Source organism: Eucalyptus grandis, chromosome 8 (assembly GCF_016545825.1).
Source record: "Eucalyptus grandis isolate ANBG69807.140 chromosome 8, ASM1654582v1, whole genome shotgun sequence".
Taxonomy (NCBI): domain Eukaryota; kingdom Viridiplantae; phylum Streptophyta; class Magnoliopsida; order Myrtales; family Myrtaceae; genus Eucalyptus; species Eucalyptus grandis.
In genome coordinates this window covers 12,400,031-12,469,443 of record NC_052619.1, presented here as the reverse complement: position 1 = coordinate 12,469,443, position 69,413 = coordinate 12,400,031, and the positions used below count along the sequence as shown (strand labels likewise).

General features: G+C 40.6%; 8 protein-coding genes and 2 pseudogenes across 11 annotated transcripts in view; 7 read left to right on the top strand and 3 right to left on the bottom strand.

Moving 5' to 3' along the window:
* Positions 1-2,920, top strand: part of LOC104456535 (ER lumen protein-retaining receptor) — a 4,712-nt gene extending 1,792 nt beyond the window's left edge. Inside the window, exons 3-7 of the mRNA XM_039299219.1 lie at positions 426-691; positions 839-954; positions 2,007-2,080; positions 2,426-2,489; positions 2,572-2,920. Of these exons, the coding sequence (XP_039155153.1) occupies positions 426-691; positions 839-954; positions 2,007-2,080; positions 2,426-2,489; positions 2,572-2,608 (557 nt within the window). The 3' untranslated portion in view covers positions 2,609-2,920. The remainder of the gene's footprint in view (positions 1-425; positions 692-838; positions 955-2,006; positions 2,081-2,425; positions 2,490-2,571) is intronic.
* Positions 2,921-3,343: 423 nt separating this feature from the next.
* On the bottom strand, positions 3,344-6,365 carry LOC104456534 (small ubiquitin-related modifier 1). The gene is made up of 3 exons (XM_010071338.3): positions 6,094-6,365; positions 4,367-4,516; positions 3,344-3,786 (listed from the first exon to the last, which is right to left on the bottom strand). Exons 1-3 carry the CDS (start codon positions 6,184-6,186, stop codon positions 3,727-3,729), a joined length of 303 nt encoding a protein of 100 aa, XP_010069640.1. The 5' UTR covers positions 6,187-6,365; the 3' UTR covers positions 3,344-3,726.
* A 5,959-nt stretch (positions 6,366-12,324) lies between these two features.
* Positions 12,325-13,947, top strand: LOC104416315 (xyloglucan endotransglucosylase/hydrolase protein 2). The gene is made up of 4 exons (XM_018860933.2): positions 12,325-12,493; positions 12,855-12,955; positions 13,293-13,486; positions 13,566-13,947. The coding sequence occupies exons 1-4, from the start codon at positions 12,325-12,327 to the stop codon at positions 13,945-13,947; spliced, it is 846 nt and encodes a 281-aa protein (XP_018716478.2).
* A 4,960-nt stretch (positions 13,948-18,907) lies between these two features.
* On the top strand, positions 18,908-20,591 carry LOC104456533 (xyloglucan endotransglucosylase/hydrolase protein 2). Its single transcript, XM_010071337.3, has 4 exons — positions 18,908-19,085; positions 19,492-19,592; positions 19,943-20,136; positions 20,210-20,591. The coding sequence occupies exons 1-4, from the start codon at positions 18,908-18,910 to the stop codon at positions 20,589-20,591; spliced, it is 855 nt and encodes a 284-aa protein (XP_010069639.2).
* Positions 20,592-24,586: 3,995 nt separating this feature from the next.
* LOC104416314 lies at positions 24,587-26,771 on the top strand (annotated as a pseudogene).
* An 887-nt stretch (positions 26,772-27,658) lies between these two features.
* LOC104456530 lies at positions 27,659-47,688 on the bottom strand. Of its 4 annotated transcripts, none has more exons than XM_039300670.1 (4): positions 47,255-47,688; positions 46,924-47,070; positions 28,145-28,258; positions 27,659-27,964 (listed from the first exon to the last, which is right to left on the bottom strand). In XM_039300670.1, the coding sequence occupies exons 1-4, from the start codon at positions 47,553-47,555 to the stop codon at positions 27,942-27,944; spliced, it is 585 nt and encodes a 194-aa protein (XP_039156604.1). In that variant the 5' UTR covers positions 47,556-47,688; the 3' UTR covers positions 27,659-27,941. The 4 variants fall into 4 exon arrangements, with proteins under 4 accessions (XP_039156604.1, XP_010069638.2, XP_010069637.2 ...); XM_010071336.3 differs by lacking the exons at positions 27,659-27,964; positions 28,145-28,258 and adding exons at positions 45,894-46,207; positions 46,385-46,468 and having other exon boundaries at positions 47,255-47,687; XM_010071335.3 differs by lacking the exons at positions 27,659-27,964; positions 28,145-28,258 and adding exons at positions 45,894-46,207; positions 46,385-46,498 and having other exon boundaries at positions 47,255-47,684.
* LOC104456531 lies at positions 38,091-39,771 on the top strand (annotated as a pseudogene).
* A 3,184-nt stretch (positions 47,689-50,872) lies between the features above and the next one.
* LOC104456529 (B-cell receptor-associated protein 31) lies at positions 50,873-53,868 on the bottom strand. The gene is made up of 2 exons (XM_010071334.3): positions 53,122-53,868; positions 50,873-51,607 (listed from the first exon to the last, which is right to left on the bottom strand). Exons 1-2 carry the CDS (start codon positions 53,405-53,407, stop codon positions 51,237-51,239), a joined length of 657 nt encoding a protein of 218 aa, XP_010069636.2. The 5' UTR covers positions 53,408-53,868; the 3' UTR covers positions 50,873-51,236.
* A 7,356-nt stretch (positions 53,869-61,224) lies between these two features.
* On the top strand, positions 61,225-64,408 carry LOC104456528 (RPM1-interacting protein 4). The gene is made up of 4 exons (XM_010071333.3): positions 61,225-61,678; positions 62,715-63,245; positions 63,417-63,617; positions 64,085-64,408. The coding sequence occupies exons 1-4, from the start codon at positions 61,673-61,675 to the stop codon at positions 64,106-64,108; spliced, it is 762 nt and encodes a 253-aa protein (XP_010069635.1). The 5' UTR covers positions 61,225-61,672; the 3' UTR covers positions 64,109-64,408.
* A 683-nt stretch (positions 64,409-65,091) lies between these two features.
* LOC104456527 (cell division control protein 45 homolog) lies at positions 65,092-67,856 on the top strand. Its single transcript, XM_010071332.3, has one exon. The coding sequence runs from the start codon at positions 65,510-65,512 to the stop codon at positions 67,295-67,297; it is 1,788 nt and encodes a 595-aa protein (XP_010069634.1). The 5' UTR covers positions 65,092-65,509; the 3' UTR covers positions 67,298-67,856.
* Positions 67,857-69,413: the final 1,557 nt, after the last annotated feature.

Here is a 69,413-nt window from a genome sequence, read left to right as displayed (position 1 = left end):
AACCAAGAAAATAATTTGGCTCTTCAAATTTGTAATTGCTCTCTCTCTCTCTCTCTGAATAAAGCAAGAAATGTTTCCAGGGTGGCCTTGTCCAAACTTCATATTTCTTCAAGCTGCTCAAGATCTGGTATATTCAAATATGGTTTGGTGCATTGTCTCATCCTGATAAGCATTGTGTTATGGTGGGGGCTATCCCTATTTTGTTTGTAGCTTGTTTTCTTTTGCTTCTTTTTCTTTTTCTTTTTGGCGTTTCCCCCCGCCTGCACAGGCTGGGGGGGCTAGTGGTAAAAGAAAGCTCCTTATTTTTCTTTGCAGTGGGTGTTGCCACATTAACCTTACATTTTGTGTCTTAACACAATGATAGGCTTTTATCTGATGTGGAAACAAATGCACGAGACACGTTTTGACATTGTCATGTTGTGCAGGTATCTCATTGAAGACACAAGAGCTCTATGCTCTTGTCTTTATCACGCGCTACTTGGATATCTTTACTGATTTCATATCTTTCTATAATACCGTCATGAAGTTGATATTTCTGGGGAGCTCTATTTCAATTGTTTGGTATATGAGGCGCCACAAGATCGTTCGTAGGTCCTATGATAAAGATCAAGACACCTTTCGCCATTATTTCCTTGTCTTGCCTTGCCTTCTCTCTGCGTTACTTATTCATGAGAAGTTCACCTTTAAAGAAGTAAGATGGATTTTAATTTCTTCCTTTTAACTTTAAGGCTCATGTTTCTGCATGTATCTTGATACCGGACAGCGGCATGTTAACTCTTCTCTTTTCGCCCTGGGAAATTTTCCTAACGCTTATGTGCTTTACAATGCGATGGATCAGGTTATGTGGTCATTTTCATTATATTTGGAAGCCGTTGCCATTCTTCCTCAGCTTGTACTGTTGCAGAGAACCAGGAACATTGACAACTTGACTGGACAATATGTACTTCTACTTGGGTATGCTCCAATTATTGCTGTCCATTTTCAAATTATATTACACACCTTACTCCACTCTTGAGAAATGCATGCTGGTTTGACTTCCTAAATGACTCTGGAGCTATCCTTAGGTTTGTTTTAATTGATAATGTTATTTGCATCACGTTTTGCAACATCTCATGCAGTTGAAGATGACATTAGTTGCAGTCCAATTGATATATTTGTATCTGTCTCCCAACAAATGGTTGCTAATCATCTTGCTCTTTTTGTATTTTTAATTTTAAAAATGTAAGTTTCTCTAATTATGTGTCAGCTCACCTAAGCTTTGTCTTTTTGTGTTTCAACCCTAACTGTATAATGTAAGAATAAAAAGAATCTGTGTGGACACTGCTCTGGTCAGTAAGAAACGAAGTTCTGCTGGTTTCCTTATTTTATTGGCATTATCCATCTGAAATTATTGGATGAGCTTGGACTTCTGGAAACTGTGAATGATCTATCTTTTATGATAGTCTTAACAATCTACTTGCATGAGGAATGCAAACATAATTGTGGTTCTCTTTTTAAAAAGTTCCCAAGTACCTGCTTGAGGCTTTCAATGTAATTCATAGTTTCTCTTTTTTGTCTATTTTCCTTTGTAATTTCTTTTGGCTCATAGCTCCTGATGAGCATTCTCTTTTGCACTTTAGCTCAACTTGGATGATGAAATCAATGGGGTTATCTGTGAAAATTGAGAATAGCATTAAGATTGTGACCTTTTAAAATCTTGTAAACATCACTTTCGCTCCTTTTGTTTTAGGTCCAGTATCTTTGAGTGAAAGAATTGCTTTACATTTAGCTTTGTTTTTATTTTCTGTTTAGGCATGCTACAAACTTTGCATCTATTATTCAAGAACTCGTATTTCCATATTTGACTGGCAATATCTGTGCTTATGATGCCTGAATTTGAAAGTGCATGAATTGTAGAATTACCCAGTAGATGCTTATTGTTTGATGCTTATTAGTTAATTTGATCATTAGTTTAATTGCTTTAAACCATTGTTATGCCTGTTTGATGTTGCCATGTCTTAATGCAGTGCATACCGAGCACTCTATATCCTAAATTGGATTTATCGCTACTTCACTGAGCCACATTATGTCCACTGGATCCGTGAGTCTCTCTCTCTCTCTCTCATCTGTACCAGCTCACATTATGCAACAAGTTTATGCTGGTAGTTTTTGCAATAATTTATGCAAGCATTGAACATCTAAATTTCCAGTTTTTAGACGCCCTTGTTGCTGTTAATTCTTTTCTTTAAATGCAAGACATTTCATCCAGTACCCTTTCAACAAAAGAATTTATTGAAAGATAGACAGGAGGACAATCATCCGTTTGTCTATTAGATGAATCACGTGGAGGTTCGATGCCTTTTGGAGAAACGGAAACACAGACCAAATCCTTTTGTTTCTGTTATAAAATTTGATGACATTTGTGATGACTCTATGTTCACTGCAGCTTGGATTGCTGGGCTTGTCCAAACACTGCTCTATGCCGATTTCTTCTACTATTATTTCCAAAGGTGAAAGCGTCTCCTTTCTGCTCCATTTGCTCTTCTTTCTCCTTCTGTCCCTCTAACGTTTGATATACCTTTTTTTTTGCAGCTGGAAGAACAACAAGAAGCTCGAACTACCAGCTTAGATCCTCCACTTATTTTGGGCGAAGTCTTAAATTGCACTTACGTGGTGAAGCTTTGCAATTGCGAAGGATGTCGAGTCAAATTATTTTTTTCCATAAGGGATTGTATATTACTCGAATTAGTTATTTACTTTCCTTGACCCTATTTCCATCCACACTAGGATTTTCTGAAGGAGACAGATTTTAGTTTTCAGATATCGTACGCAGACCATCAAAATTCAAGCAAAACATGCCTCCCAAGAGATTGTGTCGATATGTCATATTCGAGTTACTTCGACGTCATGGAATGAGATACGCAGGACCGTGCCATCAAAACGTTCTCGACGCGCCTTCAAACAGGCAAAAAGTTCCCAGTGGTGCAACTCAGTTCTAGATTGTCAATGTTTCCGTGCTTTTCTATGTAATGTCGCGCTGAATGACTACTTACAAGAACCTTGGATCCAACAAAAACAACACTTATTCATATTGTGCTGCTCTTCTAACTTTATATTACAAGGCGAAGCACCCTTAATCTCAGTGGCCAATTTTGCTTATTTTGCTTAAAGTGCAGAATATAGGAAAGCGAGAGATAGCAATTCGAACCCATCAGAACAATTTACAAATACCAACCCATTTAATTATATTCCTGTCACGTATGAATAAACACCATCGATTACTTGCAAATAAAAAACCCATTTCAACCAAGACAAATTTCACAAAACATTATATAGAAACACCTAACTAATCTGAGACTATAAATTTGTCAAACACTACCTAACAAAAAGACCAGGGAAAAAGGTCATTTCCCACATACTACAAAACACCAAAAGCTCATCAATTGGTGAGATGCCACAACTATAAGCAATAATGCTCTGGTCATTTCCGAAAGAGTATAAGTTGTTCCAAACTCAAGATTTACTTGCTTCAGACTAGAACACCCACAGCAGTGAGACGAGAGTGACTCCAAATGACACCGAAAATCATTCCACTACCACCGGCAACAGTAAGCACACGAGAGGATTGCACATAGATAAAACAAAGCCTAAACTTCAATTAAGCCACAACTCAAGTTTCCATAGACCCTATTACAATTTACTTCAACAATTGAGTCATAGAGATAGATGTCCCTCCCAAGAAAAACATCAGTATCCCCCAGTTTGGTGGAGCATTGCGTCGATTTCATCACCATCCTCCATCTCGAGCTGAAACAATAGCACGACATGCAGCACACGAAATTGCAGTAAGTTAGAACTCGTAATGAAACATTAAAAGACTAGTTATTATATAATAGCCGCTAACAATGCTTAAAAAACACTATGCACTGTGTCTGAACTGATAAAATCAAAGGCTGACACTGCTAATTAGTGCTGAGACCACAAAGTAATGCCAAAATAAATGCCACATAAATAATTTTCCAATTTATGTTGATGCATGCCAACTAGAGTTGCTCCCAGCGAGCAAAACAAAATTTCTCACCCTTAAGAGATATAATAACACTAGGCTAAATAGTCTAATCAAAATGCTTTAAAATCAAATCAGACATATCATTTTGACAGTAGGTCAGTGAAAATCGAAGGATTGCTGCAATTACAGAAGAAAAAAGAGCTAGCTGCGATAGTTGCCGAGACAGGTGTAAGGTAAATCAAATCAGATATATCATTTGGACAGTTAGCTAGTGAAAATTAAAAAAAAATTAAAAAAATGCTGAGATTACAGAAGCTAAAAGAGGTAGCTGCAATAGTTGTCAAAGACTCAGGCATGAGGTGTGACAAAAGCTTTTACCTCATCAGGAGTCTGCTCACCACGAAGTCTACGCCCATCAAATAAGAAAGCAATGGAGTTTAACTCCACAGATTGCCTATCGCAGTACGCGGTCATGAGTTTCCTCAACTGGGTGCTTCGTTTGATCCTAAAAAAGACCTCATTACCATCCTACAAACAGAATAACATGAACATGTTAATAAAAGGAAACACAACTGCACAAGCACATTAAATTAATTGAATGCTAGGGAAAGAACAAATCATCACTTAGATATATTTCCAACACTAGAAAAGGATCTTATGCTCATAAATCAATCTCTATGTCGGTAGAGAAAGTACTGAAAGGGACAAATATTACTTCCGATCCAGAACAAAGGATCTGCAAACTGAAATTAAAAAAAGAAACCAAAAAGGAAGCATGATCAAGGAGAGAGTAGACTAATTTGCCTAATCAAAGACCAGAGCATACAGATTTTCGTGCCCACTTAAAAAGCATAAATACTTCCGAGCAGGATGAGTTCAAGGCAATTAGTCTCAGTGCGCACAAGGTTCAATTAACTTTCTTCAAAAAATCCCAAAATATAGCATGCTCATATAAAAATTATGACGACGTAGTATAAGGTACAATCCATCAAACTTCTCTGGGAATAAAAGGAAAATTATAACTTAAGTTTCAATGAACAAAGCCAACAAAAATTGAGAAGCATTAACATCTGCCTTGCACAATATCACCAAATATCTTACTGAAGGTCCAAGCAGCCACTCGAAATCAAACCCATTTCCAAAGTTATAATTTTGGTGTCTTGCATTCACCTGACTCTGTTACATAATTGCACCAAATTTAACCAAGCAGCGCTTCTAAGCTCCCGTTATCAATTGATCGAGCTGGCAATAGCAACCGTTGTCCTATTTCAGGCTAACAACCCCGTGAAGCAAACCTTGGCATCAGTTCAAAGCACTTACTTTTCTAACTCGATAAAGATCATCAGCAAAATGAGAGATAAGGTCGACGATTTCCCAAGAGGCTGAAACCACATGCCAATATGACGATCACGCCCACTTCAGGCATTAATTCAAAGTTTCCAAACCCACGCCCCATTCCACAGCAAATCTTGGCATCAGTTCAAAGCACTTAACGCTCAACCATTGTCTTTTGATAAGGGTAAGAACCCCGCCAAAACATGGTCGGGATCAGTTCAAAGCACTTAATGCTCGAAGTAAATACTAATCATCAGCGCAATGATTAGATAAGGTTGATGATTACCCTAGAGGCTAAAACAACACAACAATCCGTCAATTATCACTCGAAAAACTCGCATGTACGCATGCACGCATTCATTCCATTTCCACCCTCATGATGAACGCCAGATATCATTCGAAAAACTCGCAGAGAGAATCTCCTCGGTCGACCCAGACGATTCAAGCACCGGATATTACAAATAGAAAAACAAAGGTGACCTCCGCGAGAAACCGATCAGGACCCAAAACTAACGATGAACGGCGACGAAACCAAGCAAAACAAACAAAAGGCAGCGAACGACGAAGCTAACGCAGGGAGCGCCAAATTGCATCCCACTCACGCACGATCGAAGTCAATACCCCTCCAAAAGGGACAATTGAACGAAAACCCCCCCGGTCACCGAAAACAACCACATCCGATAACGATCTCGATTCACGACGAGCCGCGCACCCAGAGAGAGAGAGAGAGAGAGAGAGAGAGAAGAGGCATTAGGCGCCGGTGATAATACCTGGCCCTTGACTTTCAGATTGATGTGGGCGGCCTGATCGCCGGGCTTCTTGTCCTCCTCCTGACCGCTGCCGCCGCCGCCCGTCGCAGACATTCTCTCTCTACTCTCTCTCTCTCTCTCTCTCTCTCTCTCTGTGTTCCTCGCGAGCACGACCACTCTCCCTCTCTCTCTACGTCTCCTCTCTCTCTCTACTGGTAAGCGATTAGGGTTTTCTCTCCGATTCAATCGACTCCGATAGCCCGATGCGCGCGTCTTTATATGCGAGCGGACGGAGCGGAGGAGACGGAGGGGAACGCCCCGTTTCTCCCCTCGCGTTATATATACGCTACCCCTACGGCGCACCCCCTCCCCTGTGCCCGCGGTCCTCGAGACGCTACGCCGGGGGCGTTTCGGTAATTCCCTCGGCCCAAGAGTGGTGACGTGGCCGATCATGGGAGCGGGCGCAGGAGGCCACGCGTGGGCGGGGGCGCGGCGGATTGGCGCCCCGCGGGGAGTGGGGAAAAAATTGAAATGGATAATATTTTGGGGTCCGGCGGGGGAGGAGGGGAGGGATCGGGTGCGGCGGGGACGACGTCGGGTTGGGAAGGAAATTGACGGCTGAGAAGACGGGAAGGGGAATCGAAGGGATGAGAATGTTCGCACGTGAGAAAAGAACGGCGGGGAGGGCGTTGGGAGGTCGCCATCAGGCCTTTTTCCACTAGGAGGGGTGCGTGCTTTTTTTTTTTTTTTTTTTAGTAGATTTTTTTGGGCAAGCCTTTTAAGGAAATAAAAAATAATAATAATAATAATAATAATAATAATAATAATAATAATATAATAATAATAAATAATGGCTATGGTTTTTTCTTTTCGATTTTTCTGATGTTTTTGTTTTTTGGGGGGAAGACTATTTGGTAAAAAGATTTGCATTGGGTTCTTCCTTATCTGATGTCGGTGGGCCCCCGCCGGAGGAAGGAAAAAAAGCATGCCCGACTTATAATGTGGGCAACCGGTCGCACCGATAAGGACGTGTTTTGTTCATATCTTAATTTTTTTTTAAAAATGAATAAGTCCAAAAAGTAAATATTCTTTTTTGAAATTAAATAAGCTCAAAGAGTAAATATTCTTCTTTCAGTATTCTCACACGTCATCGCGTACACTGGAAACGAACCAAGCCGACTCATTTGTAGCTCCTCAAGCATGAGGACTCGAGGATCACACGGAGTTATCGAATGAGGTCGCATTTGCACTGCTAGACGCAAGAACACCAATGTCTTGTTTGGGTCGTGGATCGATACAGCGCGTGGCTCGTTCATTCAAGCCCGAGGCACGATCTCGTTTTATCGAAGGGATTCATAGATTCGTCAATTCTTATATATTTATATATATATATATATATATATATATATATATATATACTGAGTTACTTATAATCTACTTTTCCTATATTTGAGAATCCTTTTAAAATTGATATGTTGAATTTTGAATGAGTTTCTACTGTTATAGCCTATTTATACTTATGTTGTCTTTCATTTTCATTTTTACTGAATAAAAAGAATATGTAGTCGCATCATAGAAGTTAGTTTGTAACTAGATCTCGGATCAATTGGGGTCGAATGGAATATTGTTAGCATGAAAAAACATATAAGTACCCAAAAAATTCTTGAAATAGAAGGAATATTCTGTCATTAAGGTGCGTTTCACATAACTTTTTTGGTGTGGAATTGGGGCTTTTAGAAGGCTTTTGTACTAAGGTCAAGGTGTTTGGCAAATTAACTTCAAAAGTTTTTGAGCCAAAAGTTAGCATTTCCTAGATGCTACTTTGAGGGCTAATGAACTTTTTTCCCCTCCAACCTTGCCCACACTAACCTATCTAGATTCTCATTTTTACCCTTGCGGCTTTATTGTGCATATTTGACAGGCATCGGGTGAGGTCACAAAAACCTGAATATGGCCGACAAGCCAAATTTAGCATCAACGACCCTTGCCTAAGGTCACACATCCTTCGATGAGGCCAAGGTGTCGCAAACTTGGGGTTCAAGTAGACAAAATCGGAGTATTCAGTGTGCAAAATCATGAGTGGCTAACCGCCTTCCTCAAAGCGTTGGATATTAGGGATTTAAAAACAGCATAATCGCATAGTCTTGATTATCATTTGGTAATATGCTCTTTCGTGCATGAAAAACTTGGGGAGCCTTACGCACTGAATAAATTCAAACACAATGCTAAAAGCTAGTTCCATTTGGATATGGCCTAAGAATAGCACCGTGAGAGATAAAATATTTACATTGGTTCATTCTTATCTTTTGCATAGCCCCCTTTGACGTCATGTGACCTTTGGCGGCCCTCGACTTAGGTCATGGCAGCTCGGTGCCTAAGCTAGGTGGCCTAATCCACAACCCTTAGGCAAGTCATTTGATATGTCTCTTTTTTCTTTTTCTTTTTAAATTTTATATTAAAAATTACTTTTTATTTTGGTTATGGAAGTCTCGCAAAAAGTGTTCCCAAACACTGTTTGCATTTTATGAAAATTCTCTAGTCTAAAGTTAATTGCATCTACACAAAATGCCTTTCTCAAATGGTCTTCCAAACGCATCTCGAACATAAGGTGATCCTTCTTTTTACTTTTGTGTATACCATTCCATTACCATTCAATCTCAATCATACATTTGACCGATTTAGGGAACATTTATTAGATTCCTTTCTTCTTTTCTGTTAAGCAAAAAATAGACTATATTCATAATCGGACAAACTAGTCCAATAAGCCAGTAGTTACGGGAACAAAACCTATAATTTGGACGGCTTAAAATGAGCACTTAATTCTAAGCTTTTCCATTTAAAATGTCATATCTTAGATTTGAGAAAACAACACAAGATATTATAACAAATTAAATGTTGAGCTATACTTTTATAAATATTCGAAGTTCTTGAAAAGATCGAAAGTCAAATTTCAGTTATGAAAGAATACATATAAAAAAAAAAAATAGAACAAAAAATATGTATGACCCAGAAATCATGAGCTATCGCAGACCAATAATCAGCAGATTTGCTCCCCTGTCAAATTGGTCCGGCGTGATTGGAACTTCAAAAACAACTTCGAGTCGGGCGCGCCTAATAGGCTAGCTCTTCTCGCGGCGGAACTGAATCAAACTGAGCCCCTCCGAGCCAGAGGTTATATGCCCATGCTTAGAATAAAATAGGTGTTTTTATATTGAAGTGAAGGGAGTGGGCATTGGCATACACGAGTAATTTCGAAATGCCCAAATACGTAACACCAACATCACTTTTTAAGTAATGTATGCGTGTTTCTTTTTTTTTTTGGTAAGGTATGTATGCGTGTTTCTTTACACTTAGTAAAAGCAGAAAGTTTCCACCAAAATTCCATGAATTTTTTTTTTTAAATTCAGGAAATAACGAAAAAATTATATGTGAATCTACCATCAGCATTGAGGGTTGCGAAAGTTTCAGGGGCTTTGAACTCGACGAAAGAATCAAAGCGTGCATGGCCACAAGATTTAGATGAAGCATAAAATAAAATACAAGAGACAATGCAAATTGGTTAGAATTATTTTAATGAATGATTAAAGAAATAGAGAGTCTGAGGGGCTTTGAACTCGACGAAAGAATCAAAGCGTGCATGGCCACAAGATTTAGATGAAGCATAAAATAAAATATAAGAGACGATGCGAATTGGTTAGAATTATTTTAATGGATGATTAAAGAAAAGAGAGTCTGGGCCACAGATTGTATTGGGCCTGGTGGTTATTTCTAAAGCCCGGCCCGAAGCACCCTCCCTGCACTATGGCGGGCCTGAAATGCTTCTTGTTTCTAATTTGCCTCTATCTTGTTCTGCTCTAACTTTTTTTATTTTATTTTATTTAAGTTTTGAATTTCGCATAATACCCAACTTCACACAAGCCCACGCACGCACACATATATTTAAGTATTAGCCATTAGCCTTTCCTGATGATTGGAAAAACCACAAAATTAGAAGTATATATTCACGTGCCTAGTTTTGGTTTACTGAAAATGACTAATTATTGAACTAATTATGACCAAAGAATATATGCATATTTAAAGTTAAGAAATGAATTCCCTAATTTGAAAAAGGGGAAAACATCTTTCTAGAAAATGATTTCCTCCAAAAATAATTTCCCGTCATGAAATTTTGTCGAAAGAAACACACGAGAAGTGCCTATTTGAAATAGTTTTAGTTCCTAATTGACCTTTATCTTCTTTTGCTCTTACTTTTATAAAAATTTGACTTTTGTTTAAGGCCAAATCTTATTAGCCATTATGCTGATCAGAAAAACCACGCATAGAAGTTTTTCGAAAGAGTTTGCGCGTCTCTTAACTTTTCCGCCGAAATTCAAAATATGTACAATCTAAGAGTCAATTTTTAAATATCGTGGAAGTTTAGGGTATTATGGACTAAAAGAAGTCAAAGTGCATACGTCATAAGAATCAGATGAAGAAAATAAGTAAAAGGCATGCGCGTTCTCGAGAAGCCTGTGTCACGCATGCGTGTTTAATAGAAGTCTCTGCTTTCATCCGATTAGTGCAACGGCGAATCAGGCAATACTAGGACAATTGCGACGGTAGCGAAACCCCGTGCACGAATCGTAGTGATCTACCGTTTCTACAACGCTTCCGAGTGGGAATCGATGCAACATCCTGTCATCCGCAAGAAAGAAAGCATCACCTACAGACGCTGTTTTCATTGTCCTGGGAAGCATACGGAAATTAAGTACAGACCCTTTCGAATTCTCAAACAGGATTTGCAGATACACTTCATTCCTGTCCCTCCATTTGCCTAATTCCAGGCAAATTACACAGCAGGCTTTTGCTTCTTGAGAGGATAATTGATGGAGAGAGACAGACAGAGATCTGAATACCCATTTAGACACTAATTATTCATGATAAGCAACCGGAGGTTGAGATCATAATACGTCGTATGCGGATTTTCCAAACAGAGAATATCATGTTAAGATATCAATATAAAAAAGACATGGTGATAGACGATTGCATTATATGTATACGATACATGCACCTTCATAGAGTGTCAAATTTGATAGATTTTACAAGCGGTTCGCTCAATTCGCGGCACGAGATTCATCGAATTCGAATCTGTGGGCAAAGTCAATTGCTTTGTTATCTTTATCTGTGTAATAAAATTCTAGTTATGCTGATGATGGTTCTGTACAACCAACTTGACGTGAGACAGCCTTTTTTATTAAGGGCAAAATACTTTTGAGGCCGTGGGATGCCAACTCCACCGGCCATGCCCCAACCTCTTCTTGCTTCTGCCGACCAAGAGAGGGGTCAACTAAACCCTTTTCGTCAGCAAAATTAGGAGCATGTTTTTTCTCATTTTTAGCAAATTACACATAATAAAGGCCCCAAAAATTAAATAAATAGATTGAGTTGCAAATTATATTTAGCTTAAATTAGAGAATGGAGTGCAGTATGAGCTGTATAAAAAAAAGTTGGAAACCAAGCCCTAATGAAAAAAATAAGCATGTTGTCTCAAATATAATTACAAGTTATTTCTTTTTTTTTTTAATGGTTATCGTGAATAGATTTGCTTGATTATAAATGGAGAGAAAATTACGTGAATAGACAACATGAGATGAGATCACGGTCAATTATTCTAGAAGTTTAAGCTATTAAAGAAAACATTGTTTATTAGTTAAATATTCTAACACTCTCCCTTATGCTTAGTTTGCTTTTTTTGCCTAGCACCACGTATGGAAATATTTAATCAGGTCTGGTTGTTTTGCCTAGGGCTAAGGTAATTGGGGAGGCAAATGAAACTTATCAAGATTCAAACTCCGGACTTCAAGCTTTGATATCATATTAGATTTGTGGAATCATTATCAACTGTTCTAAATTCAAGCTATTAGATGAAAGCGTAGTTTATTATTTATATATTCTAACATGTAATGAATTAACATCTTAATTAGAAAAAGATAGAACACTAATGACATGGTATTGGTACACGGGGGAATATACAAAGCATGGAGAAGTCAATAGCGTGTGGGAGAGGTAAGTAAAATGGACTAAGAGGATGGCGATGGCGATGTTGTGCCCACTCCACGTTTTTTTCGCCAATTCATATGTTCATGGGATATTGACGACGTTCGGACGGCTTTTTCACTCTTATATATACGTGCGAAAAAGCTCACTTTGCACTAAACACGACAAGACACGAACGAATATAAGACATACCAAACTGATCAGATTAATGCGGTAATGGCGCTCTCGAAGTTTGCCGGCTTTCTCCTCCTCCTTTTCATCGGCGGAGCAGTTCGTGCGAGCGGCACGAGCTTCGATGAGAACTACCAAATAACATGGGGTTACGATCACGTCGCGCCTTTGGATGGCGGCCAAGAAATTCAGCTCTCAATGGATGCTTCTTCTGGTTAATTTTAATTACTCCTGATTCTCCTCTCGCGCGTAGTGATTTTTCTTCTATAACGAATTGAAACCGACTGTGATTTTGCTCTCCATTGTCTTTGGATGGAAATGGTAATATGCATGTCTTCTCGTGACTCGCTATCTTGGTGTGCGTGAACATGATCTTTTCGCATATTGCAATTGGAGGACGATTTAACCCTAAAATCTCCTTTTGCATCTTTCAATATTTACCAAAAATATTCTTGCTCAAAACCCTTTTGTAAACATTTGAAGAAAAAGGGTTACAAGGAAATGTAATACTAAAACACCAATGATACTACTTCTTCGATTTCAACTTTTGAATAACGGGCTCGTTTTTTGCGTAGGGTCGGGGTTCGCATCGAAGAAGAGCTATCGATCTGGATTCTTCAACATGGAGATAAAGCTGCCAGGGAGGAATTCCGCCGGAGTCGTCACCACTTTCTTCGTAAATCCCATTCTCTTGCCCCTTTACCTCTACTTCAATCATCTCGTGAAAAAATGCAAGTGAAGAATCAATAGTTGCAACGTGTGATGTCTATGAAGTTTGGTCAAACAACAGCATATGCAAAGTGCAAGCGTGCGCCATTACAACACGACTCTCTTTTTATATATATATGAATTGCGAAATGATGTATATGCAAGAAAAATGAAACCAAAATTCGGGAAGTTTTTAGGAAAATGATCATGAGGTGGTAAAAATCAAATTGGATCCCTAGTTCTTTCCCCACTTTGTTTGGGGGGTCTGAATTGGATTGCTAGTTGACGTATTGATATGTGGGCAGCTAACTTCGCAAGGGGACCGGCGTGATGAGTTGGACTTTGAATTCCTAGGCAACAGGGAAGGCAAGCCGATCACACTGCAAACCAATGTGTTCACAGATGGAGTTGGCAATAGGGAGCAGAGGTTTCTCCTCTGGTTCGATCCGACAGCTGATTTTCACTCTTACAAGATGCTCTGGAATCATCATCAGATCGTGTAAGGAAATACCTCACTGTCTCTCTCATTGTAAAACGCTCTTGCTATTGCTATCACTTAGCTTCTGATCTTGAAATAGGTTTTACGTGGATGACATCCCCATAAGAGTGTTTGAGAACAAGAAGCGGATCAGAGTGCCCTACCCGACGCAGCCCATGCAGATCGAGGCAAGTTTGTGGAACGGGGATAGCTGGGCGACGGACGGCGGCCAGACCAAGATTGATTGGAGCTATGCGCCATTCCAGGCCCAATACCGAGGCTTTGATGTCTCCGGCTGCGAGTTCCAGAGCCAAGACCCCCGCCATTGCTATTCCTCGGCCAACTGGTGGAACTCGTGGAGTCACTGGAGTTTGGACGAGGAGCAAAATAGGCAGCTCGAGAACGTGAGGAAGAATTTCATGAACTATGACTACTGCACAGACAGGTCCAGATACCCTGTGCCGCCGCCCGAGTGTCCTTAACCGTTCTCTAGGGAAGGGTTAGGAGTCAAGCAAGTAATAATCCTAGGAAACTATTCTTCGTTTCCGCCATTGAATTGTGAGGGTTAATTTTTCGAATTTCATGAATACTGAATTGATCGAGAGCAACGTTTCTCCCGAGGTTATTTTGCCAAACTTACAGGAAAGACAATAACCTCGTACTGGTCATCTTCCTCAATTTACACAGGAAAACGACATGATAAGCAGGGGCTAGACCATGTAAAAGTGTCGTTATCAGCTTCAAGCCGTTTTTGAATAATTTAAGAGGCATGAACGGCCGGCCGGTCCGGCCTATGGGCAAGAATTACTTTTTAAATTGGTTATGGAAGTCTCGCAAAAAGTGTTCCCGGAAAGCTATTGCATTTCGGGAAAATTCTCAAGTCTGAAGTTAGTTGTATTTACACAAAATGCTTTTTTTCAAATGCTTTCCCAGCACCCCGAACAATAAGGCAATCACCCTTTTCTCTACTTTTTTGTATTCCATTCCATTATTCAATCTCAATCTTAAACCGATCGATATAGGGACTATTTCTTTGGTTCCTTTCATTTCTTTTTAAGCAAAAAACCTATAATTTGGACGACTTAAAGTAAGCGCTTAATTTTAAGCTTCTCCATAAAACAACACGATGGATTATAATAAATTAAATGTCAAGGTGTACTTTATAAATATTCAAATTTCTTGAAAAGGTTGAAAGTCAAATTTCAGTTACTCAAAAATACAGAAGGAAAAATAAAATTACTTAAAACGAAAAACACAAGCGACCCTGAAATCGTGAGCTATTGTGGATTAGTAATCAGTCGATTTGGTTCCTTTGTTAAATCGACTCGGCGTGATCGGAACTTCAAAAACAACTTCGAGTCGGGCGCACCTAATCGGGCAGCTCTTCTCGGGGCAGAGCCCAGTCAAACCGAGCCCCTCCTAGGCCGAGGTTATCTACCCATGTTTGGAAGAAAATGGGCGGTTATCTATTGAAGTGAAGGAAGTGAGCATTGGCCTTTAGCTTTTATGATGATTGAAAAAACCACAAAATTTTCACGAGAGCTTGTTTGTTTAAAATCAAACAAAAAGCAAAGTGTGCCTTTACTTCTTTGGCCAAAACTGACCTCAAACAATTTACAATTTAGGATCGAAATTTTGAATATTGCAAAAGTTTTGAGTGCTCATGAAATCTCGTAGCTTGTTGAGATTGGAATTGCCTGGCGGTTGATAGCTCTTAGATGTGTGCCGACTGCCTATACTTGCTCACGCAAACTTCTGCTAATTAGACAATTTACACCTCCGCCCTTCTCTCCTCATCAGTTTTACCCACGAATAGGACATATATCCACTAGGGAGTTTACGTTATTCTAAAAGATGGTCATATCATATGAACTCAAGAGCATCACTGAAAATGAAGTATACAGATAAAGAATCGGCCGGCGAGCGAGGTTTTGGCTCGAACCGGACTTTAGGGTACTCGTTGAGAGGTCGTGGGCTTCCTCCCCGCCCCCCACCCCCCACTTCGGACTCACGGAGGATCGCCCGAACCCGACCATTTAACAGAGTATATAGGAAAACGACACGATAAGCACGGTCTGGACCATGTAAAAGAGTTTTTATCAGCTTCAAGCTGATTGCAAAAAACTTAACATGCGCGACTCGACTGGCCGCTAAGTAGCATCGACACTAATACGCAATACGCGACATGACACGACATGACACGCGACACGTGTTTCTAAAAAATAGAGAATTTCGACATATTGAAACACGTTGTATATTAAATATATATTTTTATATATACATTATAAATTATTTTTATGATTATTTCAATCAAATTAATTTGAATCAAATTCATAAATAAACAAATAATTAAAAAAAGCCTATAATGAATATACACTAAAGATGTTAATCTGCCATTTATTAATATCATTAATTATTTTAATTTGACAAATTCAACTCTATTTCAATAATTCATAAAACTTGGAAAAAAAAAAACAAGTGATCCATATTCTTGACCTGCGTGTTAGATATGTTGAAAGATGAGAAAAAAAAAACTTAATGGGTGAATTGTGGATCACAGAAAGTAGGAGTCAAAAGAAAATAGAAGACTAGAATTTTCTTCTTTCTCCATTTATTATTTTTATTATTGTGTTTTATTTTTTTCATATATATATATATATATATTGATCTCTCATTTATTGAATTTTTAAAATTGACCTCGATATCATAATTATGTGTTGGAAACTCGTATGTCAGAATTCCGACTCGAATGTCGAAGAGTGTCGAGAAAGTTGACAAAGTGTCGGATTTTCCAACGCGTGTTGACCGAGTGTCGGAGAGTGTTTGAGAGCGTCGGACATGTGTCAAAGTGTCCGACACGACACGGAGGCTCTTGGAGAGTGTCGGTGCTTCATAGGTTGGCCGGTTTTGGCCTATGGGCAGGAATTTGCGCTACTGTCCGCTTAGATGACGGGCGGCCTGGTAGGGCACCCAAGGCATCCCTCCGTGAGCAAGTCCGACGATACAACGGTTTCTTCGCCGGGGAATCTCAAGAAACAACCGCCAGAGCCGAATCTGCAAATTCTTAACGAACTAAAGGTCTCGTGAAACCTTATTTTCCTCTAATCCGTGGTCATATTAAAAGAAATGAAGGATCGTCCACAAGCCACAACGAAGGAGAAATAGGAACCGGTGAAAAGGGGAAAAAAACAAGGGTGGTTATCTAGTGAAGCGGAGGAAGTGGGCATTCGCATTTATTTAATTATTTATATGTGAATCTATTGTCGATATAAGCTTACCGTAAGAGTTTCAAGGGTTTCGAATTCTTTAGGAAAAAAAAAAAAAAAAAATCAAAGTGCTTGAGCTGTAAGACTTAGATTAAGCATAAAATTATAAGCAAAAGTCATTTTGAATATATTAGAATTATTTGATGGTCGTGGGGAAAGAGAGAGTTTAGGCCACAAATTGAATTGGGCATGGTGGCTATTTCCAAAAGCTTTGCTATTATAATCGTCTTGGGGCTATTGCAAGAATAACAGTTTATTATGAATTATAAATTCTTATTTTCACAGTAAATTAAAGACTGTCACTTAATCATTTCTCATTTTTAAATCCCAACCTGAAGCTCCCTTCCTGAACTATGGCATGCCAAAAGCATTGAATTCAAGAAATTTCCAAAAATCCGGTGTTAGGACTAATACCTTTTAAGGGTGTGCTTTTTTGAGTGAGTGAATTTTGACGAATGTAATTTTCTAGATTCACCTGCGCTTGGTTTGCTGAAAAGGATTGGTCATCAAACCAATTACGGCTAAAGAATATATGCATGCTTAAAGTTAGGAAAATGAATTCCTTAACTTGAAAAGGAGAAAAAACATCTTTCTAGAAATTGATTTTTCGAAAAGAAATTTCCTTTATCATGAAGTTTCTACCAAAACAAACACACCCCTAGCGCCATTCGAAATGATTTTTAGTTCCTAATTGACCTTTATCTTCTTTTGCTCTTACTTTTTTGAAGATTTGACTGTTATTTAATGCCGAATGCATTAGCCATTATGATGATCAGAAAAATCAGGCATTAAAGTTTTTCGAAAGAGCTTGTTTGTTTAAAAGCAAAACGTATCTCTTAACTTTTCTGGCCAAATTCAAAACATTCGCAATCTGCGCGTAAATTTTTAAATGTTGTGGAAGTTTTAGGTATTCTTGACCAAAAAAAAAAAAAATTCAAAAGTGCCTGCGTCATAAGAATTAGATGAAAAATAAAAAGTATCTAATGTGTTCTGCAGAAGTCTTGTATTTTTTTCCATTATCATTTATCTTATGTCGGAATGCATGCATGTTCAACAAAAGTCTGTGTTTTGCATCCCATCGGTGCGGCCACGAATTGTGTCAGATGATCGCTCGGATTAAGTCTCCAAGATTGCGACGGTGGCAAACCGCCGTGCGTGGATCGTAGCAATGAAGCTGTTTTTCATTGTCTTATAGTTTGACAATCTACAAAAGAAAAAAGCTGCATATGTGCAACGACTTATCCTAGTCTTTCGCCCGGAGTTTGAGATTGTAATACATCCAACATGGGTTTTCAGTATAATAAAGACATAATGAGAGATGACTGCGTTGCATGTATGGATATTAATGTACCCTACTGTGCCTACACCGATGCATACATCTCATGAATTTATAGAGGATTGAATTTGGTAGATCTCACGCAAGATTTGCTCCATTCACGGCACGAGATTCATCGAATTCAAATATTCAGGCGTAGTCGATTGGATTTTATCTTTATCTGTGCGATGAATTCTTGTTATGCTGATGATGGCTCCATGCAACCAAATTGACGTAAGACGCCTTTTGTCTTGGTTCAAAACTGCTTTTGAGGCTGTGCGATGTCAACTCCACCGTGGCCATGCCCAACATTTGCTTGTTACGGGTCGTCTAAAACCCTTTAAATCAGCAAAATTTGGAGCATGTTTTTCTCATTTTTAGCAAATTACCCAATATATGTATAAGTTGGAAACCAAGCCCTGATGAAAAGTAAGAGGTAATTAGAAACAGCCACCTATATGTTATCTCAAATCTAATTAGAAATAATTTCCTTTTAATACTCTTTAGTAGGCATCGCGAATAGATTTGCCCTAATTATACATGGAGAGAAAATCACGTGAATGGACAATAAATTAGTTTTTTAATTAGAAAAGATAGAACACTAATGACATGGTCTCGATACATGGGGGAAAATACAAAGCATGGAGGAGTCGATAGCGTGAGGGAGAGGTAAGCAAATAGATGAAGAAGGTGAGGGGTTCACATCACACTTTTTTTGCCTATTTATGTTCATGGGACATCGAGGATGTTCGGATGACTTTTTCTCTTATATATATACGTCCGATAAAGCTCGCTTTGCACTGAACACGACAAGACATTAATAGATACAAGACGAGCAAATCCGATCGGATTGACACGGTGATGGCGCTCTTGAAGTTTGCCGGCTTTCTCCTCCTCCTCTGGCTTCTTTTCATCGGTGAAGCGGTTCATGCGAGCAGCGCAAGCTTCGATGAGAACTACCGAATAACATGGGGTTACGATCACATCACGCCTTTGGATGGCGGCCAAGAGATTCAGCTCTCAATGGATGCTTCTTCTGGTTAATTATAATTACTCCTGATGCTCCTCTCGCGTGTAGTGATCTTCCTTCTATAATGAATTGAAATCGACGGTGATTTGTCCTCCTATGTTTTTGCATAAAAATGGTAATATGCATGTCTTCTAGTGACTCTATACAGGAGTTTGCATGACCATGATCTCTTGCATATTGCAATTGAAGAACGATTTAACCCTAAAATCTCCTTTTGCATCTTTCACTACTTACCAACAAAATTCTTGTCTAAACCCTTTTTTAAACATCTAAAGAAAAAGGGTTAACAAGGAAAGTTGATACTAAAGCACCAACGATGATTTGTGTTTGAACTTGTCAATTCATTTTGCAGCATAAATTTTGATACTACTTGTTCGATTTTGACTTTTGAATAATGTGTGCGTTTTTTGTGTAGGATCGGGGTTCGCGTCGAAGAAGAGCTACGGATCTGGATTTTTCCACATGGAGATGAAGCTGCCGGGGAGGAATTCCGCCGGAGTCGTCACCACTTTTTACGTAAATCCTATTCTCTTGCCCCTTTACATCTACTTCAATTGTCTTGCGAAAAATACGTACAACAACAAAATCAATAATTGCAACGTGTGACATCTATATAAATTACAAACCATGGCTTAAACGTATGTCGCATATATATTATCCAAAAAAGCGACTTTTCAAGATTAGAGCCAACTTGTTAGAATACAACAGCATACACAACGAATGTGCTGTTACAACACAACTCTCTCTCTCGAATTGCAAAAGGATGTACGTGCCAGAAAAATGAAACCGAAATTCAGGAGGTTTTTTAGGAAAATGGCCATGAAAATCAAATTGGATTACTAAATGACATATTGAGATATGGGCAGCTGATTTTGCACGGGAATAGGCATGACGAGTTGGACTTCGAATTCCTAGGCAACAGGGAAGGCAAACCGATCACGCTACAGACCAATGTGTTTGCAGATGGAGTTGGCAATAGGGAGCAGAGGTTCCTGCTCTGGTTTGATCCGACAGCTGATTTTCACTCTTACAAGATCCTTTGGAATCATCATCAGATCGTGTAAGGAAACAACTTTTTGTCTCTCTCATTAGAAAACACTCTTGTTATCACTTAGCTTTTGATCTTGAAACAGGTTTTACGTGGATGACATCCCCATAAGAGTGTTCAAGAACAACAAGCGGATCGGAGTGCCCTACCCGACGCAGCCCATGCAGATTGAGGCAACCCTGTGGAATGGGGATAGCTGGGCGACGGATGGGGGCCAGACCAAGATAGATTGGAGCTACGCGCCGTTCCGGGCCCAATACCGAGGCTTCAACATCTCCGGCTGCGAGTTCCAGAGCCAAGACCCCCGCCACTGCTACTCCTCGGCCTACTGGTGGAACTCGTGGAGTCACTGGAGTTTGGACGAGGAGCAAGATAGGCAGCTCGACAACGTGAGGAAGAATTTCATGAGCTACGACTACTGCACAGACAGGTCTAGATATCCCGTGCCGCCGCCCGAGTGTATTTAACAGTTCTTTAGGGAAGGGTTAGGAGTCAAGCAAGTAATAAAACTAGGAAACTGTTTTTCGTTTCCACCATTGAATTGTGAGAGTCAATCTTTCGAATTTCTGGAATACTGAATTGATCGAGAGCAATGTTTCTCCCATGGTTATATCGCCAGACTTCTAGGAAAGACAGTAACCTCATACAGATCATCTTCCTCAATTTACACAGGAAAACCACATGATAAGCAGGGGCTAGACCATGTAAAAGTGTCGTTATCAACTTCAAGCCAATTTTGAAATATATAAAAGGCGTGAACGGCCGGCCGGTCTGGCCTATGGGCAAAAATTACTTTTTAAATTGGTTATGTAAGTTTCGCAAAAAGTGTTTTCCGAACACAATTTGCATTTCGGGAAAATTCTCAAGTCTAAGGTCAAATGTATTTACATAAATTGTTTTTTGTAAATGCTCTCCCAAACGCACCCAGAATAATAAGGTAAACACATTTTCTTTACCCTTTTTGTATTTCATTCCATTATTATTCAATTTCAATCCTAAACCGACCGATATAGGGAACATCTCTTTGATTCCTTTCTTTTTTTTGTTAAGCAAAAAATCTATAATCTCGTTGATTTAAAATAATCTCTTAATTTTAAGCTTCTCCATTTACAATGTCATATCTTAAATTCAGGAAAACAACACGAAAGAGATTATAATAAATTAAATGTCAAGCTATATTTTTATAAAATTTCGAAGTTCTTGAAATGATTGGAAGTCAAATTTTAGTTATGGAAAATACAGACAAAAAAAAAAAAAAGACTTAAAACCAAAAACACGAGCGACCTCGAAATCACGAGCTATTGCAGATCAACAATCAGCTGATTTGGTCCCTTGTTAAATCGGCTCGCTGTGATTGGAACTTCAAAAACATCTTTGAGTTAGGCAAGCCTAATCGGGCAGCTCTTCTCGTGGCAGAGCCAAATCTGTTGAAATAATAGTTATTTTATTTTTTATTTTTTGCATGTTTTGCTGATTTGGTTTTTCAGTTATTAGAGTTAGTGGAGTCATGTTTGTTGGTTATCCTAGTTTTTAGGTGTTAGTGGAGTAAGTGTTTTGTGCAGAATATGGGTAGTTATGGGTCCTCTTTTAGTGGTGTTGTTTTTTTTTTACATTATGTATTTTGTCTTTTGTAAAAGACTTGGTTGTTCTGTACGTAAGTTTCATCCTCATCTCTCCTCCCTTTAGCGATTTAACAGAATCAAACCGAGTCCCTCCAAGCCGGAATTTTTCTACCCATGTTTAGAAGAAAATGGGTGGTTATCTGTTGAAGTGAAGGAAGTGTGCATTGGACAATGTCGTTTTGATTTTTTTTCCTTATTATCAGTATACACGAGTAATTTCGAAAAACCCAAATAAGTGACACCAACATCACCTTTTGATTTTCACCAAAAAAAAAAATCACCTTTTGATTAATATATGTGTGTTTCTTTACACCTGAGTAAAAGCAGAAAGTTTCCACCAAATTCCAAGAAAAAAATTTCAAATTTCAGAAAATAAAGAAAAAAACTATATGTAAATCTACCATCAACATCACTTTGAACTCGACGGAAAAATCAAAGCGCGTGCCACGAAGCATAAAATAAAATGTGAGGGACGATGTGGAGTCGCTAAAAATCATTTTAATGGACTATTAAAGAAAGAGAAAGTCTGGGCCACAAATTGAATTGGGCCTGGTAGCTATTTCTAAAGCCCGGCCTGGAGCTCCACCCCTGCACTATACCGTGCATGAAATGCCTCCTCGTTTCTCATTGACCTCTATCTTGCTCAGCTCTGACTTTTTTTGAATTTTTGAATTTCGTTTAACACCCAACTTGACACACGCTCGTGTACACACCCATATAGATAAATATTAGCCGTTAGCCTGTCATGATGATTGAAAAAACCTTAGGATTAGGAGTATGTTTTTCACAAGCTTAGTTTTGATTTGCTGAAAATGATAAGTTATTGAATAAATTATGGCCAAGAATATATGCATATTTAATGTTGAGAAAATGAATTATTTATTCTGAAAGGGGAAAATATCTTTCTAGAAGTTGATTTTTCGAGAAGCAATTTCTTTTATTATGAAGTTTTTCCAAAGTAAAAATAGTCGAAGTGTGTCTGAAATGATTTTTAGTTCTTAGTTGACCTTTATCTTCTTTTGCTCTTACTTTTTTAAAGATTTTACTTTTGTTTAGTGTCGAAATATATTAGCCATTATGATGATAAAAAAACCACGCATAAAAGTTTTTCATAAGAGCTTTTTTGTTTAAAAGCAAAACGTATATCTTGACTTTTTCGGCGAAATTCAATACATTCGCAATCTGCGTGCCAATTTTTAAATGTCGTGGAAGTTTCGGGTATTCCTGACTATAGAAAAGTCAAAAGTGCATGCATCATAAGAATTAGACAAAGGAACAAAAGTAAAACGCATGGGCTTTCTATGGAAGTCTGTGTTTTTCCATTAGCTTTTATCTTACGTTGAACGTACGCATGTTCAACAAAAGCTTGCGTCTTTCATCCGATCGATTCGACGATGAATCATGTCAGACAATCGCTCGGGTCAAGTCTCCAAGACTGTGATGGCAGTGAACCGTCGTGCATGGATCGCAGCGACCTACCGCTTCCGCAGCGCTTCCAAGTAGGAATCGATGCAACATCCGCAACAAATGAAACGTCATCAATAGAGCTGTTTTCATTGTCTGATGGTTCAATAAGCTACAAAAGATCAAAGCTGCATGTATGCAACGACTTATCCTTGTCTTTCGAAACTGCATACAATCCCCACCCACGAAAAGATTGCGAGGCGCATAAGGAAAAATGGTACTGACCCTTCTGAATTCCCAAGCAGAATTTGCAGATACACTTCATTCCTGTCCCTCCACATGCCTAATTCCAGGCATATTTACAGCAGGCATTCGCTTCCTAGGAGGATAATTGATGAAGAGGGAAAGATCTGGATAGCCATCTGGACACTAATTATTCATAGGAATGTTGTTTTCTTTGGCCGGAGGTTGAGATTGTAATATGTCAAGCGCGGATTTTCCAGATAGAGATAATGTCATGTCAAGATATCGATATAAAAAAGATATAATAATAAATGACTACGTCGCATGTATGGATATTAATGTACCTTTCAAATAGGAAATCACGTGTATACCGATGCATGCATCTAATGAATTTATAGTGTTGAATCAAATTGTGGCACGGGAATCTTCAAATTCAAATTGGGCAAAGTCAATTGCATTTTATCATGTAATGAATTCTAGTTATGCAGATGATGGTTCTTCTATGCAATAAACTTGACGTCAGATAGCTTTTTTCTTAGGACAGAACTACTTTTGATGCTGTGTGATGTCTACCCCACCGTGGCCATGCCCTAACCTTTTCTTGTTTCTGCTGACCAAGGGAGGGGTCATCTAAAACCCTTTTAATCAGCAAAATTAGGAGCATGTTTTTCTCATTTTTAGCAAAACACCTTCAAATATATATAGTTGTAAATTATAGTTAGCTTGGATTAGGAATGGAGGGTAACATGTGTTGTATGAAAAATAAAAGTTGGGAACCAAGCCGTGATGAAAAATAAGCAGTAATTAGAAACGGGCCACCTGCATGTTATCTCAACTCTAATTACAAATAACTTATTTTTAATACTCTTTGATGGGTATTACGAATAGATTTGCCTGCTTATAGATGGAGAGAAAATCACGTGAATGCACAATAAATTAGCATCTTCATTAGAAAAGATAGAACACTAATGACATGGTCTCAGTACATGGGGGGAAAATACAAAGCATGGAGGAGTCGATAGCGAGTGGGAGAGTTAAGTAAATAGACGAAGAAGATGATGGGTTCCCTTCACACTTTTTTTGCCTATTTATGTTCATGGGACATCGATAATGTTTCGACTAACTTTTTCTCTTTTATAAATATATATATATATACTCTGCACTGAACACGACAGGATACGAACAGATGCAAGATGTACGAATCTGATCGGATCGACGTGGTGATGGCGCTCTTGAAGTATGCCGCCTTTCTCCTCCTTCTCCTCCTCCTTTTCATCAGCGGAGGGGTTCATGCGAGTAACGCGAGCTTCGATGAAAACTACCAAATAACATGAGGTTACGATCATGTCACGCTTTTGGACAGCGGCCAAGAGATTCAGCTCTCAATGGATGCTACCTCTGGTTATTTTATTCACTCCTGATGCTCCTCTCGCGTGTAGTGATCTTTTCTTCTATAATGGATTGAAATCGACGGTGATTTCTCTCCAATGTTTTTGCATGGCAATGGTAAAATATGCACGTCTTCTAGTGACTCGCCATTGGGGTGTGCATGAACGTCATCTTTTGCATATTGCAATTGAAGAATGATTTAACCCTAAAATCTCATTTGCTTCTTTTACTATTCACCCAAAAATTTCTTGTTTAAACCCTTTTTGTTAGAAGGGTTATAAGGAAAGGTAATACTAAAACACTAATGGTTTGTCTTTGAGCTTGGCAATTCATTTTACAGCATATATTTTGATACTACTTCTTTGATTTTGACTTTTGAATAACAGGTATGGTTTCACATAGGATCGGGTTCGCATTGAAGAAAAGCTACGAATCTAGATTTTTCAACATGGAGATGAAGCTGCCAGGGAGGAATTCCGCTAGAGTCGTCACCACTTTTTACGCGAATCCTCTTTCTCTTGCCCCTTTACATCTACTCAAATTGTCTTGCGAAAAATACGTACTATAGAATCACTAAGTGCAATGATGGCTTGTGTCATGGCCCAAAAGAGAGCATGTCCAAGAGGTTTCCATGGGCCAGCCATGACACGTCTATGGATCCAACGACCCTCGACTTATCCCCGTCACTTAGGTTTTTCTCGAGTCTTCTAGAATAATCCTAGGGGCGGGCGATACGGGAATTGTACCGTTATGTAATTAATACGAGTAGTTGGTAGTTGGGGAGATTCAATCTCCACTGTTAGATCTAAGGGAGATCTATGGATACGGTTTGCCTTATACTTGTATATAAAGGGTCCTCTCTCTCATTGTAAATAATCTTCAATATAAAGGGTCCTCCCCCTCATTGTAAATAATCTCATTCACGAGTAATAGAAAAGCCAGAGCTTCTCTCTCTAAAAGAGTTTTCTCTCTACGATCCTTGTGAGTGAGTGAGAATAAGGCTAATTGGGAGAAATTCCTAAGGCCTTCCTAAGGCCGCACGGGCAAGGAAACGCTAGATCGATCGGCCCGGGCAAGAGAACGCTAGATCGATCGGTCGGCCCGTGACACTTAAATGTATGTTGAGTACATAAAATCTGAAAAATGAGACTTTTCAAGATTAGAGCCAACTTGTTTGAACACAATAGCACACGCAACGAATGCTCTAATGCATATATATATATAAACTATGAAAATATGTATATGCTAGAAAAATAATACTAAAACTCAAGAGTTTTTCTAGGAAAATGGGCCATGAAAATCAAATTGGATTGCTCGTTGACATATCGAGATATATGGGCAGCTAATTTCGCACGGGGATAGGCACGATGAGTTGGACTTCGAATTCTTGGGAAATAGGAAGGCAAACCGAGACCAATGTGTTCGCAGCAATAGGGAACAGAGGTTTCTCCTCTGGTTCGATCCGACAGCTGATTTTCACTCTTACAATATCCTCTAGAATCATCATCAAATCGTGTAAGGAGGCACCTCTCAATCCCTCTCTCTTTCTCATTAGAGAACACTCTTGCTAGTTGTTAGCTTCTGATCTCAAAACAAGTTTTACGTGAATGACATCCCCATAAGAGCGTTCAAGAACAACAGGTGGATCGGAGTGCCCTACCCGACACAGCCATGCAGATAGAGGCGAGCCTATGGAATGGGGATAGTTGGGTGACGGATAGAGGTCGAACCAAGATAGACCGGAGCTGCACACCATTCCAAGCCCATTACCAAGGCTTTGACGTCTCCGGTTGCGTGTTCCAAAGCCAAGACCCCCGCCATTGCTACTCCTCGTTCTACCGGTGGAACTCGTGGAAACACTGGAGTTTGGACGAGGAGTAAGACAGGCAACTCGAGGACATGAGAAAGAATTTCATGAACTACGACTATTGCATGGACAGGTCTAGATACCCCGTTCTGCCGCTTGGAGTGTCCTTAACAGTTATCTAGGGAAGGGCTAGGAGTCAAGTAAGCACTAAACCTAGCAAACGGTTCTCTTCGTTCTTGGCATTGACTTGTGCGGGTCTATCTTCTGAATTTCATGAATATTGAATTGACTGAAAGCAATGTTTTCCCAAGATTATTTTGCCAGACTTAAGAGAAAAGACATTGGCCATCTTCCTTCAATGTAGAAAACTCCAAATTGAGAGCTCTTGTAGCTCGTTGAGATTGCAAGTGTTTTGGCAAGAGGTAGCTCTTAGATGCAAGCCAAGTGCCGATAGACCGATCAGCAATTCATAGCTCGTCAGCTCCAAAACAACCTAAGTTAGGGAGAAAGCAAGAGCTATATGTTGCTCGTAGACTATCGCTAACAAGGCCATCTACACCTATGTCCTTCTCTCCTCCTCAATTTAATCACCCCCAAAAAAAAAAAAATTTGTCTACTAGGAAGTTTACGCACTGAAGATGGAGTATATAGATGACCAATGGACAGGCAAGCGAGGTTTCCACTCAAACCGGATTCTAGAGTGCCCATCAAGAGGTCTTGGCTAGACGCCCTACTTTAGACTCGCAGAGGATCGTCCAAATCCGACAATTTAACAGAGTACATGGGAAAACCACATGATAAGCAGGGGGCTAGACCGTGTAAAAGAGTGGTTATCAGCTTCGAGCCGATTTTGAAAAATTTAAGAGACGACTCGGCCGGTTGGTCTGGCCTATGGGCAGGAATTTACGCCAAAGCCTGCCCAAATGACAGGAGGCCCAATACAGGACCTGAGACATCACTCTATGAGCAAGTCCAGCTACACAATGGCTTGCTCCCCTGAAGAACTCGGGAAACAACTGCCGAGCTGAAGATGCAGATTCTTAAAGAATTAGAGTCCCACAAAACCTTAGATTACAAACATCAGCTTGACCTTAAATGCAAAAGCAGTACTTCTACATATGTGCAGTATCTATGTCTACTTCCGTTTATCGTCATTTACAATGTTTGCATTAGGATATTTGCACAAGCAATGAAACAATATCCCATATTCCACAGGCCACGAGGAAGGAGAAACAGAAACTTACATAAAGGGAAAAAAAGAACATAAAATCTCATCTCACCCTTTTACAGGATGCATACGTTATCCCTCGGCCACCATCGTCTCTCAGTCTCTTCAAATTCTCACCCTTGTATCAGCAGGCAAAACTTCCAAAATCTGTAATGAAAGAATATTAATTTAGTTCATTTGTTTCAACATGAAAAACTTTCCATAGCCTAATCATTGATTAAGTACGAAAATTAGCAACTGGGTTCAGGTTGAAACCAAGCGAAGCATGAACGATTTCATACAACAGAAGGACTTTCAATGATGGTGCTTGCTGTTGTTGCCACTCACCAGAAGAAGCATCATTTATCTTCAACCTCTTGAGCAGGCTCACTTCCTCGGACAGATACTTCCTCTTAGAACCCAAACCATTGACTATCCTCGAAAAGCCACGGCACGTGCGGTCTGTCAAAACAGCATTGATGAAGCAGCAAGAGATAGTCTTCCAAATATGCACAACGATGAAATTCCCTCAGACGGGCCATTCTCAATTAATGCCGTTTCCATTAAGGGATATCTAATCACAACGTGTTCATTCCTTTCGATTATAACACATTCGCAACACATCAAAACCATAATATGCAACTGCGCATATCTGTTTCCAATTGGTATGATAAGTAGCTACATGACAGTGCAAAACGACTAGGGATTGAGAATTAAACAAGAACACCCCAATCCTGTCTAAAACAGAGCAATGCTTAGAATTGTTAATACTCGACTAACCAAGATCGTGCCCGATGTAATTGAGATCCATATCACACCAATCAGTATAATCAATTCAGAAGATTTGTTATAAGCATATCTAGATTCTCCAAAAGGAAGTAATACCGGAATCACCGATCTTCGATCGCTTATCAGACTTCGAGACGGGAACCTCTTCGCTCTGCCTCCTGCTCTGGCCTGAGCAATCCACATCCTCTTCCCCGCTTGCACCGGCGCAACTCCGACTCACCATTCCTTCAGGATCATATCCTCCTACAAGCAAATTCCCAATTGACAACCGAATGAGAAATACACTCGATATCAACGCACACATGACGCGCCCAAGTACGCTAAAATCCAAGCCTTTAGTCCGAGCACGTGAACAGGCGGTTCGCGTGTGCGTTCGACCACCGAAATGGGAAGCGAATCAGCTGGAAACCTTCTTGAGCCTAATAAACTCGCGAAGTCGGGGGGGAACACTCACTCTTGCTTCCGCTCCTCAAGAGCTTCCCGTCGACGACGAGGGCGCCGGTGGGCAAGCCCTTGGACGAGAAGTAGGAGAGGAGAGACCTCCAGGTGACGGAAGGCGACACCAGGTCGGCGCCTCGGCTCACGAAGTGGCCGTTGAGCTTCAGCGTCGCCGGGTCGAGCCCGAAGGCCCGGGCGATGGTACCAGGTCCAGCCGCAGGTCGTCCCTCGCGGCGATCGCCACCGTCCTCGACAGCGGCGGGCAACGCAGCACGATCGTCCTCGCTTCCTTCTCCGACATCTCTCTCTCTCTCTCTCTCTCTTTCTCTCTGCTAGACAGTGGAGATTCAGCGTATTATTTTGAGGTCGTTTCTACTTTCTCCGCAATTTTAGATCGGCAGTATTATTTGCTCTCGATCTCTAAATGGGATTGGACCGGACTATTTGACTATTGAAAAGACGGCAAGCGTTGGAGTTTAGAATTCATGTCAATGTGTTGTTTATGCTCTGTGCTTTCTTCTCAGAGTGGCTCAATAAGAAGTGGCAGGAAATTTAGATGGGTGAAGCTTGAAGATTCAGTTGACACAAAGTTGTTAGGGTATCCACAGGCTTTGACTAAGTTCTGTTACTTCCTGATGGATGCACTAAAAGAAAAGGGAGCAAGAATGAAGCCTCTACTTTATGCTTGCTTATCACAGGAGCCTAATAAGGTTTTAATTGTTGGGGTTTGCGGGAAGCCTCGGCTCGGGGCGGTGCAGGGTAATGCTTTCGGTATTGCATTCAGAAACGCAGCTGGGGAAATTGGAGCTGAATTCTTTCATGAGCTCTTTGAATCTTCGTGGATAGTTTTGGATTCAAGTGCAGTGAACTCTTTCATGATCAGGTTGACGGAGAAGCTGTAGAACTGTACTTTGTCCCAGATTTGTCTGATTGTAACATGGAAACGTCGAGTAGGCATGTTTCACCGAAATCTCTGGCTTGATGAAACGAAAAATTAAAGGTTACACTCTAGTCAATTGTATAACATGGAAGTTGGAACAATTTTCCTGTCACTGATTTGTAGAATAATGTTTTTCTTTTCTTTCTTTTTGTACCCTAGACTTTTTTAGTCTGAAACTCCAGGCCCTTCTTAGAGTATTTTTAGGGCTAACACTATTTGTGCGTTTAATTTACGAATGCTGCTGAAACGTGCTATCCAGAAAAAAAAAAAAAAAAAAAAAAGATAACTGTTTTTCCTTTTTGGTGCATTTGCTGTTGTGTACTTTTTTTTTTTTTTTGGTTGGAAAAACTAATATCATTCAGAAAGAGTTATTATTACAATTAGTAGCCAAAGCATTCGCATAAAGGATATCTAAAGAAGCAGAAGGAGGCGAGGAGGCCCAGCTAGAGGGAAGAGAACCGGTTTTATGAGCCTTGGCAGCCCAATCTGCCCCAAAATTTTCCCCTCTTCTACAAAACCTAATTCGCAAATTGGAGAAGTCGCAAAGAAGAGCCACAGCTTCAGCACAAAGCTCTAACCTCCCATGGCGAATCAGTTAATCCTGTCACCGAATCTGGGGTCGTGGGGTCGGGGGTCACCGAAGCTCTTCGGTTGAGGCGGATTTTTGAATCTGATTCGATCACAAGCAGATTAGAGGCCCTGTTCTTCTCCAACAGGTAGCGGAGGGTGATCGTGAGCGCTTGATATTCGGCTTGCAAAGCAGACGAAGCTACAAAACTTCTGGTAAGCCCATCGATAAACTTCCCATTGTGATCACGACAGATGCAGGCCATAGTCCTTCAGTACCACCCGGTTGAAACGCTCCGTTGATGTTCACTTTCAGGAATCCGGGGTCAGGGGGTCGCCAGAGCTCTTCTGGGTTGAGGCGGGTTTTTTTCGTGATACAGCCTGCTATGGAGGACAATTGTACCGACCGAACAGTAGCTATAGACAGATCAACAACCCTAAATGGATCTGGACATTGATGCCAGAAGATAAAATTGTTTCTGGCTTTCCAATATTCCACAAGAGTGCAGCAACCACGTCTAAAGCTGGTGAGTTCTGGTTCTATGATAGCATATTTCCCAACCAATCTCCAATATGTTGTATGTGTGGTGTAGGAATCTGAATATTAATTAGAGGATAAGCCCAAATAGCTGTTGTCCAGTGGCAATATAGAAATGTATGTGCTGTTGTTTCTGCTGCGTCTGTAGAACATAGAGGGCATATAAGGTCTAGGATAATGTGGCGATGGAAAAGGTTAGCCTTGGTCGGTAGAGCATCATGGCTAAGGGACCACATAATAGTCTTATTTTTGGGGGGATCTGCAGCTTCCATATATGTTTCCATAGCATCTCCCGAGCTTGAGTCGAATCAGTTGCTATGTTGAGAGTAACGCCACAAAGGCCTATCTGTCTGATTGATTGGTATCCCTTTTTGACAGTGTATTTTCCATCAGTAGATGCAGACCAGATAAGTTGATCCGAGAGGTAATTAGGTTTGACCTGTATGGTAAGAATTTCAGCCATAGTGGAATCATCAAAAAATCTTCGCAATAGAGGAGCATTCCATGTGTTGTGGCTGAAATCAATATAATATGCTAATAGCGGGGGTTCATCTCATTGAGTTGGACCACCTAATATTCCTCTTGATAACCAAGGATCAGTTCTTGGTCTGATTGTGCGGCCATCCCCTACTACCCATCGTAGGTTGGGTAGAATAACATCTCGTCCTGCTAACAGGCTTTGCCAACCCTAGGACGGTCGACTGCCTTTCTCAGCTTGTGCAAAGTCACATGATGGAAAATAGAGACCTTTAAATAGCCTACTCCCAGGGATGAAGGTCCCTAAATTAAACGCCATGCCTGCTTTCCAAGTAAGGCTTTATTAAAATCCATAAGGTCCCTAAAACCAAGACCACCTTTGGTTTTACTCTTTTTAAGCTCCTCCCAGTGCGTCCAATGAATGCCAGATTTAGTACTATTATTTTGCCACCAGAAGCGTGCAATTTTCTTTTCAACAGATTTACAAATAGAAGTAGGGATTTTAAATATAGCCATAGCATACTGAGGGATTGCTTGGACAACAGCCTTGATCAGAATTTCCTTACAGCCCTTGGAGATAAGCTTTTCTTTCCAACCATTTAATTTAGAATCAACTTTGCCCATTATCCAAGCAAACATCTCTCTTTTTGATCTCCCCCAATCTGAGGGTATGCCTAAGTATTTGCCTGTTCTAAGCATCAAAGGCATTCTGAATTCATTGGCCAAATTTTCTGTAGGATCATGGGGCAATCTCGCTAAAAAATATTCAGATTTGTTCCTATTTACTTCTTGTCCAGTGGCCAGACAATATTGATTGATAATATTGGATAAATTTTGACATTCCATCAGCTTGGCATCTAAGAAAAATATAGCATCATCCGCAAAAAATAAGTGAGAAAGTGTAGGGAAAAACCTGTTTAACTTGATGCCTTTAAGATGCTCCATATTAAGTGCCTGATGTATAAGATTGGACAAGACATTCGCCATAGAATAAGTAAATAAGGAGAAAGATGATCACCCTGTTTGAGTCCGCGTGTCGGTTGGAAATAGCTTAAAAGTTCCTCATTAAATTTGATACTGAAAGAGACGGTTGTGACACATTCCATCACCCAGTTCACCCAAATGGGATGAAATCCAATTTTTAGGAGATAAGCTTTAAAAAAATCCCATTCCACTCAATCGTATGCTTTCTTCATGTTCATTTTCATAATTGCCTTAAAATCCCGTCTTCGCTTTTTGGTTCTTAGCTAGTGAAGCACTTCCTGGACGATTAGAATATTATCCTGGATTTGACGACGAGCTGTTGTGTACTTTAAGTTCTTCTCCACCTAGGAGATTTCCTTTGCACACTCTATTTTGCAATGTTGGAGACTAGGGAATTTGTTGTTTTAGCGAAGTCGGTGGTCCTATGTAAAGATGCGGCTAATTACTTGAGTACCCAAAAAAATTGGATTCCATGTGTCTTTTATCGGATGCAGATATCGAGTGTTATTATTGATTTTTGGATATTTCGAGCTTTATGAGATTACTTTTGTTGAAGATCACCCCCTCTCTCTCTCCTGGAGTTCTCTAGATCTCTCTCCCTAGAGTTCTCCATATCTCTCTCCTCCAGATTTCTCTCTCTCTCTCTCTGGATTTCTCTAGATCTCTCCCTTGTCCAGAATGTTCTAGCAAAATCCATCAAGAAAAGTTGCACCACTTCTAGACTTCTCCAAAGAAATCTAGTTGTGAGGCTATAATAAAATAATAATAATGCTTCTAGAATAGTGTAGAAAGCTAGGAAAGTCACCAACTTTCCATCCTATAAATAGGAGCAACTTGCTCCTCATTTGAGTGTCCAACTAAGAGTGTGTGAGTAAGAAGTCCAAGAAGGTGTGTGGGTGTATGTAGGGGTCTTGAGAGTGTGTTGAGTAGAGTGTGCTATGTATGCACATGAGTGCGAGAGAAATTGTGTAGAGTTGTCCGAGTATTGTATGTGGTGTGAGAAATTATTATAATAGTGAAAGTTATATTTCGTGAATTATATTTGTACCCCGTTTCTGCAAGGTTCAACAACTTTATCCGTCATGTGTAGCAGCAAGTTCTTATGGACTCTCTTGCCATCTGATGCTATGCAGTTCATTGCTGAACTTTTCATTAGTTGCTCGCTGAGTTTGCCCTTGTCATGATCTAAGCGAAATGACGGGTAGCTTATTCAGAATAATGAGGCAACCTAGGACTTGAGAGTCCACAGCCCTTGTTGGCGAAGACAGGGTGGGGGCACACAGCCCTAACCTCTGCAAGACTCACCTCGCCGACGAAGACAGAGCCGCAACGTCACCATTGACATTGCAAATCCTAGTCCTTTTTTATGGCTTTATTTATTTATGTATTTTTTTTTGGGTAATATATATATTATTTATTTATTTTTAATTTGAGTTTTTTTCAAAAAAAGAAATTTACTAGTTTCATGAGCTCAAGATGTATGGTATGGCGGTAAATTGGAATACCACCCAGAATTAGTTGCAAATTTGTTTAAGCTAATGGTGTTTCTAATAAAGATCCCTTATCCCGGTAGTTTGCATCTTGAAGCGATTCAACTACGCCAACCCCAGCAGAAACAAGAATGCAACTCCATTGTAATCAGTAGAACCAACAACGCAGAGGATTGTAGAACCAAGAACGCAATGGAGCCTGAGGATTGGGGTAGGTTTTATCTTTCTCTCTGTAACACTTTTGGAATTTGATGCTGATGTGAGTGACTGGCAGAGACGAGGGTGGACTTCACCCTCGATCCATCGCCCACGAAGGAGTGGGACAAAGATGTGGAGGACGGCGGGGTCGCCCAAGAGCACGCAGAAGACCCGGTGCCAACACAGTCGGTGTCATCCCGGGTATTTATTCAGAAAACTTCAATTGTTTAAGTCTTGGATAAGGGGTTCACTAGGGAAGTGGCATAATATGTTTATAAATGCACTCATAATATCATAGGGGCAACAGAAGATGGTCAGTTTTAGAGTTAAAGAGTGTTAATGAATACAAGAATCTTTGCCACAAGGGCAAGTTTTGTATTAGAGAAGCACAGAGCTCATGGAAGAAATCTCCCCGAGGAATCAAAATCAACGTCCTACTATATAGAACACGAAAAACTTCAGTGATTAGAAGCATTTGCCAGTAAGATACTTTAAAGAAACTAGAAAACATGTTGTGAGGAAGACAATAAGAACATATTAATGCTGGCCAAATTCATTTTGTCACGGAGTGAAGTGAGCGTGGGTGGTCCTGTAGAAAAAGAGACTTTCTAGATTTGAGTGGATGGGGAAGATCACAAGTGGCTCGGTTAATGTCATAGGGGCAATGCTGGCCAAATTCATTTTGTCATGGAAGAAAGTGTGGTCTCCCGTAGAAAAGAGACTTTCAAAATCAAGATGGACAGTTTTAGAGTTAAAGAGTGTTAATGAATACAAGAATCTTTGCCACAAGGGTAAATTTTGCATTAGAGAAGCACATAGCTCATGGAAGAAATCTCCCGAGGAATCAAAACCAACGTCCTACTATACAGAACACGAAAAACTTCAGTGATTAGAAGCATTTGCCAGTCAGATACTTTAAAGAAGCTAGAAAACATGTTGTGAGGAAGACAATAAGAACATATTAATGCTGGCCAAATTCATTTTGTCACGGAGTGAAGTGAGCGTGGGTGGTCCTGTTGAAAAGAGACTTTCTAGATTTGAGTGTGGATGGGGAAGATCACAAGTGGCTCGGTTAATGTCATATGGGCAACAAAAGATGGACAGTTTTAGAGTTAAAGAGTGTTAATGAATACAAGAATCTTTGCCACAAGGGCAAGTTTTGCATTAGAGAAGACAATAAAAACATAGTAAGCTCATGGAAGAAATCTCCTTGAGGAATCAAAATCAACATCCTACTATACCAAACACGTTAAAAAACTTGAATGATTAGAAGCATTTGCTCATGGAAGAAATCTCCCAGGAATCAAATACTTTAAAGAAACTAGAAAACATGTTGTGAGGAAGACAATAAGAACATATTAATGATGGCCAAATTTGTTTTGTCACGGAGTGATTTGAGTGGATGGGGAAGATCACAAGTGACTCGGTTAATGTCATAGGGGCAACGGAAGATGGACAGTTTTAGAGTTAAAAGAGTGTTAATGAATACATGAATCTTTGCCACAATGGCAAGTTTTGCATTAGAGAAGCACAAAGCTCATGGAAGAAATCTCCCGAGGAATCAAAATCAACGTCCTACTATACAAAACACGAAAAACTTTAGTGATTAGAAGCATTTGCCAGTCAGATACTTTAAAGAAACTAGAAAACATGTTGTGAGGAAGACAATAAGAACATATTAATGTTGGCCAAATTCGTTTTGTCACGGAGTGAAGTGAGCGTTGGTGGTCCTATAGAAAAAGAGACTTTCTAGATTTGAGTGGATGGGGAAGATCACAAGTGACTCGGTTAATGTCATAGGGGCAACATAAGATGGACAGTTTTAGAGTTAAAGAGTGTTAATGAGTTGAAGAGTGTTAATGAATACAAGAATCTTTGCCACAAGGGCAAGTTTTGCATTAGAGAAGCACAGAGCTCATGGAAGAAATCTCCCGTCCCCGAGGAATCAAAATCAACGTCCTACTATACAGAACACGAAAAACTTCAGTGATTAGAAGCATTTGCCAGTAAGATACTTTAAAGAAACTAGAAAACATGTTGTGAGAAAGACAATAAGAACATATTAATGCTGGCCAAATTCGTTTTGTCACGGAGTGAAGTGAGCGTGGGTGGTCCTGTAGAAAAAGAGACTTTCTAGATTTGAGTGGATGGGGAAGATCACAATGTAGTTTGCTCGTGTATGATTATCGGGTTTCATTCTTATGGCTCATTCACTTTTGAAGGAGGGAAAATACCGGGAAGCACTAGGGAAGTGGGAGACTGCTCTTACCTTGATGCCTGAGAATGCAGTTTTGCTTATCTTGACTCTAACGAGTCCAATTTTACAGGAAACGTGTTTGGAGGATCTGCTTATTCAACAAGCAGAGATGATTTTGCGGTCAGCGTTGCCGGCCCCAGCCAATTATCTAGATATGCTTAGGATGCTGATTGAGGTCTTCATTGCCGGTCTCAGTAAATCAGACTAGCAAGAATTGGAGAAATTCTTGCGCTCTCTCCATCGCGAGAGTACTCGAGGATCAGTCTCGAGTATTGGAGAGGCATGGTCTGAAGTGATGACATAGTTTTCTTGTTTCTTAAATTTTTTTACCTTTACTATGGCTCTTTTGACCCAATTGACATACTCGACTTCTAAAATGCCGAGGTTCATCGGCGCACTTTGAACACTAAGGGTTGGCGAGATGTCGAAATCCAGAGACGACACATGCTTCCGCAGGTCTCGCCATGCGCGCGAGAGAACACTAGTTCTGGCCGCTTCTTTCATCGGCAAAAGATACAGTATGGACACGAGAACGTCCGTCGGCAACTTGTCCATGATTCGACCCTGCGAAGCACGAATCTGAATTAATATGTTCTCCCTCTTCTCTACCTTAGTAATCACTTATCGGAAGAAATTCTTAAAACAGAGCCTAAAACATGATGGATTTATAAGTTTTAATGTCCACACACTAACAGATCATCACAGAGAGAGAGACGTGGATCTCAGTTACCTAAGATCAGAGGAAGATGATGAGGAATCGACCGCCTTCTTTGCTCCAGAGTCTCGTTTAAGTCCACAGCAGAACTTCGTGCGAAGAATATGGGATGCGCAAAGAGTCGTTCTTATAAATTGTTTCAAATTGATCCTACGTCCACTAGGATTCGAAGTTAGGAGTTGTGCTTGAAACAATTCTTTGGTTCATATTCAAAGTTTGGTTTACTTTTTGGCAGGGAAAGATTGGCTTAAGTTTTTCTTTAAATCTCTTGAAATATATTTCGAGCTTGAGCCTATGAACGAAATCCGGATCGAGATAAATTACAAGAAAAGCCTAATCGATTAAAGGAATGTTAGAAATTTGAATATATTAAGCCCTTTAAATCAGCAAAATTTGGAGCATGTTTTTCTCATTTTTAGCAAATTACCCAATATATATATATAAGTTGGAAACCAAGCCCTGATGAAAAGTAAGAGGTAATTAGAAACAGCCACCTATATGTTATCTCAAATCTAATTAGAAATAATTTCCTTTTAATACTCTTTAGTAGGCATCGCGAATAGATTTGCCCTAATTATACATGGAGAGAAAATCACGTGAATGGACAATAAATTAGTATCTTAATTAGAAAAGATAGAACACTAATGACATGGTCTCGATACATGGGGGAGAATACAAAGCATGGAGGAGTCGATAGCGTGAGGGAGAGGTAAGCAAATAGACGAAGAAGATGAGGGGTTCACTTCACACTTTTTTTGCCTATTTATGTTCATGGGACATCGAGGATGTTCGGATGACTTTTTCTCTTATATATATACGTCCGATAAAGCTCGCTTTGCACTGAACACGACAAAACATGAATAGATAAAAGACGTGCAAATCCGATCGGATCGACACGGTGATGGCGCTCTTGAAGTTTGCCGGCTTTCTCCTCCACCTCTTCCTTCTTTTCATCGGCGAAGCGGTTCATGCGAGCAGCGCAAGCTTCGATGAGAACTACCGAATAACATGGGGTTACGATCACATCACGCCTTTGGATGGCGGCCAAGAGATTCAGCTCTCAATGGATGCTTCTTCTGGTTAATTATAACTACTCCTGATGCTCCTCTCGCAGGTAGTGATCTTCCTTCTATAATGAATTGAAATCGACTGTGGTTTGCCCTCCAATGTTTTTGCATAAAATGGTAATATGCCTGTCTTATAGTGACTCTATACCGGGGTGATGCATGACCATGATCTCTTGCATATTGCAATTGAAGAACGATTTAACCCTAAAATCTCCTTTTGCATCTTTCACTACTTACCAACAAAATTCTTGTCTAAACCCTTTTTTAAACCTTCGAAGAAAAAAGGTTAACAAGGAAAGGTGATACTAAAACACGAATGATGATTTGTCTTTGAACTTGGCGATTCATTTTGCAGCATACATTTTGATACTACTTGTTCGATTTTGACTTTTGAATAATGTGTGCGTTTTTTGTGTAGGATCGGGGTTCGCGTCGAAGAAGAGCTACGGATCTGGATTTTTCAACATGGAGATGAAGCTGCCGGGGAGGAATTCCACCGGAGTGGTCACCACTTTTTACGTAAATTACTTCAATTGTCTTGCGAAAAATACGTACAACAACAGAATTAATAGTTGCAACGTGTGACATCTATATAAATTACAAAACATGGCTTGAATGTATGTCGCATATATATTATCCGAAAAAGAGACTTTTCAAGATCAGAGCCAACTTGTTCGAATACAACAGCATACGCAACAAATGTGCCGTTACAACACAACTCTCTCTCTCTCTCTCTTTCTCTCTCTCTATATAAATATATATGAACTGCAAAAAGGATGTGCGTGCGAGAAAAATGAAACCAAAATTTGGGAGGTTTTTTAGGAAAATGGCCATGAAAATCAAATTGGATTGCTAGTTGACATATTGAGATATGGGCAGCTGATTTCGCACGGGTTAGGCATGACGAGTTGGACTTCGAATTCCTGGGCAACAGGGAATGCAAACCGATCACGCTGCAGACCAATGTGTTTGCAGATGGAGTTGGCAATAGAGAGCAGAGGTTCCTACTCTAGTTTGATCCGACAGCTGATTTTCACTCTTATAAGATCCTCTGGAATCATCATCAGATCATGTAAGGAAACACCTCTCTGTCTCTCTCATTGTAAAACGCTCTTGCTATTGCTACACTTAGCTCCTGATCTTGAAACAGGTTTTACGTGGATGACATCCCCATAAGAGTGTTCAAGAACAACAAGCGGATCGGAGTGCCCTACCCGACGCAGCCCATGCAGGCCGAGGCGAGCTTGTGGGACAGGGATAGTTGGGCGATGAATAGATTGGAGTTACGCGCCGTTCCAGGCCCAATACCGAGGCTTCAACATCTCCGGCTGCGAGTTCCAAAGCCAAGACCCCCGCCACTGCTACTCCTCGGCCTACTGGTGGAACTCGTGGAGTCACTGGAGTTTGGACGAGGAGCAAGATAGGCAGCTCGAGAATGTGAGGAAGAATTTCATGAATTACGACTACTGCACAGACAGGTCCAGATACCCCGTGCCACCGCCCGAGTGTCCTTAACAGTTCTTTAGGGAAGGGTTAGGCAAATAATAAACCTAGGAAACTGTTCTTCGTTTCCACCATTGAATTGTGAGGGTCGATCTTTCGAATTTCTCGAATACTGAATCGATCAAGAGAAATGTTTCTCCCATGGTTATATCGCCAGACTTCCAGGAATGACAGTAACCTCGTACCGGTCATCTTGCTCAATTTACACAGGAAAACGACTTGATAAGCAGGGCTAGATCATGTAAAAGTGTCGTTATCAGCTTCAAGCCGATTTTGAAATATTTAAGAGGCGTGAACTGGTTATGGAAGTTTCGCAAAAAGTGTTCTCCGAGCACTATTTGCATTTCGGAAGAATTCACAAGTCTAAAGTCAATTGTATTTACATAAACTGCTTTTCTCAAATGCTCTCCCAAATGCATCCGAATAATGAGGTGAACACATTTTATTTACTTTTTTGTATTTCATTCCATTATTATTCAATCTCAATCCTAAACTGACCGGTATAGGGAACATTTCTTAGATTCCTTTATTTTTTTTGTTAGGCAAAAAATCTATAATTTCGACAATTTGAAATAAGCGCTTAATTTTAAGCTTCTCCATTTAAAATGTCAATCTTAAATTTAGGAAAACAACATGAGAGATTATAATAAATTAAATGTCAAGGTATACTTTTATAAAAATTCGAAGTTCTTGAAAAGATTAGAAGTCAAGTTTTAGTTACGGAAAAATACAGACGAAAAAAGAAAAAGACTTGAAACTAAAAACACGAGCGACCTCGAAATCATGAGCTATTGCAAATCCGCAATCGGCCGATTTGGTCCGTTGTTAAATCGGCTCGGTGTGATTGGAACTTCAAAAACATATTTGAGTCGGGCGAGCCTAATTGGGCAGCTCTTCTCGTGGTAGAGCCGAATCAAACCGAGCCCCTCCGACCCGGAGGTTATCTACCAATGTTTAGAAGAAAATGGGTGGTTATCTATTGAAGTGAAGGAAGTGAGCATTGGACAATGTCGTTTTGATTTTTTTTTCCTTATTAATTATCAGTATACACGTGTAATTTCGAAAAGCCCAAATAAGTGACACCAACATCACCTTTTGAGTAATATACGTGTGTTTCTTTACACTTGAGTAAAAGCAGAAAGTTTCCACCAAAATTCCAAGAAAAGAATTTCAAATTTCAGAAAATAAAGAAAAAAATTATATGTAAATCTACCATCAACATCACTTTGAACTCGACGGAAGAATCAAAGCGCGTGCCACGAAGCATAAAATAAAATGTGGGGCACGATGTGGACTCGTTAAAATCATTTTAATGGACTATTAAAGAAAGAGAAAGTCTGGGCCACAAATTGAATTGGGCCTGGTAGCTATTTCTAAAGCCCGGCCCGGAGCTCCACCCCTGCACTATGGCGTGCCTGAAATGCCTTCTCGTCTTTAATTGACCTCTATCTTGCTGAGCTCTTGACTTTTTTTGAATTTTCGAATTTCGTTTAATACCCAACTTGACACACACCTGCGTACACACCCATGTATATAAATATTAGCCGTTAGCCTGTCATCATGATTGAAAAAACCTTAGGATTAGGAGTATGTTTTTCACGAGCTTAGTTTTGATTTGCTGAAAATGATCAGTTATCGAATAAATTATGACCAAGAATATATGCATATTTAATGTTGAGAAAATGAATTACTTATTATGAAAGGGGAAAATATCTTTCTAGAAGTTGATTTTTCGAGAAGCAATTTCTTTTATTATGAAGTTTTTCCAAAGTAAAAATAGTCCAAGTCTCTGTCTGAAATGATTTTTAGTTCTTAGTTACCTTTATCTTCTTTCGCTCTTACTATTTTAAAGATTTTACTTTTGTTTACTGCCGAAATATATTAGCCATTATGATGATAAAAAAAACCACGCATAAAAGTTTTTCATAAGAGCTTTTTTGTTTAAAAGCAAAACATATATCTTAACTTTTCCGGCGAAATTCAAAACATTCGCAATCTGCTTGCGAAGTTTTAAATGTCGTGGAAGTTTCGGGTATTCCTGACTATAGAAAAGTCAAAAGTGCATGCATCATAAGAATTAGACAAAGGAACAAAAGTAAAACGCATGGGCTTTCTATGGAAGTCTGTGTTTTTCCATTAGCTTTTATCTTACGTCGAACGTACGCATGTTCAACAAAAGCTTGCGTCTTTCATCCGATCGAATCGACGATGAATCATGTCAGACAATCGCTCGGATCAAGTCTCCAAGACTGTGATGGCAGTGAACCGCCGTGCATGGATCGCAGCGACCTACCGCTTCCGCAGCGACCTACCGTTTCCGCAGCGCTTCCAAGTGGGAATCGATGCAACATCCGCAACAAATGAAACGTCATCAATAGAGCTGTTTTCATTGTCTGACAGTTCAATAAGCTACAAAAGATCAAAGCTGCATGTATGCAACGACTTATCCTTGTCTTTCGAAACTGCATACAACCCCCACCCACGAAAAAATTGAGAGAAGCATAAGGAAAAATGGTACTGACCCTTCTGAATTCCCAGGCAGAATTTGCAGATACACTTCATTCCTGTCCCTCCACATGCCTAATTCCAGGCATGTTTACAGCAGGCATTCGCTTCATAGTCAGGAATGTCGTTTTCTTTGGCCAGAGGTTGAGATTGTAATACGTTGAACACGGATTTTCTAGGTAAAGATAATGTCATGTCAAGATATCGATCTAAAAAGGCTATAATAATAAACGACTGTGTCGCATGTATGGATATTAATGTACCTTTCGAATAATGAATCACGTGTATAACAATGCATGCATCTAATGAATTTGTAGAGAGTTGAATCAAATCGCGGCACGGGAATCTTCAAATTCAAATTGGGCAAAGTCAATTGCATTTTGTCATATCTGTGTAATGAATTCTAGTTATGCAGATGATGGTTCTATGCAACAAACTTGACGTCAGATAGCTTTTTTCATAGGACAGAACTACTTTTGAGGCTGTGTGATGTCTACTCCACCGTGGCCATGCCCCAACCTTTTCTTGTTTCTACTGACCAAGGGGGGTTCATCTAAAACCTTTTTAAGCAGCAAAATTAGGAGCATGTTTTTCTCATTTTTAGCAAAACGCCTTCAAATATATATAGTTGTAAATTATAGTTAGCTTGGATTAGGAATGGAGGGTACATGTGTTGTATAAAAAATAAAAGTTGGGAACCAAGCCCTGATGAAAAATAAGCAGTAATTAGAAACGGGGCCACCTGCATGTTATCTCAACTCTAATTACAAATAACTTATTTTTAATACTCTTTGATGGGTATTACGAATAGATTTGCCTGCTTATAGATGGAGAGAAAATCACGTGAATGCACAATAAATTAGCATCTTGATTAGAAAAGATAGAACACTAATGACAAGGTCTAGGTACATGGGGGAAAATACAAAGCATGGAGGAGTCGATAGCGTGTGGGAGAGTTAAGTAAATCGATGAAGAAGATGATGGGTTCCCTTCGCATTTTTTTGCCTATTTATGTTCATGTGACATCGATAATGTTTCGACTAACTTTTTCTCTTTTATAAATTTATATATACTCTGCACTGAACACGACAGGATACGAACAGATGCAAGATGTACGAATCTGATCGGATCGACGTGGTGATGGCGCTCTTGAAGTTTGCCGCCTTTCTCCTCCTTCTCCTACTCCTTTTCATCAGCGGAGGGGTTCATGCGAGTAACGCGAGCTTCGATGAAAACTACCAAATAACATGAGGTTACGATCATGTCACGCTTCTGGACAGCGGCCAAGAGATTCAGCTCTCAATGGATGCTACCTCTGGTTATTTTATTCACTCCTGATGCTCCTCTCGCGTGTAGTGATCTTTTCTTCTATAATGGATTGAAATCGACGGTGATTGCTCTCCAATGTTTTTGCATGGCAATGGTAAAATATGCACGTCTTCTAGTGACTCGCCATAGGGGTGTGCACGAACGTGATCTCTTGCATATTGCAATTGAAGGATGATTTAACCCTAAAATCTCCTTTGCTTCTCTCACTATTCACCAAAAAAATTCTTGTTTAAACCCTTTTTGTTAGAAGGGTTATAAGGAAAGGTAATACTAAAGCACTAATGGTTTGTCTTTGGACTTGGCAAATTCATTTTGGCAATGCATTTTAAAGCATATATTTTGATAGTACTTCTTTGATTTTGACTTTTGAAGAGCTACGAATCTGGATATTTCAATATGAAGATGAAGCTGCCGGAGAGGAATTCCACCAGAGTCGTCTCCACTTTTTACATGAATCCTACTCTCTTGCCCATTTACATCTACTTAAATCGTCTTGCGAAAAATATGTACAACTACAGAATCACCAAGTGCAATGTGTGGCATCTATATAAATAAAAAAACCATGGCTTGAATGTATATCGAGTACATAAAATCTGAAAAAGGAGACTTTTCAAGGTTAGAGCCAACTTGTTTGAATACAACAGCGTTTGAATACAACAGCACACGCAACGAATGCTCTGTTACAACTCTCTCTATATATATACGAGCTATGAAACGATGTATATGCAAGAAAAATAAAATGAAAATTGAGGAATTTTTCTAGGAAAATGGCCATGAAAATCGAATTGGATTGCTAGTTGACATATCGAGATATGGGCAGCTGATTTCGCACGGGGATAGGCACGATGAATTGGACTTCGAATTCCTGGGAAACAGGGAAGGCAAACTGATCACGCTGCAAACCAATGTGTTCACAGATGGTGTCGGCAGCAGGGAAGAGAGGTTTCTCCTCTGGTTCAATCCAACGGCTGATTTTCACTCTTACAAAATCCTTTGGAAGCCTCCTCTTTCAATCCCTCTCTCTTTCTCATTAGAGAGCACTCATGCTAGTTGTTAGCTTATGATCTTGAAACGGGTTTTACGCGGATGACATCCCCATAAGAGCATTCAAGAACAACAAGTGGATCGGAGTGCCCTACCCGACAAAGCCCATGCAGATAGAGGCGAGCCTGTGGAACGAGGACAGCTGGGCGAAGGACAGCTGGGCGACGAACGAAGGCCGAACCAAGATAGACTGAAGCTACGCACCATTCCAAGCCCATTACCGAGGCTTTGACGTCTCCGGTTGCGTGTTCCAGAGCCAAGACCCTCGCCACTACTACTCCTCGGCCTACTGGTGGAACTCGTGGAAACACTAGAGTTTGGACGAGGAGCAAGCCGCTCGAGGATGTGAGGAAGAATTTCATGAACTACAACTACTGCATGGACTGGTCCAGATACCCCGTGCCGCCGCCCAGAGTGTTAGTTATCTAGGGAAGGGCTAGGAGTCAAGTAAGCACTAGATCTAGGAAACAGTTCTCTTCGTTCTTGGCATTGACTTGTGCGGGTCTATCTTCTGAATTTCATGAATATTGAATTGACTGAAAGCAACGTTTCTCTTTAAGGCGATTTTGCCAGACTTAAGAGGAAAGACACTAGCCATCTTCCTTCACTATAGAAAACTCCAAATTGAGAGCTCTTGTAGCTCGTTGAGATTGCAAGTGTTTTGGCAAGAGGTAGCTCTTAGATGCAGGCCAAGTGCCAATAGACCGATCAGCAATCCATAGCTCGTCAGCTCTAAAAACAACCAAAGTTAGGGAGAAAGCAAGAGCTATGTGTTGCTCATAGACTATCGCTAACAAGGCCTCAATTTAATCACCCAAAAAAAAAAAAAAAAACCGTCTACTAGGAATTTTACGCACTGAAGATGGAGTATATAGATGACCAATGGACAGACAAGCGAGGTTTTCACTCAAACCGGATTCTAGAGTGCCCATCGAGGGGTCTTGGCTAGACCCCCTACTTTAGACTCGCAGAGGATCGTCCAATTCCGACAATTTGACAGAGTACATGGGAAAACCACATGAGACTAGACCATGTAAAAGAGTGGTTATCACTTCGAGCCGATTTTGAAAAATTTAAGAGACATGATTCGGCCGGCTGGTCTGGCCTATGGGCAGGAATTTACACCAAAGCCTGCCCAAATGACAGGAGGCCCAATACAGGACCTGAGATATCACTCTATGAGCAAGTCCAGCTATACAATGGCTTGCTCCCCTGAAGAACTCAGAAACAACTGCCCGAGCTGAAGATGCAGATTCTTAACGAATTAGAGTCCCACAAAACCTTAGATTACAAACATCAGCTTGACCTTAAATGCAAAAGCAGTACTTCTACATATGTGCAGTATCTACATCTACTTCCGTTTATTGTCATTTACAACGTTTGCATTAGGATATTTGCACAAGCAATGAAACAATATCCCATATTCCACAGGCCACAAGGAAGGAGAAACAGAAACTTACATAAAGGGAAAAAAAAAAAGAGCATAAAATCTCATCTCACCCTTTTACACCATCGTCTCTCAGTCTCTTCAAATTCTCACCCACGTATCGGCAGGGAAAACTTCCAAAATCTGTAATGAAAGAAAACTAATTTAGTTCATTGGTTTCGACAGGAAAAACTTTCCATAGCCTAATCATTGATTAAGTACGAAAATTAGCAACTGGGTTCAGGTTGAAACCAAGCGAAGCATGAACAATTTCATGCAACATAAGGACTTTCAATGATGGTGCTTGCTGTTGCCACTCACCAGAAGAAGCGTCACTTATCTTCAACCTCTTGAGCAGACTCACTTCCTCGGACAGATACTTCCTCTTAGAACCCAAACCATTGACTATCCTCAAAAAGCCACAGCACGTGCGGTCTGTCAAAACAACATCGATGAAGCAGCAAGAGATAGTCTTCCAATCATGCACAATGATGAAATTCCCTCAGACGGGCCATTCTCAATTAATGCCGTTTCCATTAAGGGATATCTAATCACAACATGTTTGTTCCCTTCGATTATAACACATTCGCAACACATCAAAACCATAATATGCAATTGCACACATCTGTTTCCAATTGGTATGATAAGTAGCTACATGACAGTGCAAAATGACTAGGGGATTGAGAATTAAACAAGAACATCCTAATCCGAGCTAAAACAGAGCAATGCTTAGAATTGTTGATACTCGACTAACCAAGATCTCGCCGGATGTAATTGAGATCCATCAACACACCAATCAATATAATCAGTTCAGAAGATTTATTATAAGCATATCTAGATTCTCTGAAAGGAAGTAATACCGGACTCGCCGATCTTCGACCGCTTATTAGACTTTGAGACGGGAACCTCTTCGCTCTGCCTCCTGCTCTCGCCTGAGCGGTCATCGTCCTCGTCCCCGCTCGCACCGGCACAACTCCGGCTCACCACTCCTTCAGGATCATGTCCTCCTGCAAGCAAATTCCCAATCGACGACCGAATTAAAATCACACTCGAAATCAAAGCACGCACGACGCGCCCAGATACGCCAAAACCTAAGCTTTAGTCGGTGCACGTCAAGAGGCGGTCCGCGTGTGCATTCAACCTCCTGAGCCTAATAAACTCGCGAAGTCGCGGGGGGCCGGGGACACTCACTCTTGCTCCCGCTCCTCAAGAGCTTCCCGTCGACGACGAGGGCGCCGCCGGCGCCGGCGCCTGTGGGCAAGCCCTTGGACGAGAAGTAGGAGAGGAGCGACCTCCAGGTGACGGAAGGCGACACCAGGTCGGCGCCTCGGCTCACGAAGTGGCCGTTGAGCTTCAGCGTCGCCGGGTCGAGCCCGAAGGCCCGGGCGATGGAACCCAGGTCCAGCCGCTGGTCGCCCCTCGCGGCGATCGCCACCGTCCTCGACAGCGGCGGGCACCGCAGCATGATCGTCCTCGCTTCCTTCTCCGACATCTCTCTCTCTCTCTCTCTCTCTCTCTATCTCTCCGTCTCTCTCTCTGCTAGACAGTGGAGATTCACCGGAGCTTTGTGCTGTCGCTGCGCCTTCTTCCAACGGCTTCTCGAAGTGTCGTCAAAGGAATGTCTTTTCCGCTTCTTCTTTTTTTTTCCTTCTTTTATATTTGAGGTCGTTTTACACAATTTTAGATTATTATTTGCAGGAAAACCTGTTTGTTCCCTTAGGTTCATTTTCTAGGTTACTCCGGCCACACAATTTTATCGGTGGTATTATTTGCTCTCGAAGTCTAAATGGGATCGGACCGGACTATTTGACCATTGAAAAGATGGCAAGCGTTGGAGTTTGGAATTCATGTCAATGTGTTATTTATGCTTTGTGCTTTCTTCTCTTGATGTCGTTGGCTCCAGCACTAATTTGATAAATTAAATTCATTCGCATCACAGATTGTAAAATAGATTTGAGCATTTACATTTTCAATGAGGCCGAACCACTTAAATCCCGTATTCTAACATAAAGGCAAAAATTAATTTCCCAACAAGATGAACGGTTTTCTAACATTAATTGAGTGCATTTCAGCTAAATTTAATCAATTTGTCTTATACACGATTAATTAATGTGCCGCCTGCACATTAACTTTTTTAAATCTTTTCTTGTTTTGGCACGCTCTAGACACATGCGACAAAACATATGAACATGATACTTTTATCGACACAACGCATTTAAATGTATTTAGATATGTCTAGACAATTCTATACACATTTCACACGTCTATGCATGAGAATTATCTTCACAGCTACAACTTGGAACACAGTGCAGCTCTTCAGTTTCCCATCTCTAAGCACCACTTCTCTCAAGTCAGCCATCCTTTTCGGCGATAGGTAGTTCAGCTGCATAGGTTGAGGGGATGGTCGGCATCCGTTGATGATAGTGGAAATGAATGGATCGTCCTTTCCGGTGCTCTTTGAGTACTCAAAATGCGGGTGATTGATCGCCAGAGAGTTCGTAGCTATGAATATCGTCCATGAGTGAGGGATGCGATACTTATCTGAAGTTCACGAATTGCTACTCCGTCTGCCATGCAGTGATTGCACCGAACCGCTAGAGCCAAGCTTACGCATCCGAATTCTGTCAACTACTGAAGAAACAGAATTTGTCAACCCGGTCAATTTGAAGCCGAATTATGCTTGTCTCATAAGAATGCGATATCCTGGAATGCCACGATTTCTGGATTTGATCAGAATTGTTTTGCAGGGAACGCACTCGAACTGTTGGCAAAGATGCTGAGTTGTGGGTGTAAACCAGATTTGGCATCCCTGGCGAGCGTGCTTTCAGCAGGCTCGCAAATCGAGCTACTTAAATTGAATAAGTCAGTTCATACATATCCTCTAAGAAGGTTTGGGCTTAAGGGTGCATTTGATAACGATTCTATTTCTGGAAACAATTTATGATTAGAAATGATTTTTTTTAATTATGTTTTCGGGAACAATTTCTAAGCATTTTAAGTCATTTGGTAATTGTCCAAAATTTTTATTCTAGAATGAAATTGCGTTTGGTGTTGTGCTCAAAATTTATACTCCAAATCATTTTCTTTTAATTTTTAAATATTTTTTTACTTTTTCTTTTCTTTTCCTTTTTCCTTTCTCTCTCCTATTCTTTTTCTTCAAGTGGCCGCCGTGATCCGGAACCGACTAGATGAGGGCTAGCAACCTCATCAAAGCGTCGCCGCCCTCATCAACCAAGCCTTGCCGGTGGCTAGGCAAGCCTCGTTAGGGGGCGAGGCTTGCTTGGCCATTGGCGAGGCTGGGCAAGCCTCATCGGAGCTAGGCGAGGCCCAACTGGCCACCGGTGAGCTTGCTGGACTTTGCCCTGGCCTAGCGACCGGTTGCCAGCGATCGACGGCGGATGGCAACTGCAGTGGTGGCAATAGATGAAGAAGAAGAAGAGAAAATTGAAGAAAAAGAAGAAAATCGCTTGATTCTTAGATTTGTTCTTGGGAATAATGATCAATTTTTCCGAAACATTTTTAAGTTTTAGTCTAACACAAAAAAATATTGTCATTTTCCTGGAAAAATAACTTTTGAGAAAATATTTTCGGAAATGATCCATTTTCCACGAAACGAACAAACTTTTAATTCCGTTCCAAATTTACTTTCGAAAATAAAATTTTTATAAAATGATTCTATTCCAAAACTATTTTCGAGAATAAAAAATCAGAATTTGAGATGGTTAGCAAACATGTCCTAAGGAAAGTTTTACCCACGGCTGTGATAGACATGTACTCCAAGTGCAGAGCTATCTTCACCGGCTGTGCGCTGCGCTCTTTGATAGGGTAAAGCGTAGGGACTTGGTCTGTTGGAATAGCCGTAACTTCCGGCTACGGGATTCACGGACAAGGAACAGAAGCTCCATCGCTTTTTCTTCGGATGATAGCGACAGGGCGAAGAAAACCACATCATGCAGCATTCGCTTGTCTGCTCTGCTTCTCGAGTCACGTAGGTCTCGTACAAAGTCGGTACTGGTTTGAAACCATGATCAGAGGATACAAAATCCAACCTTGGGAAACGAATTATGCTCGTCTAGTCTAACTTTTGGCTTCCTCAAGACAACTTGGAGCAGCGGTAGTTTCGAACTACATCGCTCCAGTGAGGAAGTGGGATGAAATAGAGCGTGTAAAGCAGAAAATGAAAATGGCAGGAGGCGCGAAGGCCCCCGGATTAAGTGTCGTGGAACTGGATGGGAATCTTCAGGCACTCTTAAAGGAAGGTAAAAGCAATAGTTACTATGAAGTTGTTGTGCAGATGTTGGGTCATTTATACCAGGCGACAAAACCCGATAGACATGAACCAAGACTAAGTTGTTCGTTTTGCGATCTTGAACAGAGTGAGGAAACTAACTTGTATTTGCACGGCAACCCGAAAACCGGAACTGACATGCTCCTGTCCTAGTCCGGAACAGGGACTTATCTTGAGGCATACAACTTGCTGCGAATGATGTTCGGTTTGTTTCATCATCTGATGGTTCCAAATTCATTTGGCGATTCCTGACTAGAAACTGCCCCAGAGGATGTGAATTTTGCCTATTTGTCATGGTGCCTAAAAGGTCTACAGGCAATATTTTCTTGGAAAAGAGAGAGTTCGAGACTTGTGTAGAAGGAGCAGCATGGCTCATCAAACAGCTCATCCTTGTGGAATTTATAACATGTGTGCCTAAAAGATAATTGTCCCTAAAAAAAAGTCAAGCTTACAGATGCAGTCACACACACCCACATCATCCTCATGAGTGATTGTAAACAGAGGAAGCAACGCTTCTCAACTTTATAACTCCACCATCTTTACTCATCTTGCCGACATATTCGATTTTGCAAATTCTGTTTGCTAAATAGAAGATATTCAATGAAAGAAAATACTGTTCCTTAAACCGACAGCCTAGATTTGATGTGGAAAAACCAAGACAGATACAAACAGCAGGATCAGATGACTGATAAAAACAATTGAGACTTACAAATCAGTTACAAAATTTCATGCACCTAGGAGGGGGCAAGACAACTCACACTCAATCCCCTTTGCTTCCAATGCAATTCCCAGCCAAACAATTAGTGTTCTCCTGAAGTAAAAAGAGGTATGATCGAGTCCGAACTACCAAAAATGATCCCCAAAATATGCAAATCCCAATACTACTCACATCCTCTGTCCTGAAGCTTGACTCTGAAGATTTTGGTTGTCTTCTAATAGGCGATCATACTCTAGGAGTAAGTCTGCAGACTGCTTCTGAAGGGCGGCAACATGTGATTCGGCAGTTTCAACTTTCTTGTCCTTCTCTTCACATTCAAGTTTCAATTTTTTCAAATCCTCCAACATATTGGAAATTTCTTTCTGCAGTTGCTTTATTTCCTTCAGACTTTTCCCTTCCTTTTCTTTAAGCTCCAATTGTTCTTTGCGAAGACTTTCAACCTCCTCTTTGGACACGCCCTCTTTACTCCTCAACGTAATTAACTTTTGGAGGTAATGATGCACTCGATCAATGACGAACCCAAGAAACAGGGTAAACCCTGTAAAGACGATGTAATGCGTTCAGAAATATGTGAAAAGGATTACCTTTCTGAACTGATCAATGAAAGAACCAAAGATATTTTGAAATAGAATTTCTGACTCGGAGAACAGGGTACAAAAGAAATTGTCAGATCAACTTTGACACCAACCTCACATACAACTTGGAGAACCTATTGTAACAGACTAATCACATGAACCTACAAAGATTGATATAGAAAGAATGATGAATTAAACCTTCTCAATGGAAATGAATCTAACCTACTTGATGAAGTTTTATTAACATCTTAAGTGAATGTAATTGAACCAGCCAGTCAGTTAAATACAAGGATATTGGCCATGTAGGAGATAGGAGATAATACTCTGATTAAGACTCCATTTTTACAATAATTTTTAATGAATTTGAGACATCACTCAGGTCAGAAGTACAATGATAGGTCATTCAACCCAATATGAGGAATTACATGACATTTTCAATCTCGACATACAATAGTACTCATACCCTTTCATATGGATTTACTGCCCAAAGCGAACATCACCAAAGAATAGTTCTGTGGTAATAGAAGACACAAGTTTATGGAACAAGTTCAAAACCAGAAACTACCAGTGAAATGGAAGAAAAATTTTCAAACACGACTTCACACAAAAGATTTGAAAATACCCACCAAGTCTTCTGAGCTAATAATTTCAATCCTTTCTTTTGAGGGGAAAAAACAACTCACAGAAGTAGCATGCCCAATCATAGATGTGCACAACCATTGTATCTGCCACATCTAATATCTCACATTTCGTTTCGATAATGTGACCGTTTTGGCCGTCTGCACGCTTCTTAGAAGAGGAACCTTGTCCCCAACAACAGTATCGGTATATAAGCAAAAAGACCACTCAGATAGAAAGGTTTCCTGTTCCTTCTACCAAACAAGAACTTGCAGGGTCCTCTAGGGCATCAAGCAAAATAGTTCTTCAGTTCATACCCAACAATAACGGGAACCAACATTTGAACTGTATAAAGGGAACCATAGCAGGGCAACTACGATGCCTCCATGACCACTCATGACACAAAGCCACATCATTTCCAACTTAGTCCGATAATTTCAAAGTTATTCCACTCCAATTATCAGATCATAGATTGCCCACAGGAATGACCAAACCCCCTGTGTTTACAGCTTTTTTATCCATAAGTCATGCTGTAGGGTTTTTCAATTTCGAGCACGTATCCAACATAACCATAGCAATATCACATCTTGCTGATCGAGAACTCCACGTAGAAACTGCGTGTAAAGAAGCAGGACACCAACATCCTCAATTTACAATTTACATTAACGCCGTACCCCATTAAGAATTCTATAAATCACCACAATGTTAACTCAAAAGCTACTACCTTTGGTATCTGATTAGCATCATCCATGTCACATAGAAGAACTCACGTGAAAGCTCAACTTCACAAACACACCCACCCAAACACAAACCCACACGCCCGCGCAGAGAGAGAGAGAGAGAGAGAGAGAGAGAGTACCCATGAGTGAGGCCTCGAGCAAGTGAGTCCTCCACAGGACCTGATCCATGGGAGACATGGTGCCGAGCTTCGCACCCTTGTTCTGGATTTTGACAATGCTCATGAAGCTCGACAGCAATATCACAGACATCGTACCAGCTATCGTCTTCACAGTGGCAGGACCCTTTCCCATTTTCAACTGCTCCAAGCTCTTCATCACAAGCTCTCTCAACGGCCCAATCTTCACCAGCATCAAGAACAGCAGAGCCCCCTCCACGAACAGAACGAAGAACAGAAGCTGAATCATCTCTCTCGCTTCCCACTAAACCCGCAATACCCACCTCACGCAAACAGTCGAAAAGGCCCCCACTTTCACCAATTTCGCATTGCCTTGCTAAGAGAGACCGACCAAACAAACATCACATGACTCGGGTCTTGCTCTTCAGATCTCGAGAGGGCGTTGCCATGACAAATTATCACGTTCGGACAATCTTTTTCCCTCTCACAGACTGAAAAGCAACGGCCGAAACATCCGGCCTGCGAAGATCCCTTGAAGAAATTCAGCTGCTTCTTCAGTGGGATCTCACCCCCTGGGGACAATCTCGAGAACCCACTTCCAGGAAGCGATTTTTAATCTTCGGAGTGGAAGGTACAGTGACGCGAGGCCATAGATCTGCGCAATTTAGCAGCGGAAGGAGGACTCGTTTGCTGTTTTCCAGGCAAAAAAGGTGATTACTTTAGGGATAAAAAGAAGGAAGCAGAAAAAGGGCAGAAATATAATAAGTGATCAAGCACGGTTTTGGTCCTTGTACGTTACTATTTATGCAAATTGATACTCTAAAATCGTTGATTGTACAATTAAATCCTCTATCTTTATCGCTTTGTACGATCTAAGTCTTTTCATTATTTACCATCGAGCTACGAATGTGCCGCTCTTGACATGGTAAAAATATTTTAACACCCACAATTAAGGAAATGTTAAAAAATATTTAGAAATGTTAAAAAATATTTAGAGATAAAGTAATAGAGAGAGGGTTGGGGAAGGGTCGGGCACAACTGCCCACCCGTCGACGAGGGCCCAACCACCTTCGTCAATTGGTGGGGACCTTCAACCCTTGACTTACTTAATAAAATAGAGAGATTTTCATCAGAAGATATTCGAATATGAATTTCAATCTCATTGTTAAAACTTTATAATAGGGGTGAGATGTTGGAATAGATTCTCTAATTTTTAGAACTTATAACCTATCATTTCATATGTTCCAGGATCTACTTAGGTTTAATTTGTATTCTTAATTGAATGATTATAGTGAATAATCACAGTTAATAATGACCACAATTTATTATACTCTACTAATGAAAATTCATATTTAGACACACAAAAATTATAATATATTAACAAAGCAATAGTTTCAGTCTTGAATATGGACTAGTGACGCACATTTATCATTGGACGTTATAAATTGTCACAAGATCGCACAAAAATATAAAACAAGAAAAACACAAAAACTTTTTATAGATTCCTTAATCTTTGGAATATAGAATCGTTGAGCCTATTTCCATCAGCTTGATTTTACTCTGAAACTTTGTTCGCCCCTACTTTGAAAGACAATGATCATCGACCTCCTCCTATTCTTGGCAAGGTGGCTGGATAGTCCCCCCTACCCCAATTTTCTTGATTTGTTGATGTGGAAACATATAATTAAAATGTATTGAAATTTCTGCCATATCAACAACTAAACGTCATTAATAAATGATAATTAACAATAGATTTTGATTGCTCAAAGCGATATAAAGAAAGGGGACTTTTGCTTGCACGTTAAGGAAAAAACTTAAAGGACTAAATTTCATAAAAAGGAAAACATGGATGACTAGAACTGGAGTTAACCCTATAAGCGTAAATAAATGAACGCAAAATTGAGGCCGATAGATAGGAAAGGCAACCTGCTTAGAGAAAGGCGTGCAAAGCAGCAAAAGTGAGGAATCGAAGACGAGATATATTAAACTAATGCATTCAGCCGAATCAATCTTTTCTTGATTTGCTAGATCATATTAATGCATTTTTCAATATAGGACTTGGTAATAAGGGTAAACGGTTGGGCACGACTGCCCATCCGTCGGCAAGGACCCAACCACCATCGTCAGTGGGAGGGGGCCATCGACCCTTGCCTACTTAAAGAAAGGCAAATGTCCTTCGGAAAATATTCTCATTTTTTAGATTTCAATCTTACCTTTAGGACTTGGTAATAAGGGTAAATATTTCTAAATTTCGTCCAATTCACGTAGAATTTAGAATTTACATGTCAACACAAGTTGCCTAATTTTTTTTAACTTGGAGCTTACCATGTCGTGGTTTTTAGGGTCTACTCAAGTATCACATGTACTCTTAATTAAACAATTGCAGTAAAATCATTACCTCTAATGACCACCATTTGCTAAGCTCCACCGATTACAACATTATAAAATATTAATAAAGGGAAAGTCTTAGCCATGGATATCGCGGGAAATGAGAGTTCAAATTAGTGGTTTCATATTACATACTCATAATTGAATATCATGAAATGCCAAAACACCTCTCAAAGACAGAATAATAAAAACATAAAGAATTGTTCCAAGTTCCATATTCTCAATTCTATCTAAAACTTATCTGTTGAAACAAATTTTCATTTTTTTGGAACTTTTAATCTACTCGGTATATTCAAGAACTTGGAACTGAACCCATTTCCATCAATTTGGTTGTCGGATTTTCAATTATATCCGAGAACTATGCTGATCTCTACTTGGTAAGGCAATAGCCATCGACTCCTCCTATACTCAGCAAGGCCGCTACGTCGTCATGCCCGGCCCTCCTCCATTTTCCTGATTTGTTGATGTGGAAACATATCATTGACACGTGTTGAAATTTCTGCCATATCAACAGCTTGACGGCATTAGTAAATGATAAATAACGAAAGATTTGATTGCACGGAGCGATATAAAGAAAGAGGACCTTGCTTGCACGTTAAGAAAAAAACTTGAAGGACTAAATTGTATAAAAAGCAAAAGAGGGAGGACCAGAATTGGAGTTAACCCTATAATCGCCAATAAAGGAACCCAAAATTGGGGGGCCGATGGATACGAAAGGCAACCTGCTCAAGAGAGAGAGGCGTCCAAAAGTAAAGAATCGAATACAAGATATATTAAATTAGTGCATTCACCCAAATTAATCTTTTTTTATTTTCTAGATTAAATTAATGTGTTTCACAAGATGGGAAAATATTATAAAAAATTAGATATCAAACATATGTGGACGTCAAATCGACATATATCCCCATCAACAACAACATTGAATTACGACAAACTTTACATGGACGTGTTGCTGCTTTGTACTATATGATAAAATGTAATTACATTGCTGTTTAAAATCACTGCGGAAGGCAAATTTCCATCTTGACCGTGGATCGGGTCTATTATAGCAGTTGGCCGTGCGAATGTCAGATGATCCACCAATGTGATTGTACCGGGTCATGGACTCGGGGTCAAGAGTTCGTCGTTTAAGAGGGGGATTTTGAATGTTTTGACTGTACTAATACGTCGAGAGTATTTTTATTTTTTATTTTTTTGGGCTTGTGACCGGAGGCGCGGACGTACGCGGTAGCATGGACTGACATTGTCTTTCGATTGATTTTGCATCCTACAATTTCTAAGCTAACAACGTCCGTACAGAGGCCATGGTTCTTGGGCCCGCCAAGGCCGGACCGTTCTACAAACAAGGCAGTTCTTTGCCAGTTGCATGAACGGGCCTGGGTACGGACTTTTCGACCTGATATGGGACCCGAACCGCCTGTTGATTAGGGTTTACCACCCAAGCGACGGTGTAATAGTTATGCTGGCCTTGGTTAGTTCGGCTTTGGGGAATGTTTTTGAAAAAATGCAAATAATTTTAGGTTGAGGGAGTTTTTTTAAAGTGTATTACGAAAGAACTTTTGTTAAAATGTCGTTTGGTAAAAATTACATTTGTAAATAATTTTTATTTTAAAAATTTTTTGAAGTCCAGTGGCCGATTTGGCTGTTGGATCACCGGATCCAACCTCCGAATGGCCTCGCCTAAGGTTGTGCGACCCCTAGGCCATCAGTTGCCTTGGTCGCACAACCCAAGCCTCACCTGAGGTTTGGCAGCAAGTTGCCGCCAGGGTCGAGTGATCCTCAGGCGCGGTCACCGGCTCGCACGACCTCTTGGCTAGCGATCGTTGGCCTCCAATTGGCTTTCTGTGAGATAGTTTTCGAAGAAGATAATCAATAACTAAGGCCAACACTTGCATTCCGAAAATGCAAATTTCCAAAATATCTCGAGACCTGTTTTGGACTAAAGGTTTTTAAAGTAGTTTGGAGATGTAATTGTATTTTCTCAAAGTTGAGCAAAAACACGAAACAAATGCGTTTGCATTTGACTAAGGGACTTTAGAGTCCCAAAGCCCATTACAAATGCCGAACCAAACGGAACCATTATTTGCATCATTAAGCAAAAATCCCAAATCATCTTGCTTCTAGCTTTTCATAATTAACTTTCTTCAAAAATTAAAATTACCAAGGAACCCTCAAATTCGCACATGTTTAAAACTAACCAACACTAGGACAAAAATAAATAAATAATAATAATAGTAATTAACCAACACTTATTTAAATAATCGAATCATTATTAAACTCCTAAAAATCGATTCATCTCTCTGCATACGTAACCTGCCCCCGCGATCATGCTTACGCATAACCTGTATCTCGCGAATTAGTCAATATTGATAAACCAAAGCTCCAAATTGTCTCATTTTTAATTGTCCATGATTACCCTTTATTAAAAGCTAAAACTCTTCATCACTCTCTGTTCGTCAAATAACCATCCAGTTCTTGTGTTTTTAGTCACTAACTAATGCACATTGATTAAAAAACCACTCGATTCTTTTTAATGATCGATTCATTTCTCTCCATACGTAACCCACTCCCAAGTCACGCGCATGTTTCTACACTAGCATATCTCTATTCTAATTTGTAAAACCTATCGAAGGTGCTTTTCACATTTGAATTGCCAATGCTCGTTAAGAGTTTGCCCGCTATTCAACACCAAATGCATCTGCGTCATTAAAATTCTAAATTCTAGAAGTCGACTTTAAGTGAATTTAATGTAAAATAGAGCTTTGCAAGTAGTTATAAGTAGGTACACGGCTCCCTTGACTCTTATGCATTGAACCCACCCTCCTTTTAAAGTATCCACCTGCATCATCGCACATCACTTTAGTTTACAAATCTCCACATGCAATTGATTAGATTATACATCTCGCATCGCTCTAATCATCATCTCCAAGCCCTAAATTATAGCCATAAATCATAACCTAACAGCGCCAGAGCCACCACCATCTCGGAAAGAAGAAGAAGCTCTTCGTCATCTGGCGATTGCCGTAAGGCACGGCTCGTTAAATTCCCTCCATCGTAATTTACCAACAAAAAAAACGAAACAGAAAAGAGGAAAAGAAAAGATCAAAATTTGCAAGTGAAGAACAGAGGAAGAGGACGAAGACGAAGACGAAGACGAAGGAGAAGAAGGCAGGAGCAAAAGACGTTGTACCAGTTTTCAGCGAGGGCGACTGATTTGGCAGCTCGCACGAACGCCGCGTTGACTTTCTTTGAAAGCGAAGAGGACGACGAGTCAGGAGTCTTATTAATGAGTAACGAGTCCGAGTGCATGTCACGTCGTTTCTCAGCTCCGTCGACCAGTCTTCCTCTTCAACCTCGGCCCCATGACAGCCGGTGCACATTCCTCATTTGCTCAATGGTAGAACGGTTGGTCATTAATTGACTGATCGTAGGTTCAAATCCTACTTAGGGAGATTTGATTTATTTGGAATTAAAGTCATTTCAAATTAAAGTGACTGGCTTTCTTTTTTAGGAGACTAAAAGAAAGAAGAATGTAAGGTCTACGACTTGTTCCTTCGGGGCCTACTTGCCAAGTCCGATAGCAATGGATTCTGTACCAGCGGATGAAAGAGTATTAAAGTCAACACCAGGAAATACGCTAGATGATGCTGCAGGTCTCCCCTTCTATCGAACATTTTAAAGTGTGGCTGAGAGAACCCCGGCATATATGACACAAAATAAGAGCTCTTAGTCCTTTTGGCATAAATGTTGTTCTTGTTGCAGGTGAACAATTAGAGATGACCTCTAATCACCATGATGAGGCCAGTCCCTCTTTTAGTAGACTCAGCTATGAATATGAATGAAGAAATGAATGCCACACTCTTTCTTTCACTGCTAACCCCAAGAAGTTTCTTAATGTTGATACTTTCTTGTTCATCGAGCCTCGAGCTTGTGGTCCTCTTTTGAGTGTGAGTTCAATTGGATGAATTTGTCAAGTTAAGATCAATGTACATAGCATCAAGGATGGTTGGCTATTTTTATAGAATGTCTCTTGCAAGTTAAATTCATCCCTTGTTTTTTTTCCTTTCCGTTCACTCGGATCTCTTCCCTTTCATTGATTTTGTCCAGATCCTCCTTTTCTTCCGAAAAAAGGGAAGGAGAAGGATCTTCTTCAGTGGATTGCTTCACCAAGGCTATTAGGGACTGGAATCAAACACCTCACAAGGATACTAGAAACAAAATAGATCTACTCTATATGCAATAGAGTTGGCATAAAGCAAGAGATCGAGGAACTAGGCTTGGCAAAGTCAAGACATATGTGAAGCATTCCTTCGTCAATTTGGTTCTTATCCAATTTATCTTAAATGAAGGTTTATCTCATAAACTCATTGTGATTCTATATATATATATAATTTATCTTAAATGAAGGTTTATCTCATAAACTCATTGTGATTCTATATATATATATTCATAGGTCAATATTATTATTAGACTTGGAACTAGTATATTTGCCACAAATTCACACGTGAATTTTTGGGGAGGAAACTCCTTTCAATAGGATATTTTGACAAAATGCGATGGAGGGTGGATTTGGATAGATGTATTGATTTGGATTTTTTTGTAAGATGAAAATTAGTTTGGTGCAAATTCTAGATGGAAATTATGGAAATCAATATGGGATTTTTTTGTGAGGTGGGAAAATTGATTCGGAGCAAATATATCGTAGGGATGCAAGTTTGAGATTTTCAGTGATATTATAAACCCTATATTAAAGAATTAATTCACGATGACCTCTTCTATTTATCTCCGGAGATCTACATCATCCCGTCCACGTTCAAATGACTACATATGCAAGACGTTGTCTTACGTAGGATGTAAAATCGCTTTCAAATGAAAAAAATTGACCAATCCCAAAAGTTTCCCTGTCTACCCAAAAATAAGAAAAAGAAAAAAGAAAATTTTGTTTATCAAATATAAAACATCAACATGGGCACTTCCCAATTAATCTTATATGAAATCAACATGCAGAACATCCACAACACGATCTAATACAAATACTCAAGAAATTTCATGTATATCTATTTTATTATGAGTACATTTGTTTCGTGAAAAATAAGTTTTTTAGAAATTGTCTTTTTAAAAAAATGATTGCTGTGATTTTTTATAAGAACGAATGGACGAAAAATGTTTTAGTCATTCATGAAAATACTTAACCATAATTTGTTATTGATAACAAAGATATTTCCTGTTAATTGATTTTTTCTAGGGACATATTCAATTATTTTTAGGATAACGATTTTCGAATCACTCATTTTTTACAAAACAAATGGACCTTAAATTTCACTTCAAAAATTGCGATCGTGATGGCGAAAGCACCACGAAGAACAAGTAAATTCAATTTCCCTTCGAAGCATCGGCAAAAGGAAGACGAATTCAAAACGGGGCAGAAGGCAAAAGGACAAAAGGGACAAAAGAACAAAAAAGGACAAGGTGGTCGGGGTTTTGGTAGGTAGCTGGAGAGAGCGCGTGTTTTCAGTCCGGGACACGCGAGCTCACGGCGACCCCGTCAAATTAACCGCGGAGAATCCCCTCCCCCGGACCGTCAAGCCTTTGACGTTTGAACCGATCCCGACAGGGGACAGCTGGCTTCCGTCGAATCTTTCTGACGCCGTCATAATCCGAGGAACCGGGTTTTTTCTCCTTCCGGATAAGGCTTGCGTGCTGGGGCCAAATTGTCAAGCGAGCTGACCATCTCCAGAAACAGCAGAAACCGCACTGGCGGTAGCGTTTTTCTCTCGAAAGCGAGGCGGGCGTTGGCCACGCGGTTTACCAGCGACGCCGTTGATGCGGTTGCCGTTGAGGGCTTGGGAAGAAACGGGGGCGGGACTCGTTCAAGAAGCCGTGGTGGGCTGGGGGGAGATAAAGAATAGTCAAACTTGGACCTGGCCACCCCCCAGGGTCAACGGTCTATATATAAAGCCCTTCTCCCTCCCCCCACTTCTCCTGCCACCAGAAGCCAACCTTCCATCCCGCTTCCCCATATTTCCGGTTGTTGTGTCGTCAGAGGAAGTTGGCCGGAGGAGATTCCTTTTCGAGCCTGCTCAGCTCCCGGTTTCGTCTCGCGATTTGGCTCCGAGCATTTTCTTTGCATTTCGCTTGAAGCAGGTGGGAGAAGGGCGGAGGAGAAATGGCTGTGAGTATCGCTTTTGTCTCGACGTCCGAGTCTCGGCTTCGGCGTAATTATACGTGTTCCGGTCACGATGGCCTAAAACGACTCTTGTAGCTCGTGCATTTCTGCGAATCATTAGTTCTAGTTATCGTCGCCTTATGTTATTGTTGTCCAATACCGAGGTTTTCTGTTGCATCCGTTCGTCCTTCTGTTTCTGTTTTGTCGTTGGTTCTGCATCAGCTTATATTTAGATGCTGGTTGACCATTGTGAATTGAGCTCATGAGATGCGAAGAAGCAACCTTTAGCTAAGTTTTGGTAATCAAACAAGCAAGAAGGGGAAAAAAAGGCAAGATTTTAAAAGATATTGGTAGAAAATCGTTTCTTGACCGAATGTTTTGCTAGGATCGATTCTGGTTTTCTGAGTACAAAAGAGCTGAAATTCGATCGATTGGTTTGGAATTCAGAGGCTCACTGAGCTTTAGATTTCCTACCCGGATTTCCTAGCTTGATGACGCCCATTAGTTTTCCATGGATTCGTTTTCTAAGGACAGCATCCTCCAATAGCTCTATACAGCTCAAGTTATGTACGGCGTTGCTCGACACATGCTTCCTGCGTAACAAGTCCGATTGCAGCTAATATTGGGGTCATCCACCAAAGCTTTCCCAGAGCAACACCGCTTAACGGTGTATTCATTTCTGTACAATCACCTCCTGCAGAACAAAGCGACATCTGCTTTAGTTAACTGTCCTAGTTTGTCGAATCCCTATCCGGTTATGTCCTGGCTTTTCCAATTGTTTCCTCTGCATTTGCTTAAAAACCCGCTTAAATAGGCAGTGAAGGATTGGATGTAGATTAAATCATCAGCTCTTAATTTGTTCTTAATTGGAAGGTGCCAATGCTTGCTAAAATCGATTTATGTATTGCGATGTTCTTTTCTGTGCTTTCTTGTGCGGAGCGCTGGTTGGAGAGAGTTCTAGTTAGTGCAGGATTGGTCTATTCGTTTTAATTCCTGTTAGGCATATTCTTCGTCCTGAAAATGGCTATTCTGATCGTGGCAGCAACGTTCGCGCGTACCCCAATTTGGCAAATGGAACGCTGGTGATGACGTTGCTTATACTGTCTATTTCGAAAAAGCACGCGAGCAACGAGGCAACGGTGGCGTGAAAGTGGGGAACCCGAATGACCCGCAAGAGAACCCCAACTTACATCCCAAAGGTGCACCTGAGTCCAAGTTTGCTCCTCCTCCTCCCCGTAAACCTAGGTTTTCCACTGAGGAGCCGAGAGGACCTGAACCTTCTAGGAAGTTGCAGGAGAGGAGGGCGAGGGCAGACGACAGCGACCCAAGACGGTCTGTCAACCCCTCGGCAGGTAAAGACAATGCAGCATCTCGGACCAATGACTCGAGACACCAATACTCGTTCCATGGGGCCGCCTATGGTGAGCCTTACAAGAGGCAGGCTGGCAATCCTGGTTATGATCACAGTTTCGAACGGTCACCTCATCATCACCAAACGAAATCTCCAGGCCGAGCTGCTTATGGGAGCAGCCCTGGGGCCCAGGGAAGATCCCAAATGAGAGCAGACGATAGCGTAAGATCCAAAGCTGAACCCAACTCCTTTTTCTGATTCTTACAGATTTTCCTCTCATCATCGTATTTGAATCTGCAGTTTGATCTTCAAGCTGTGATCATCACAGCGATGTTGAGTTTCTACTTTCTATTGATATTGGCCTCTTGACGTTGGGTTCTGTCCGATGAACAGTCTAGCAGAGGTGCTGCAGTTCCACGATTCGGTGATTGGAATGTGAATGACCCTGCATCTGGTGATGGCTACACTGATGTTTTCAACAGAATAAAGGAAGAGAAGCAGAGAGGCCCTGGTGCAGCAATGTCGCCTGGTCCCAATGTCCGCGCATCGCCATACACCGGCAACAGGAAGCCAAATCCAAGGGACAATCCCAAGGTATACTCTCGAGCCTGGCTCGACTTTATATTTCATGTTAATTTGCGAACTTCATGACCGAGGTTTTCTCTGGAGCACGATCCCACTCATGAATCCTGGGCAAGTACTTCAATCCCAAAAGCAATACCACAAATACTTTTGTCTCCGGCAACTAGAACCGGTGCGAGATTCATTTAGTACTTTTAGGAGTCTCTGAGATGCTGACATTAGGCCGCGGATTCAAATGTTGGCATCAGCAGCTGCCTGTCAGTGGTGACTGCAGCACGAGAACGATGTCGATAATGGTGATGGCCAGCGGTGGTCATGCTCTCATCGAGTTATATAATCGACTAACTGATTATACCTGATCGGCGTGACTGCGCCAAACCCCCCAACAGAGGAAACATCACGTTTTTAAGTGACTCTTCTCGTGAATTTTCGCTCCATTATTTACGCTGTACTCAATGCCGTCCTCGTGCATTTTGCAGGGCTGTTGCTTCCCCTGGTTCTGAAGTCGAGGCCTGCAAACTCAGTCGACGACGGTTCTGGCCGCCCGTGAATTGTAATTATCTTTGAAGGATCATTCGCCTTTCGGAGAGTTTACTTCTTTGGTCATCATTCCTTAGCTTTTGACCGTGAAACTATTTTATTCCTCTGTGTCTGGTCTAGTGCTGTGTCGTAGACATCGATGAACGTCTCTGTACTGCTTTTTTGCTGTCTATCCGGTCTTGAAAGACAGGAGCTTTTTATAGATTCCTTTCAATGTGATCGTTTTCAATACATGGAATGCGAATGCATAAAGTTTTCTCTTCCGTTTTACACCCTTAATGGATGCCAATTAGCGATGGGCTAATCCATGAATTAGATTAATTGGAGGGTTATTAATAGCAAGGCCTACAACTTTAGCACGTGAAAATTGGATGTGAAGTATCTAGCGAACTATATCAGATTGACTTACCAAATTTTTTGTGGATTAAATTACAAATTTTTTTTGGTTTACCAATCCTAATTTGATTTATTTTACCAATTTTAATTGTAATCATTGTTTTGATTTATCGAGTTGCCAACTTTTCTTTTAATCTTATTAATTCTCTCTAGACATTAACAATCTAAATTGGCGTGACACATTAAACTTTTCTCTTATTAATTTACTACAAAATATTGTCTTTTTAACTTTTATTTGAATTACTTATCAGTATTTCTTTGATCTTTTATTAACTTATCAACTTTTCATCTCATCCACAATTCACATTTTTTGTATTGACATCTTGAATTTAACAATTTTTTCTTTTGGAAAATACCAATCTCAATTATAGCGACCTGCTAATTTTTCATCCTTTAATTACCCCTCTTTCCAGTCGGACGAATTCAACTTGCAACTGCTTAAAAAAGAAAAAAATTAATTTTCCCGTTAAAAAAGAAAATAAAAGATGAAAAAGGGGGATCGCATCACATGGCGAGGAGCCTGCGTGCCGGAAACAGTTGTGGCGCCAACTTTTAAAAATTGAATAAAAATTCCCGAAATTTCAAACATTTTTCGCCTCTTCAAACTTAACCGCCCTCCTCCTCCTCCCTCATTTTTCAGTAGAGAGACGAAAGAACAACAGTAGCAGCAGATCTCTCTCTGTCTCTCTGTCTCTCTCGCCGCCTGCCTCCGCCGCAAGCTACGCCGCTCGCCGGCCGCTCGGGCGATGACCAGTAGCTCCGCGAGGTCCGATCCCGAGCTCCTCTCGAGGTTCTCTCAACGCCTCTCCTTCCTCAGTTTGCACCGCCGGCGGACTTGATTGCCCGAACCGAGGCTCGAGCTGGATCTGGCCCCGGCGCTCTAGCGTTTCCTCCTCCTCGTCTCCTTCGAGGCTCCTCCCCGCGGCGCCGTGTTTTCTTCTCAATTCGGATTCGCGAGCTAGGAAATCATGGTGAGGGAGCAGCGGGTGGAGTCCTTCTACACTCGGCTGCGCGAGTCCGCCCTGTCCTCGGCCGATTCTCCTCTCCTCATCTTCCCGTCGACCTCCGACGTCGACTCACTGTGCGCTCTCAAGGTCATCTTCCATGTGCTCGAGTCGGATTCGGTGCAGTACGCTTGCTACCCGGTGTCGTCGTTTCGGGAGATCCACAAGTACGCCGGGTCCAGCATGAGCGCCGAGGGCGGCGCCGCCGTCACGATCCTTTTGATTAATTGGGGGTGCCACCGCGACCTGCGCCGGGTCTTGGATCTGGGTCCCGGAGCTAGGGTTTTCGTCGTGGATAGCCACCGGCCGATTCATTTGCATAATTTGAGCGAGGGGAATGATCAGGTGGTCGTGCTTTATACTCGGGATGATGAGCAGCAGGCCGATTTGGCCTATGATTTCGATGTGTCGGCTCTGGCTAATGCTAGCGATTTGATGAGCGATGAAGAAGGCGATGATGAGGCCTCGGAAAGTGAAGAGGAAAACGACAGTGATAGCGAGGAAGAGGGAAGTAGAGCTGGGTCTAGGAAGCGAAGGAGGGTCTCTGAAGAAAATGCGGATGACCCGGTTCAGCTTTTCAGAAAGCTGAAGAAGGAGTACTACCGTATGGGGACCTTTCATGGGAAGCCTTCCGGATGTTTGATGCATGATTTGTCGCATTCTTTGAGGAAGAACACGAATGAATTGCTCTGGTTAGCTTGCGTTTCCTTGACAGATCAGTTTGTTCACGAGCGGTTAACAGATGAGAGGTACCTAGCTGGGGTTATGGAGCTTGAGCAGCACATTAACAGCTCTGGGAACTTGGACGCTGTTACTTCTGTAACTCTCAAGGATGGTACTAAGATTCGTGCTCCAGATTCCTCTCGCATCGCATACGAAGACGAGCCAAGGCTGATGTTATTGCAGGAATGGAACTTATTTGATTCCATGCTGTGTTCTTCGTACATAGCGCCTAAATTAAAGACATGGAGTGACAATGGGATGAAAAAGCTCAAACTTCTCCTTGCCCGCATGGGTTTTGCACTTGTGGATTGCCAACAGAAGTTTCAGTACATGAACCTGGAAGTGAAAAGAAAGATGAAAGATGAGTTTGAACGGTTTCTACCTGAGTACGGGCTAAGCGACTTCTACTATAGAAGTTTTCTGAGACTCCATGGTTATAGCTCAAGGGTGTCCGCAGCAGACGTGGTATATGGAGTCACCGCACTGCTTGAGTCCTTTGTGAAATCTGATGGTTCTTGTGCTTCCAAGCAGTTCGGGGTGGCCTATGACGCCTTGTCCTTGAGCAACTTGGACAAGCTGAAAGCCGGTATGCAACATGCTATCAAGATACAGCGAGCTATTCTAAGACAGGGAAGTGCAGCCATTACTAAGAGTGGCTCAATAAGAAGTGGCAGGAAATTTAGATGGGTGAAGCTTGAAGATTCTGTTGACACAAAGTTGTTAGGGTATCCACAGGCTCTGACTAAGTTCTGTTACTTCCTGATGGATGCACTAAAAGAAAAGGGAGCAAGAATGAAGCCTCTACTTTGTGCTTGCTTATCACAGGAGCCTAACAAGGTTTTAATTGTTGGGGTTTGCGGGAAGCCTCGGCTCGGGGCAGTGCAGGGTAATGCTTTTGGTATTGCATTCAGAAACGCAGCTGAGGAAATTGGAGCTGAATTCTTTCATGAGCTCTTTGAATCTTCGTGGATAGTTTTGGATTCAAGTGCAGTGAACTCTTTCATGATCAGGTTGACGGAGAAGCTGTAGAACTGTAATTTGTCGCTGATTTGTCTGATTGTAACATGGAAATGTCGAGTAGGCATGTTTCACCAACATCTTTGGCTTGCTGAAACGAAAAATAAAAGGTTACACTCTAGCCAATTGTATAACTTGGAAGTTGGAACAGTTTTCCTGTCACTGATTTGTAGAATAATGTTTAACTTTTCTTTTCTTCTTTTTGTACCCTAGAATTTTTTCCTCTTAAACTCCAGGTCCTTCTTGGAGTATTTTTAGGGCTAATACCATTTGTGTTTAATTTATGAATGCTGCAGAAACATGCCATCCAGAAAGAAAAGATACCTGTTTTTCCGTTTGTGGTGCATTGCTGTTGTGTACTTTAAGTTCTTCTCTACCTATGAGATTTCCTTTGCACACTCTATTTTGCAATGTTGGAGAGTAGGGAGCGTATTGTTTTAGCAAAGTCGGTGGTCCTATGTAAAGATGCAGCTAATTGCTTGAGTACCCGAAAAATGGGTCCCATGTGTCTTTGTTGGCTGCAGATATTGAGTGTTATTATTGATTTTTGGATCTTTTGATCTTCATGTGATTACTTTATCCATTGTATATCGCGGCAAGAAGTGCTTATGAACTCTTTTGCCATCTGATGCTATGCCAGTTCATTGCTGAAATTTTCACTAGCTGCTCGCTGAGTTTGCCCTTGTCATGATCTAAGCAATGTAATGGATAGCTTATTCAGAATAATCAGGCAGAGAAAATTCTCTTGGATCTTTGGCCACAATTCCTGCCATCGTCTATTATGTTCTACTCTCGATTCTTCTCCTGTTGGTTTTGTGGAGTGCAGAGAATTTCTCGGTCATTTGGCACTAGGATTTCTTGATCAGTCAGGTATCTGTTAGTGTTCTACAGAAGCATGATAGTGTATTTTTCCTGAGTTTGCCCCATCTTAAATGGATTTTTCCTAGTAAATATAGATTTGCATCCCCAGCAGATTTCAGGAGCAGTAAAAGCTGGCCTTTCTTTTTTTGGTGGATAATTGTTATTTTCTTCTTCACGTGTGTGGGAGCTGCAGTCTTGAAGAGATACCAGTTGAGAATCTGGAGATTATGAAAATTCTCGCTGATAGGAGTACAACAACAATGTTGCTGGTAAAAGTCAGTCCATTAGTTTGTAAGGACTTGTTAATGAGTCTAATAGCTGCTTTTGCAGCTTAAAAGGCTTATCAGGTGGTCGTTCCTGTGAGCAAAAGAGCACTAGTCTTCACATCTTTAAATTCTTCTACCATGAAAAGTTGCCACGAAAGATGCAATATCCCTAACTATCAACTGTTGTGCATTCAATGTAAAGTGCTGTCGGAATGAGCAGATTTTCTTGCCAGGATGACATAGCTCTTTAATTCCATGAGTTATTTCACTCGTTTCAAGTTATCTTCGTTCTTTAAAGAAGCAGGAGTTGGCTTATCACTTCAGCTCAGCGCAGGGCAGAGTCCACCGGATGCTCTAGTGTGAGAAAGGCAGTATCAAGAGGGCAATAAATCAGAATAGATCACAGGACAAGCAGAGTCAGAGTAGTGCGTATCCGCATCTGGTCTTTAAAATCAGTCAAAGGTAAGTTAGTTCTCAACCAAGAGGAGGAACCCTTGTATTCACCTTCAGTCACGTCAGTTATCGTGTGATCACTCACTCCTGCAGTCTGATTTTGCTTGTTTTACTTGTTTGTCCGAGACTAGTACTGATTTTAAGGAAGCTGCGTCGATGGTTATTGTCAAGGGCGACCACTGTCTTGATGATCAGAAGAAAAGCATGGCAACTATTTGGCAATTTGAATCCTTTACCCGAGTATAATTATGTATCTTCTCCTTTAACGTAATAATGCATTCCTCGGTTATGATGTCCAACATAGGACACTTTCTATTCTCAGGATGTTGTAAAACTAACAACGTAGCTTTGTCAAGAATTCTGCATCACGACAGCCAAAACTGAGAAGAATAATCTTCACGGGCAGTGTTCGACTGGTATGGTGGTAAATTGGAAAACGGCCCAGATTTATTTGCAATTTTACAGCCGATGGTGTTTCTAATAAAGATCCGTTATGTTAATAGTCCCCGAAGTTTGCATCTGAAGATGCTTTTCCTTTCCTCCAATTC

Excerpts from the sequence above, each read along its gene's own strand:
- LOC104456534 (XM_010071338.3), bottom strand. The coding sequence starts at position 6,186 with ATGTCTGCGACGGGCGGCGGCGGCAGCGGTCAGGAGGAGGACAAGAAG. Across the intron at positions 4,517-6,093 it reads ATCTGAAAGTCAAGGGCCAG|GATGGTAATGAGGTCTTTTT; the intron begins GTATTATCACCG and ends TTCTGTTTGTAG. Across the intron at positions 3,787-4,366 it reads GTGAGCAGACTCCTGATGAG|CTCGAGATGGAGGATGGTGA; the intron begins GTAAAAGCTTTT and ends CTATTGTTTCAG.
- LOC104416315 (XM_018860933.2), top strand. The coding sequence starts at position 12,325 with ATGGCGCTCTCGAAGTTTGCCGGCTTTCTCCTCCTCCTTTTCATCGGC. Across the intron at positions 12,956-13,292 it reads GAGTCGTCACCACTTTCTTC|CTAACTTCGCAAGGGGACCG; the intron begins GTAAATCCCATT and ends ATATGTGGGCAG. Across the intron at positions 13,487-13,565 it reads TGGAATCATCATCAGATCGT|GTTTTACGTGGATGACATCC; the intron begins GTAAGGAAATAC and ends ATCTTGAAATAG.
- LOC104456533 (XM_010071337.3), top strand. The coding sequence starts at position 18,908 with ATGGCGCTCTTGAAGTTTGCCGGCTTTCTCCTCCTCCTCTGGCTTCTT. Across the intron at positions 19,086-19,491 it reads CTCAATGGATGCTTCTTCTG|GATCGGGGTTCGCGTCGAAG; the intron begins GTTAATTATAAT and ends TTTTTTGTGTAG. Across the intron at positions 19,593-19,942 it reads GAGTCGTCACCACTTTTTAC|CTGATTTTGCACGGGAATAG; the intron begins GTAAATCCTATT and ends AGATATGGGCAG.
- LOC104456530 (XM_010071335.3), bottom strand. The coding sequence starts at position 47,555 with ATGTCGGAGAAGGAAGCGAGGACGATCATGCTGCGGTGCCCGCCGCTG. Across the intron at positions 47,071-47,254 it reads CTTGAGGAGCGGGAGCAAGA|GAGGACATGATCCTGAAGGA; the intron begins GTGAGTGTCCCC and ends ATTTGCTTGCAG. Across the intron at positions 46,208-46,384 it reads GATAAGTGACGCTTCTTCTG|ATTTTGGAAGTTTTCCCTGC; the intron begins GTGAGTGGCAAC and ends CTTTCATTACAG.
- LOC104456529 (XM_010071334.3), bottom strand. The coding sequence starts at position 53,407 with ATGATTCAGCTTCTGTTCTTCGTTCTGTTCGTGGAGGGGGCTCTGCTG. Across the intron at positions 51,608-53,121 it reads GCTCGAGGCCTCACTCATGG|GGTTTACCCTGTTTCTTGGG; the intron begins GTACTCTCTCTC and ends TCGTCTTTACAG.
- LOC104456528 (XM_010071333.3), top strand. Across the intron at positions 63,246-63,416 it reads AAATGAGAGCAGACGATAGC|TCTAGCAGAGGTGCTGCAGT; the intron begins GTAAGATCCAAA and ends TCCGATGAACAG. Across the intron at positions 63,618-64,084 it reads ATCCAAGGGACAATCCCAAG|GGCTGTTGCTTCCCCTGGTT; the intron begins GTATACTCTCGA and ends TGCATTTTGCAG.
- LOC104456527 (XM_010071332.3), top strand. The coding sequence starts at position 65,510 with ATGGTGAGGGAGCAGCGGGTGGAGTCCTTCTACACTCGGCTGCGCGAG.